The following is a 71,850-nucleotide window of genomic DNA, read 5'->3' on the forward strand; positions in this document are numbered from 1 at the left end:
GGGACATGGGTTCGAGCCCTGGTCTGGGAAGATCCCACATGCTGCGGAGCAACTAAGCCCATGCACCGCAACTGATGAGCCTGCGCTCTAGAGCCCGCGAGCCACAACTACTGGGCCCGCGTGCCTAGAGCCCGTGCTCCACAACAAGAGAAGCCACTGCAATGAGAAGCCCGCGCACCGCAACTAGAGAAAGCCCACGAGCAGCAACAAAGACCCAATGCAGCCAAAAATAAATAAGATACCTTTCATATTATTTTTAGGTGTATTTTTACAACAAAAAGTGCTATATATATATCATATTTATATTTTGCTCGTTATGTATGATGGAGACCATTCCAGTCTACTGACTTTACTCACTCTACTAGCTTCTCACGCATAGCCATGTATTCCCCTAATTTCTCACTCCCCTCACATAAAGGCAAGGTCATAGAACCAGTTTTGCCAAATGCGGAGGTACTAAAGGGTTTCAAGCAGGAAAATGTTCCGAAAGGCGGTTTCTACGTGGACCGAAAGCAGAAAAGGCAAGGGCTTCGGTACTGGCCTCAGAGAAATTTGAAACCCAAAGGGAAACGGTCCGCGATCTGTAACAGTGATTTACATGGGGAGGAGGGGCGGAAGTGGGAATTAAAAGACCGCAATGACTCCAAAACCCTGAGGATGGAGTAAAGGGACCGCGAAGCACAGATTTCAACTAGCAAAGAGAAACGCTCTGCATTGCTACTTCGTTCCAAAAATTCCATTTCCGGGGCCGTAGAGAACTGCGCATGCGCCTCGTGAAGAGGCCGACCGCTACGGCCGTGTTTGGGGGTCGGTGAGGGGAACCCTGTCCGGGAAGGGAACTTGGGAGGGCTGGGAAGGGGGAGGGCCCGGAAGGTGCTTCCCTGTACTTGACGGGCTTGTTTCAAATTGCAGCCTGTAAAAATTTTAAGTTAAAGCTTACGATTGTGGGGGCCAGTTATGTCGGAAACTAAGATGTTTCCTATAAAGAAGTTGAACGCAGTTTAAATAAAATCTGTTTCCAACAGTAGGTTGCTCTCATGTCCTGCTAGTAAGGCCAAAGTTATTCAGGTTTCTGGAAATGTGGGTCTCCTAGACTGGTGGGCATGGGGCAGTGGTTGGCTCCAGGAACATTTTGTGCAATTCGAATTAATTTTAGCAGTAGGAAATAACTGAACTTGTCCCTGTATTACACACTAGAATGAGAAATACAAAACTCTCCTTGGGTCGAATGGGCTATTTCATACTGACACCCTGCAGAATAGCTTCTCTGTTTCTATTCCCCTTTCACTCCACAGGCCAAATTCAACAATCTGCTCAGTTCCAGAGACTCAGGGACCAGACGTAGGGTCTGAGACTGGAGGACTAAGGCAAGTGATAATTTAGGTCAGTAACCGTTGCTTCAAAAAGAGCAAAACGTTTCCAAAATTGCTATAAATTGGACTTCCCTGGTGGCTCTAGTGGTTGGGAATCTGCTTGCTAATGCAGGGGACACAGGTTCAAGCTCTGATCCGGGAAGATCCCACATGCCGCGGAGCAACTGAGCCTGTGCGCCACAGCTACTGAGCCTGCGCTCTAGAGCCTGCGAGCCACAACTACTGAGCCCACGTGCTACAACTACTGAAGCCCACACGCCTAGAGCCTGTGCTCCACAATAAGAGAAGCCACCGCAATGAGAAGCCTGCGCACCGCAACAAAGAGTAGCCCCCGCTCGCCGCAACTAGAGAAAGCCCACGCACAACAACACAGACAAATAACAAATAAATAAATAAAATTATTTTAAAAATTGTATTGTTCTTTCTTTTTGCTAACGTGTTTTAACTATTTGCCATTTTAAAACCAAGTCTTTACGAAGTGAGTTGTATAAACAACTCTTTATACAATTACATATATCACTATATGTTTAAGGTGTAAAGCAAAATAGTCTGACTTCCCTGTATTGTGAAATGATTACCACAATATGTTTAATTAGCATCCATCATTTCATATAGATAAAATAAAAGGAGGAAGGGCAATAAGAAAAATTTTTTTTCTTTTGATGAGAGCTGCCTTATTTTGCAAAACGCTTATCCTATTCCACACTTGTGCTGAATTACCTTCAAATAGCTTTGAGAAAAACTTGTTTACATCATAATATACTTAAGTCAATAATAACTAAATATAATGCAATTTCAAATTCACTGTATGTTCATTATGAGAGTAATTAGAAATTTACCTTTGATTTTTAAACTGTAATGTATTTTAGCTGTTTGTGTTCTATTGCTGAAAGTTCTCTTACGAGCCTGTAAAATATATAGTATTCAGAAGACATTGGGATTTATTCTCATCTAAGGAATAATTAACTTTGCCATGTTTCTAAGGACATTTAGTGGGGAGGTATATTCTCTTTAATATGAACCCTAAAGAAAGTAAAACGAGATTATCAACTATGCAATAACTTCATTTCTACCTCAATATTTTTATGGCAATATCTGTCATTAAACATTTACTACAAAGTATGTTTTCCTACTTCCCTACAGGTGGAAGATTTCATCCATAGGGAAATGGCAATCAATTGAAACATGATGTTTACATAGGGATATTAGCATTTAAAATATTTTCAGTCAAAATGAGCAGAATGTCCTGGTGTAGCATACATATGAAAACATAACATTTTTTAAAAGTTTCAGTGACCGGAATAAATTTTGGGATGTTTATTAGAAAGATTAGTCTGTATTATGGAAAATTTCAAACTAGCCATGTTGGCAAAAAAGACGTTTCAGTGTGGACTTCCACGATTCCAATCAGGGAAATGAGTCAGTGGTGGAACATTTCATTAAACACAGAACAATAGAGGAGGATCTGATTATAAGGCTAAGTCACGAATCCAATTTTTTTTTTTTTTTTGCGGTACGCGGGCCTCTCACTGTTGTGGCCTCTCCCGTCGCGGAGCATAAGCTCCGGACGCACAGGCTCAGCGGCCATGGCTCACAGGCCCAGCCGCTCCGCGGCATGTGGGATCTTCCCGGACCGGGGCACGAACCCGCGTTCCCTGCACCGGCAGGCGGACTCTCAACCACTGCAAGTCCTCTCCCATTTTGAGATGGCCCACCTTCTGTCTGTGGAGTATGTTTCTCTCTAAATAAATCCACTTCTTACCTATCAAAGCAAAATAAAACAAAAAACACTGTTACCGACAGTAACTTAAAGGAAGCACATGAGCTGACTGGGAAGCACCTTACAGTGCCCGCCCCCTGCCCCTCCTTCTCCCTCTCCCTGCGGCCGACCTGGGCACTCTCCTCGCCCCGCCCCTCGCCGGAAGCGCTCTGCCCAGGCCCCGCCCCCCGGAAGCCCTGCTTCTAATCGGGCGCTAGTAGTTTCCATAGGACCTGGAAGTAGAGAGTGGGGCGTGAAGATGTTCGACAGAGACTGAGCTTCTCCTTTTTGTTGAAAAGTTTCGCAGCGGGCCTCTCTTACTACCTCCTCAGGGTCTTGTGAATGACTACGGACCTAAAATCCCCACACCCGCCCCTGAATTTATCCCAGGTAAATTCAGATCTAGCCGGTCTGAATCTTTTCGGGGATCTTTTCTCTTCGGGTTAGAGATTTCTCTGAGGATGGCCCTTGCCCTTCGTTTTTAACACCTTCCGTCCAGGTAGACACCACCTTTCGCAACACTTCGCTGCTTAAAACCTGTTAACTGTCTCGGCCTCCCCTTGTAAAGTCCTTGACCGCGAGGTGGATTCGCCCTTCACCCCACCCCCAGCCTCGCCCTCTCGGCCCCTGGAGGGCAGCGCCGGTCGCCCCGCTCCCGGACAGGCCGCGTTCTCACCCCGGTCCTGGGGTTCTTCAGAGCCCGTCCCTCTCCTGAGACCCCCTCCCTCCCTCCCAGCGCCTCTGTCCTCGCGTCTCCTCAGGCCGGTCCTTCTGCTCCACAGGCTTCTTTCTTGGTCAGCCCTTCCCCTCACCCCGCATAGGGGGACGTGACCTGCGCCAGCCTTGTGGACACCCATGGTTCTTCCGTGCCAAGTTCAACTCGGTGGAAAATGGTCTCTTGCGGTAGGCGGGCATCTTATTCACTCGCCATCTTTCTAAATATGGGGGCGAAGGGGGATCAGGAGAAGCAGAGACAGAGCGATCGAGAGAGGGATAGAAAAACTGAGAAGCAGAAAAGAATGAGGGAGAACCAATGGGAACTTAGACGGTGGCTGAGGGACTTGCAAAGAGATAGTGAAATGAAATAGATTTAGCCTTGAAACTAGCGGGCCAATAAAATAGAGAAGTAAATTTAAAAAGCCGGATCTCCGGGTGGGCAGCATGGCGAGCGGCCTGGTAGGAGCGAGGGCAGCAGTGGTGAGGCCCTGCACACAGTGAGTCCGGGAGAGGATAAAAGGTGGAACGAAGGCTCTCAGAGCAACAGGTGCTGGGAGAGGAAGAGGACAAAGGGGGACACGAAGAGCAGAGGAGGACAGAGCAGGAAGGAAGCGTCGCCAACTGAAGTGCCGGCGAGTGGGGAGGAACGGAATGGAAGGGGACCGGAAGAGGTGTAACCCAGAGGGTAGACAGGGAGCGGAGGTGGCGGAGAAAGAGGAACAAGGGGCAACAGGTTGCAGAGTGGGGCAGGCCAGGTGTGAGGGAGGAAATAGAGAAGAGGGCAGGAACAGCAGGAGAGCGGAGCGGAGCAAAAAGACGTAGACGGAGAAAACTAGGGAGACAGATAAACGGAATGAGATGGTGACACATAGTAGTGCAGGTAGGTGGTAGGAGCTGGATGCAGTTGGATGGTGAGCTGTTTGGATGTGGATGATTAAGTCGTGATATATGATTTGTGGTTTTAGAATATAGTACATTTAAAATTTGTTTAAATTATACAAATGAGGATGAGAATTGCAAAGCTGCAGTCTACAGGCTTATGCATTTTGTAATTATTTATATGAGAAGATAACTTCCATTTGCAATCCCTATTCAGCCAGGGGGACAGTGACTTGATTCACTTAGTTGTGGGTCACGCCCTTCCCTTTTCCTGGCATGGAGTAGGGGTCAGGGGAGAGGACACCTGGGGCAAGAAATGACTGACTCTGTCACTACATGGTGCCTTTTTAGAGGAACATTTATTTAAAGTATTTTTTTTTGTGTGTGTAATGCATTTAGTTTTTCTTTCTCTATTCTGTATAATTTGTTTTGTAAGTTGGAATAAATCTTAGTTCGTTCAATTTCTCCTTTCCTATAAATAAGTATTTCTTTCTGGAATAATTTTTGGTCTCCTACAATCAACTTATATCATTCTTTTCTAACATTATAGTCTCAATTTTTCAAAACTTTAACACCAGGGGTTTCCCTGGTGGCACAGTGGTTGAGAGTCCGCCTGCCGTTGCAGGGGACACGGGTTCGTGACCCGGTCCGGGAAGATCCCACATGCCGCAGAGTGGCTGGGCCCATGAGCCATGGCCACTGAGCCTGTGCGTCTGGAGCTTGTGCTCCGCAACGGGAGAGGCCACAACAGTGAGAGGCCCGCGCGTACCGCAAAAAAAAACAAACAAACATAGAATAGGCAAACAGTGTATGACACCTTCCTCTGGCTAGTTATCCAAAGGAAACAAAATCATTATAGTGAGGGAAATATTTGCCCTCCATTGACCATTACTGCATTATTCACAGCAGGCAAGATGTTGAAAGAACCAAATGTTTGTTGACAAGTGAATGGATGTAGAAAATTTATGTCATCCATAAATTATGACATTATTATGACAGAAAAAGACAGACAGTTTTTTGGAAAGTAGAAATATCAGACTTATAGAGCCGTAGAGTATAAAGGTTCTTACAAGGGTTTGGGTAGTGTGGTAACTGGGGAGATGTTGGTCGAAGGATACAACATTCAGTTGTAAATGTGTACAACATATACATCTTATGTACAGCATGCTGACTATAGTGAATCCACTGTGTTATTATATACTTGGAATTTCCAGAGAGTAATACTTAAGTGTTCTCAGCACACAGATACAAAGATTACTGTGAGTTGATGGAATTGAAAGTTACCTTATTGTGATTATTATTGCACAGTGTTTACATGTGTAAAATAACGACATTCGATGACTCATATGTACACCATTCTTACTCATCAGTTATACCTCAGTAAAGCTAGAAAAAAAAAAGAAAGTGGGGGCTGTGCTGGACCAGGCTCCTGCGGGTGTTGCTCAACACAGGCCTCCCATTAGATCATTGAGGCATTTTTCATATACATGTTTTGTACCCTTTGACCAGAGATTTCACTTAATATTGTCAGTGTGGGGTCCAACCTCAATAATATTTGAGGTGCCCCAGGTGATTCGAATCTGGATGCATCATTGAACATCAGGACTCTGAGTCCCCCCATTCCTGAGGGCTGAGATCTGGACTGAGGGTGAGGGCTCTGCTCTGCGTGGGGATGGATCAGGGCTGGTCTGTGACCTGCAGGGGATCGTCGGGTCCAGCTGAGGTGCCCGCTGCTGCTGGGTACGTGAGGGCCTCACCAGGAGGGGAGCCTGATCTGAAGAAAGGGTGGGGAAACTCCTGTGTAGGTCTCTGTGTGGGAGTTACTGTCCTGAGCCCCTCCTGGGACAGTGGGCAGCAGAGGACCGTCTGTTCCCCATGCTGAGGGCTTCCCTGTGTGTGTGGTGGTGACTCAGGAAGGGGGTGTGTTGATTCTAAGCATTAAACGGCATGTTTCCAACTTTCAGGGTCAACATCTAAAGAGCATTGCTGCCTGGGTAAGAAGCCCGGAAGAGGAGGAAGAGGAAAGAAAAGGAGTCTGGAATGGCTCTTTCTCAGGTAAAGTTGTATTCTCAGCTGATTCTTCTGTCTGTCCTTCCTGAGATGCCCTTCTTTGGACTCACTAATCTCTGACTGTGAAGTATCCCGCCTGCCACCTGTACATTCACTGTCACCCGGTTCTTTCCCTCAGGGCCTGTCATCTCCACTTAGATCCCGTCTCCCCATGACCCAGTGACCTGGAACTTGTGAAGAGGCTCCGCTGGGTGTAGTCCTGGGCAGGGCTTCACACCCATGGATTAGAGATGTGGTGTTAGTGCTATTGGGCAGCCGGGATTTTTTAGGGCCCCATCTGGATGCACTGTCCGCTCTCTGTAAACAAGGGTAAAGATGCTGCACATGGAAGTCAGATACTAATATGCACAATACCTGGTAAAATCTGGAAATCATACCAATTGTGGGCAATTTGTTCAGACTTTTTTAAGGCAATTAAGCTAAACGAGTGAATCGCTGACTTCAAATCTTAATGATTGTGAATGGAATGGAAAGTTCAGAAACAGACATCAGTGATAGAGGGTGTTTTAGACCATTAGCAAATTTAGTCTTGAAATCAACCTAAATCTCTGACAATTGGAAATTCTTCATATCACTTTCATTACCTCCATTCCTCAGAGGTTGTCTTTCTTTTTTTTTTTTAATAAATTTATTTATTTTTGGCTGCATTGGGTCTTTGTTGCTGTGCGTGGGCTTTTCTCTAGTTGCGGCGAGCGGGGGCTCCTCTTCGTTGCGGTGCGTGGGCTTCTCATGGCGGTGGCTTCTCTTGTTGCAGAGCACGGGCTCTCGGTGTGCGGGCTTCAGTAGTTGTGGCTCGCAGGCTCTAGAGCGCAGGCTGAGTAGTTGTGGCGCACACATAACTACTTATTTGCTCCGCGGCATGTGGTATCTTCCTGGACCAGGGCTTCAACCCGTGTGCCCTGCATTGGCAGGTGGATTCTTAACCACTGTGCCACCAGGGAAGTCCCTCAGAGGTTGTCTTTTTACTCTGGGTTGTATCCTGTGACACAGAAGTTTTTACCTTTGCTGTAGGTAGATTTACAGCTTCATCTTTTTGCTGATAGATCTAGTTTCTCTGCACCATTTGTTATTGAGACTGCAGTTTCCCCTTCGTAATCTTGGCACCCTTGTCTATACATTTTATATATATTCAAAGGCTTATTTTTGATATTCTCGTCTGTTCCACTGGTTTATGTGTCTGTGTTTCTGCCAGTACAACATCATCTTGATTACTCTGTAATGTGTTTTGACATCCAAATATGATGGCCTCCATCTTCTTTTTCAAGAGTATTTTGGCTCTTTGGGATCCCTTGAGATTCCATATGAATTTTAGTATGATTTTTTCTATTACTGCAAACATTGCCGTTGAAATTTTGATAGGGGGTCCATTGCATCTGTAGAGCACTTTGGGTAATATGGTCATTTTAAGAATATTATGGTTTCCAATCCATGAGTACAGGATACGTTTCTATTTATTTGTATCTCCTTGGACTTCTTTTTGCAGCATTTAGTAGTTTTCAGTATACAAGTCTTGCACCTCCTTCGCTAATGCTTTCCTAAATATTCTGTTCCTTTTGATGCTATAGTAAATTGAATCGTTTTCTAATTTTCTTGGACATTGTTCATTGTGTACAGAAATGCAGCTGAGTTTTGCATGCTGATGTTTTATGCTCCAGCTTTTGTGAAGTTGTTCTTTGAAATAGTTGTTTTACTGTGGAACCTTTTTAGTTTGTACATCTATAACCTTGTCACCTAAAAGAAAAGGTAATTTTACTTCTTTTTCAATCTGAGTAGCTTAGAATTCTCTTTCTTGTCTAATGGCTCTAGCTAGGAAGTTTATTACTTTCTTGAACAGTAGTGCAGAGTGTGCATCTTTCCCTTTTTTTGTTGTAAGCATTTATCAGTGTAGACTTCCATTTTAGTACAGCTTTGGTTACCTGTGATAAATTTGGTATGCTGTGTTTTAATTTTTATTCAGATATTTTTCCCATTTCCTTATAATTTCCTCTTTGACCCACTGCTTCTCTAAGAATGAGGTGCTTAATTTCCACATTGGGGGGATTTTCCTGTTTTCCATCTGCTCTTTATTTCTAGTATCATTTCATTGTGCTTATTTATTTATTTATTTGGCCACTTCGGCTGGTGGGCTCTTAGTTCTCTGACCAGGGATTGAACCCGGGCCCTTGGCGGTGAAAGCACGGAGCCCTAACGACTGGACCGACAGGGAATTCCAAATTTCATTGTGTTTGGAGAAGATCTTTTTTTTATCACCTCAATCATCTTAAATTTGTTAAGATTTGTTTTGTGGTATAAGGTATGTTCCGTCTTGGAGAATGTTTCACATGTGCTCCCGAAGGATGTGTTTTCTGCTGTTGTTGGGTGGAGTGTTCTGTACATGTCTGTTAGGTACAGTTGTTCTATGGTGTTGTCCAATCTTCTGTTTCTTTATTGACCTTTTCGTTTTCATGCGTATGTAAAACTAGAGTCTTGAAGTCTCTTACTCACGTTTTGCTCTAGTCTATTTCTTTCTCTATTTCTGTTAATGTTTGCTCCATTTCACGGGGAGGTCTAATGTTAGATGTGTGTATATATATATATATATATATATATATATTTACTTATTTATAATTGTTATATCTTCTTGGTGATTTGTATCTTTTATTATTATATAATACCCTTTGTGTCTTGTGTCAGTTTTTCTCTTTAATTAAATTTGTCTGATATAAGATTGTCACCTCTGCTCTTTTTAACATGGAATATCTTTTTTTTTTAAGGTTATTTATTTATGTATTTATTTATTTTGGCTGCGTTGGGTCTTTGTTGCTCTGTGCGGGCTTTCTCTAGTTGTGGCGAGCAGGGGCTACTCTTCGTTGCAGTGCTCAGGCTTCTCATTGCGGTGGCTTCTCTTGTTGTGGAGTATGGGCTCTAGGTGCTCAGGCTTCAGTAGTTGCAGCATGCAGGCTCAGTAGTTGCGGCATGCGGGCCCTAGAGCACAGGCTCAGTAGTTGTGGTGCACGGGCTTAGTTGCTCTGCAGCATGTGGGATCTTCCCGGACCAGGGATCAAACCCATGACCCCTGCATTGGCAGGCTATTATTAACCACTGAGCCACCGGAAGTCCCGGAATATCTTTTTCATTCATTCACTTTTTGCCTTTCGATGTCCTTAGATTTGTAAATGTTCACTGCTTTTTCTCTTTGACCTGCTCTCTCTCTGTTTCTCACTCTAGGTCTCTGTTTTTCCTCCTGTTACTTCCTCTAGTGGTCCTTGCTCAGGCACACTGTACAGTGGTGAAAGGCAGGAGTCCAGGCCATCCCCCTTCACTCTACTGTAACTTTTGAGGGTATGCATTGGGTGTTTCCTTCTGATCATGATGTTTGTTGAAATCTTCTTGCTTAATAATGATATGTTTTTTCAATATTGTTTTTTGTGAAGATTTTTAATTCTACACGTAATTGTAAACTTTAATATTGTGATAATTTTTTTCTTAATCTATTTAATTAGTATATAACAGTAATAACTTTTCTAATTTTGAATCAGTGTTTTATGGGTGGAGTACACAGACTGTTTTGCATTTGTTAATACCTACTTGTGTACATTTTAGTGGATAAAATTTTATTTATATTTTTGACTCTAGGTATTTTATAGAGATTGGAATTTAAGTGTTCTACACTGTTCATGTTAGTACCATTTAGTGACATTGATACTTTTTCATGGTCCCAAAGGTGCTAAAATTCACATGAGTATCATTGATGATGGAAAAATGTTCACGAGAACTCCTCTCATTCCAGTTGATTGTGTGTTTACATATGTGTCCATGAGTTCATGGATTTGCAAGTCTATGTTTTGTTTTGTTTTTAATATTTATTTATTTATTTACTTGGTTGTGCCGGGTCTTAGTTCCGGCAGGTGGGCTCCTTAGTTGCAGCTCACAGGCTCTTTAGTTGCGGCACATGGGCTTCTTAGTTTCGGCATGCGAACTCTTAGTTGCCACATGCATGAGGGATCTAGTTCCCTGACTAGGGATTGAACCCGGGCCCCTTGCATTGAGAGTGTGGAGTCTTAACCAGTGCGCCACCAGGGAAGTCCCAAGTCTGTGGTTTTGATAAAAGACAACATGATTTCATAAGTCTGTGTTATACCTAATTGTAGTTCAATCAGTCTGTGTTATACCTAATTGTAGTTCCAATTGTATCTTTTTTTTAAAAAATTATTTATTTAATTTATTTATTTTCAGCTGCGTTGGGTCTTCGTTGCTGCACACGGGTTTTCTCTTGTTGCGGCGAGCAGGGGCTACTCTTCGTTGTGGTGTGCAGGCATCTCATTGCAGTGGCTTTTCTTGTTGTGGAGCACGGGCCCTAGGTGCGTGGGCTTCAGTAGTTGTGGCACATGGGCTGAGTAGTTGCAGCACGCAGGCTCTAGAGTGCAGGCGCAGTACTTGTGGCTCATGGGCTTAGTTGATCCGAGGCGTGTGAGATTTTCCCAGACCAGGGCTCGAACCCATGTCCCCTGCATTGGTAGGTGGATTCTTAACCACTGTGCCACCAGGGAACTCCCCCAATCGTATCTTAAATATATTCTTTGGCCTTGTATTTTTTTACACTATCATGTTAATGGTTCAAATGGTAGTAAGATTACTAACATTTTATGTGCATTTGTGTGTGTGTCCACATCTATAATGACGTTTTATGCCCTTCCATGGTGTTCTCCTTGAAGTTAAGTTTTCTCAGGTGACCCTCTATCCGTGTACCTTTAATTCTCTTTCTGTTACTTAAGTTTTTCTTTTTCTTTTTTTTTTTGCGGTACGCGGGCCTCACTGTTGTGGCCTCTCCCGTTGCAGAGCACAGGCTCCGGACGCGCAGGCTCAGCGGCCATGGCTCACGGGCCCAGCTGCTCCGCGGCATGTGGGATCTTCCCGGACCAGGGCACAAACCTGCATCCCCTGCATCGGCAGGCGGACTCTCAACCACTGCACCACCAGGGAAGCCCTAAGTTTTTCTTCTTGATCATCAAATCAAGAGCCAAACTTCCTTAGTTTATGTGCTTGTGTATTGTTTCTTAGTTTCTTGACCTGAATTGAGTTTCTCAGTGTGTTTCTGACAGTTTTCTCCTCTGTAACGTGGGAACAGATCTTTCTCTAATGAGCTCTGATGATGATTAAAAGCTTAACACCTGTAAAACATTTGCAGTAATGCTTAGTATATGTTAAATATGCAGACACCTTTAGTCATTGCTGTTGCTATCCTTATCATAATTTAAGATTTTGACTTTTCTTTAAAGCCACTGTTGGGGACTTCCCTGGCGGTCCAGTGGTTAATGGGCCTTCTGGGCTTCCCTGGTGGCTCAGTGATGGAGAATCTGCCTGCCAATGAAAGAGACATGGGTTTGAGCCCTGGTCCAGGAGGGTCCCACATGCTGCGGAGCAACTAGGCCCGTGTGCCACAACTACTGAGCCTGCACTCTAGAGCCCACAAGCCACAACTACTGAGCCTGCATGCCACAACTACTGAAGCCCGTGCTCCTAGAGCCTGTGCTCCACAATAAGAGAAGCCACCGCAATGAGAAGCCTGTGCACCGCAACGAAGAGTAGCCCCTGCTTGCCACAACTAGAGAAAGCCCACGCGCAGCAGTGAAGACCCAATGCAGCCAAAAATTAAATAAATAAATAAATGCATAAGTACGTAAATAAATTTATGAAAAAGAATGTGCCTTTCAATGCAGGGCACTCGGGTTCAATCCCTGGTTGGGGAACTGAGATCCCACATGCCGCAGGGCAACTAAGGCCATGCGCCGCAACTACTGAGCCCGTGAGTCACAACTACTGAAATCCAAGTGCTCTGGAGCCTGCGCACCACAGCAGATTGCCTGCATGCTGCAACAAAAGATCCTGCACACTGCAACGAAAGCTCCCGCATGCTGCAATGAAGATCCCGAGTGATGCAACGAAGACCCAATGCAGCCAAAAAAAAAAAGCCACTGTTGACTCTGTCATCCTTGAAGATACCACTCATAGCGTAGCTTACCTAGATATTAAATATCACTCAGTGTGTAAAATATAATATATAACACTTCTGCATAGACAATCCATTGTTGAATTTTATTTGTATGTATTTTATGTATTGACTACAAAAGGAAAAAATCCATTGATTGATGGGGGATATCATAATGTTAAGAAAAAGCCTAAGAAATTAAATTAGAGAATGACAATTTCCTTCACATAGCTTTACATGGATCTGTCAGAATATTTACTTCAACTGAATTGATCCTTACTCCTCTGTCCTCTTCTCATTTTGTGCGAAAATAAGAATCTCCTCAGGGCTCTTTGGTTAAATGTGTTTTCATTTCAGACACAGTTGACCTTCAAGGATGTGGCCATAGAATTCTCTCAGGAGGAATGGGAATGCCTGGACCCTGCTCAGAGGGTCTTGTACAGGGACGTGATGCTGGAGACCTACAGGAACCTGGTCTCCCTAGGTGAGGATAACTTCCCTCTAGAAGTTGGGCTCTGCCCTTGGGTATCCTTCCATTTTCTCTTGGGAGGCCCTGTTTGCTTGACTGATCCAAAATCCCTATTATCTCAGACATTGAAAAGCTTCATGATGTGGCATCAGGAGTTTAATCCTACCTTTCCTTAGATGATCTCCCCACTTCATGATTTATCAGGGGTTGTTTCAGAGCTTATGTATTCATAAAGCTGAATGGTAAACTTTTAATATACCCACGTTCCTATTTTTCTACTCCTGTGCTTTTGAGTTAGGAGTTCTAGGAAGTGAGCTACATTTCTGCATTTTATACTGTTCCGTGTGCATTCAGAAGGAGGGGAAAAGTGGGTGAATTTTTGAAATATTTTTCTAGATTCATTTGTAATCTTCAGTTGAACAAAGAATTAGAGTTCTGGAAAAGTCACAGGAAATCACCTTTCTTTCTTCTTGTGTGGAGGGATTTCTGTTTCTCAGCTGAATATTTTACTCACTTTGTAGCAAGAGAAAGAGTGCTGGGCTGTTGAGAGTGATGTGAATGCCTTTGAGCATGTATCAAAGTGTGAACATAGGTCAGATCTCAGAAAGGCCGAGAGGAAACCTCGTTATTAATAGTGTTTGGTTAACTCTCCCCTCATCAGAGAGTTCTGTGGGAATACAGAAGATAATTTATTATTGTGAACCCTCAGAGGAAATTTTTCTTCTCCCCAACTTACCACGTTGTCCTTCAGCATGTAAAATGTGTTCTTTTACCCTCCAGTGGTACTGCAACTCTACCAGAGACAAAGGCAAAGTCTTTATCGTGATCTACCACACTCTGCCATCTTGTACCTGTGAACTAGTTGTTGCTTGACCTTGAGTAGCATGAGGTGGGATTTTTTTAAAGGGGTCTCCTACCCCCTCATCTCTCCTTCAGGGCATGATTCCACTGGATGCTTAGTTCTCAGTCCACATGGATAAGAGCTGATGCCTCCAGACTAATCCCTGAACCTTTCTTGGTTCCATCCCCATTGGATGTTTTTAGAAGACCCAGACAGAAGATGGGAAAACACTGGCTGCTCTTTGATTCCATCTGGTACCTCACAACCTGCATGGAGCTGTCTCAAGTCCTGTCTACTTCTTTTGTTCTCCTCTTGCCACACAGTTCAGGGATGTGTGTCCTAGCCCTGTTGGTTGGATCTTCTGTTATTGTTACTTAGGAAAACTGTAAGGACAGTGTACAGAGAGATCCTCTTTTAATTTTTTTATTTTGTTTTTATTTTTTATATTAATTTGGTTGTGCCAGGTCTTAGTTGCAGCAGGAGGGTTCCTTAGTTGTGGCATGCGAATTTTTAGTTGTGGCGTGCATGTGGGCTCTTGTTCCTTGCATTGGGAACGCAGAGTTTTAACCACTGTGCCACCAGGGAAGTCCCGAGATCCTCTTTTTAATCCCCAGTCCCTCATGGGGGGAATGTGTGCATCTTTCAGGCTTTTTGTTTGGCATCTGTGGGTAGAGTGCATGGTTCCATCTGAAGGTCCTATAATATCTGACAAACATATCTTGTATTTTTTTCACTCGTGTACTGCTCTACCTAGTCTACCTTCCTGATTTTGTATTCTCCTAAGTTTGCATGATTTTGCCTTTGAAACTTGCTTTTTAAAAATATTTTTATATTTTTATTTTTATTTTTTTTTTGGTGATATGCAGGCCTCCCACTGCTGTGGCCTCTCCCGTCGCGGAGCACAGGCTCCGGACGCGCAGGCCCAGTGGCCATGGCCCACGGGCCCAGCTGCCCCACGGCATGCAGGATCCTCCCGGACCGGGGCACGAACCTGCGTCCCCTGCATCGGCAGGCGGACTCCCAACCACTGTGCCACCAGGGAAGCCCTGAAACTTGCTTTTGAAATACATAGTCCTGGACTTACCTGGTGGCACAAAAATAAATAAATAAATAAATAAATAAATAAATTCATTTTAAAAAAGAAATACATATCTTCCCCTTTGGTAATCATAAGTTTGTTTTCTATGTCTGTGAGTCTCTTTTTATTTTGTAAATAAGTTCATTTGTACCCTTTTTTTTAAAGATTCCACATATAAGCCATATCACATGATATTTGGCTTTCTCTGTCTGGCTTACTTCACTTAGTATGATAATCTCTAGGTCCATCCATGTTGCTTCAAACAGCATTATTTCATTCTTTTTTATGGCTTAGTAATATTCCATGGCATATATATATGACATCTTCTTTATACATTCACCTGTTGATGGACAGTTAGGTTGCTTCCATGTCTTGCCTATTGTAAATAGTGCTGCTATTAACACTGCAGTGTATGTATCTTTTTCAATTAGTGTTTTTGGGTGGGTTTTTTTAAAAAATAAATTTATTTTATTTATTTATTTTGCCTGCATTGGGTCTTTGTTGCTGCCCATGGGCTTTCTCTAGTTGCGGAGAGCGGGGGCTACTCTTTGTTGTGGTGCACGGGATTTTCACTGCAGTGGCTTCTCTCATTGCGGAGCCTGGGCCCTAGGCACATGGGCTTCAGTAGTTGTGGCACGTGGGCTCAGTAGTTGTGGCTCGCGGGCTCTAGAGTGCAGGCTCAGTAGTTGTGCACAGGCTTAGTTGCTCCTCGGCATGTGGGATCTTCCCGGACCAGGGCTTGAACCTGTGTCCCCTGCGTTGGCGGGTGGATTCCTAGCCACTCACCACCAGGGAAGTCCTTGTTGTTTTGATATTAAATTGTATGAGCTGTTTGTTTATTTAGGAGATTAACCCTTTTTCAGTTGCATCATTTGCAAATATTTTCTCCCATTCTGTGGGTTGTCTTTTCATTTTGTTTATGGCTTCCATTTCTGTGCAGAGGCTTTTGAGTTTAATTAGATCCAATTTCTTTATTTTTGTTTTACTTTCCATTACTCTAGTAGGTGGATCCAAAAAGATACTGCTCCGGTTAATGTTAAAGTGTTCTGCCTATGTTTTCCACTGTTCTGTACTTTTAGAATGTTTTATGCTTCTTCATAGGTACATAGTTTTATAAGAGGTATTTAGAAAAATATTTGGTTGATTAAATTGTTTTGTCAAATTCTTCACTTTCTTTGTGCTAGATTAGTTTTCCAATTCAAAACTGTCATGTGCTTTGGGGTCATGGTGGAAAAATACACTTTATTTGATAGCTAATACCAGTTTGTTTAATGTGAGAGTTTTTGTCATAGGTTGTTTGAAAATAGGGTGCTCTAAAATAATTAGAATTACCTCTGATCACTTTTTCTTTAGTAAAGAATCCTATTCTTTTTAAAAAAAATTTATTTATTTTTATTTTTGGCTGCGTTGGGTCTTCGTTGCTGTGCATGGGCTTTCTCTAGTTGCAGTGAGCGGGGGCCACTCTTCATTGTGGTGTGCAGGCTCCTCATTGTGGTGGCTTCTCTTGTTGCGGAGCATGGGCTGTAGGCATGCGGGCTCACTAGTTGCAGCACATGGGCTCAGTAGTTGTGGCTCTCAGGCTCTAGGGTGCAGGCTCAGTAGTTGTGGCACACGGGCTTAGTTGCTCCGTGGCATGTGGGATCTTCCTGGACCAGGGCTCGAACCCGTGTCCCCTGCATTGGCAAGCGGATTCTTACCACTGAGCCACCAGGGAAGCCACAAGAATCCTGTTTTTTTTGCTTTACTACAGTTTTAAGATCATTGTAGGTAGTTTCTTAACTCTCTTTGAAATAAGTACTATTTTTAGAGTAGTATCATGTATGTAACTTGAAATATTTATTTATGAATTACAATGTGTTGGATACATATGATTCTTTGTATCTTGTAGATATTTCTCGTATACATGTGATAAAGAAATTACATCTAAAAGCAAACACTGATAGAGAAGAAGTATTCCAAACCATAATGCTGCGAAGACATGAAAGGAATGAAATCAAACATTTTTACCTCAAGGTTGTCCAGGAAAATATTTATGACCTTGAGTCTCAGCGGAGAGCTGAGGTAAGAAATTACAAAGGCATGACTATAACCCATAACCAAAATCTCACTGGTAAGAGAGATGGACATGGTAGAAGTACTGCAGGAGTTGAGCTTATTGAAAACAGCCTTGCCTTAAGCTTTCTGGATGACCTGCATATTTTTAAAAGTGAAGAGAAAATTAATGAGTTTAATCAAGCTGACAAGACTATTAGCAGTAATGCCTTATGTTCACCACTTCAAGGAATTTCTTCTGGTGTCCAAACCAACATTTCTAATATACATGAGAGTGATTTTATGCATCCATCATTACTGACAAAATACCAGAAAGCACCCAGGGAAAGACCTTACAAATGTAATCTGTGTGGCAAAACCTTTTTTCAGGGATCACACCTCAGTAGACATCAGATCATCCATACCAGAGAGAAATTACATAAATGTGATATGTGTGAAAAAGTCTTTAGTCTAAATTCAAACCTTATAGTTCATCAGAGAATTCATACTGGAGAGAAACCTTACAAATGTAATGAATGTGTAAAGGTGTTTAGTCAGAAATCAAACCTTGTAGTTCATGAGAGAATTCACACTGGAGAGAAACCTTACAAATGTAGCGAGTGTGGCAAGGTCTTTAATCAAAAACAAATCCTTGCAACTCATCAGAGAATTCATACTGGAGAGAAACCTTACAAATGCAATGAGTGTGGGAAAACGTTTAGTCAGGGCTCAAAACTCAGGCGTCATCAGATAATCCATACAGCAGAGAAGTTACATAAATGTCATATATGTTGCAAGGCCTTTAGTAGAAATTCAGACCTTGCAGTTCATCAGAGAATTCATTCTGGAGAGAAACTCCACAAATGTAATGAGTGTGGCAAGATCTTTAGTCGGAAGTCAAACCTTGCAGTTCATAAGAGAATTCATACTGGAGAGAAACCTTACAACTGTAATGAGTGCAGCAAGGTCTTTCGTCAAAAAGGCACCCTTGCAAAGCATCAGAGAATTCATAATGGAGGGAAACCTTTCAAAAATAATGAGTGTTGAAAAGACCTTACTCACACCTGAACCCTCATTACACATCAGATAATAAATACAGAGGGGAAACCATATTAATGTGATATATATGGGAAGATCCTCATTCAAAACTGACAGTTTAAATTCATGGGAGATTCATAGTGGGAGGAAACATGCACGTTCATGACTGTGGCAAAACCTCTCTTACCATCAGATAAGCCATACTGGACGGTAATCGTAGAAATGTCATAAATGTCTCATAGTTTTTAGTCAAAATTTGTACCTTAAGGTGCACCAAAAACTTCATACTGGAGAGAAACCTTACAAATATAATGAGTATGGCAAATCATTTATTGTACTTTGAAGTCTAACTTAGTATCAGGTAATCCATATTGGTGAGGGACTTTAAGCCAGGGTTTTAGCAAGTGTACACATCTTAGCTTCATTGGAAAAGTCATACTGGAGAAATATCAGGTAAATGTATTTACTTTGACCAGGACTTTAGGCAACAAATTCATTCACCAAATAATTCATTCTGGAGATTATTACCTCACAAATGCAATGAATGGGAAAAACCTTTACTTGGGGCTCACATTTCATCAATCATCAGATAATCTATACGCGACAGGACATTACAGATGTACTGAATATGGCAAAGCTTTTTGCTTGTGCCTTAAACTGAGGGTTCACCAAATACTTCATACTTTAAAATGCAATAGGGACTTCCCTGGTAGGGCAGTGGTTAAGAATACACCTGCCAATGCAGGGGACACAGGTTTGAGCCCTGGTCCGGGAAGATTACACATGCCACGGAGCAACTAAGCCAGTGTGCCACAACTACTGAGCCTGTGCTCTAGAGCCCGCGAGCGACAACTACTGAGCCTGTGAACCACAACTACTGAAGCCCGTGTGCCTAGAGCCCCGTGCTCTGCAACAAGAGAAGTCACCACAATGAGAAGCCCGCACACCACAGTGAAGTATAGCCCCCGCTCGCTGCATCTAGAGCAGCTAGAGAAAGCCCGCGCACAGCAATGAAGACCCAATGCAGCAAAAAAAAAAAAAAAGTAAAGTAAATAAAATGCAATAAATATGGCAATGTTTCAAATTATTACTTACTTGTCGCTAGATATCAGAATATTTATCCTGGAGAGAAACCACACAGATGCAATAAAATTTAATCACTCTCCTCATCACCCTGGTTGAATCCTGTTTCTTTTACCAACACAGTTTTATCCTGTCTTGGTGCTTTACAATAAACGCTAAGAATGCACCATTAGGCTGTCAGGGTGGAAAGAATCTATAGCAATTTCTTTCGAATATGGAATCAAACAACATATAATTTGGGGATTATATACTCATAATTTGTACTTGATTATTCCCTCCACTCTATTCCAGAATATTCAGATGGCTATAATGCAAGTAGCATAGCAGTTTATTTCAGACTCTGAATTTTATTGACATGCAAAAATTGAACAGGGTAAATTTAAAGATCTGATTGGTTGTATTGAATGATTCATGAATTGGGCAGTATCCCACCTAGAAATTAAAGAGGTCCTAAACGGTGCTGTACAAATTGGAAGGCTTTTATAGGCAGTAACTTGGTGGGATAAGAATGTTATTAGTAAAAGAAAAGGTTCTTTCAGGCAAGATTACCTTTTCTGGGGGAAAGTAGCACCAAAGTCTTAGTCTTATCCTGCAGATTACCTCACTAATGTTCAGGAAACTCCAGAGTGATTGGTTTAAGGTGACATTCCTGCGAGGGGTGAAACTGCAATTACTTCTTGGTTTTCTGTCTTGGGGGCAAGTGAGTCCACCTTGTGAATGTGTGTGCAACCTCATCCCTATTCATGAATATGCGGTGTATGAATGTATTTCTTCATGATCTTTTTTGTGCCCAGTAAATCTAACATCGTGCACCTTGATTTACATGAAGGAAAAATAGGAACATAGAAGCACATAAAAAATATTAGAAAAATTTAAAATCATCCAGTTTCACTTTTGTCCTTGAACCGCTCAGTAAAATAATTTGAAAATAACAATGTTCCTGAGTATTAACACTAAACAATATACAATGGGAAGATTTTTGCTTGATAGATAAACTAGAAATTTCACATAGCACCACCAAAACCGTTTTTTGTTGTTGCTGGTTTGCACTTGTGGCTATTCACTGGGATAGGGTGGAACTCCACGCAAAGGCTAGTTTGGTCATTTAGATTGATATTAATGTTGAAGTGTTATGAGAATGTTTGTTATGTAATTCCGCTTTCTAGGGGGACAGGGAAGAATACCAAGGTGTTCAAAAAATGGTTTGACATAACAGGGAATGATTAATGACTTGATGTATTAAGGTGATTACTGGATCGGGCTTAGGGAAGGCTAACCAGTTATGTTTTGAACTTCCAGTTGGTATCAAAGAAGGAAGCCCTCAGACTTGATCTTCTTCACCACATAGGCCAAATAAGGAGAGGTTATGGTGAATCTTAATATATAGTTGTAAGTAGGCAAACATCAAAAAATGATGTGAGACTCTTTAATAAAACACTGGAGGGGTGGGATAGGGAGGGTGGGAGGGAGGGAGACACAAGAGGGAAGAGATATGGGAACATATGTATATGTATAACTGATTCACTTTGTTATAAAGCAGAAACTAACACAACATTGTAAAGCAATTATACTCCAATAAAGATGTAAAAATAAATAAATAAAAAATAAAACACTGGATGTTTACTCTTGAAAATCCTGTTTTCTTGGTTAGGAAAGACCACACTTTTCTTTATGCTACTAATTTATTTCATTTCTTTTCCTGCACCACATGTACATTCCATTGTTCAAGTTGGATTATTTTGTTTTATTTTTTGGCCGGCTGCTAAAAAATGGATGTGGACAGATGAATGGATATATGTGGTACACGTATACAATGGAGTGCTACTCGGCCATAAAAGAATGAAATAATGCCATTTTGGGGAACATGGGTGGAGCTAGACATTATCACACTGAGTGAAGAAAGTCAGGAAGAGAAAGATAGATACCATATGATATCACTTATCTGTGGAATCTGAAATATGACACAGGGAATTCCTCCTCAGTCCATTGGTTTGGACTTGGCGCTTTCACTGCGGCGGCCCAGGTTTGATCCCTGGTCCGGGAACTAAGATCCCGCAAGCCAAGCAGTGGAGCAAAAAATATAAAAAATAAAATAATAAAATGCGACCGAAACGAACCTATCTATGAAGCAGAAACAGACTTACAGGCATAGAGAATAGACTTGTGGTTGCCAAGGGGGAGGAGAGGTAGGGGAGGGATGGACCGGGAGTTTGGGGCTAGTAGATGCAAACTATTATATATAGAATGGATGGACAACAAGGTCCTACTGTAGATCACAGGGAACTATGTTCAATGTTCTGGGTTAAACTGTAATGGAGAAGAATATAAAAAAGAATGTAGGGAGTTTCCTGGTGATCTAGGGGTTAGGATTCGGGGCTTTTACTACTGTGGCCCAGGTTCAATCCCTGGTCAGGGAACTGAGATCCAACAAGCTAAGCAGCAGCACCAAAAAAAAAAAAAAAATCAATTTGGTTTTTGGAAATGCTGTAAAGGTTTTATTTAGATAAGTTGTCTAAGATATCTTTATACTAGTTTACTAAAAATTAATGTCTAGAAATGCTTAGTTGATGATATAACTAAACAACTTACTAGAGAATCAATTATCCAAAGACTATTAAAATTTGTATTTCAAATTACAGTATTAAGCAGTATGTTCCATGATTAATTTTCTAGTAAGTAAAATGTTTTTTATACACTTTTTGTTTTTGCATTATTATTTCCTCCCTTGCATATTTCCCTTGTTTTGCAACAAGGGGTGTATAAATCAGTGGGTTGTTTTGGGACTTTTGTGATGTGATAATGCATATAAGCAATGACACAAAGTAGGTGTACTGTAAACATGATGGAAGAGTTATTTCGGGGCTTTAGTTCAATGAAAGAACTGAAATGGCAAAACGGTGCCATGAAATCTTTTTTTCTGGGAGTTGGCTATGGTTAGGTGCTTGAAAAGCAAGTGTGTGGAGGTAAAGAAGCATGCAGTGAAGAGAATGAAAATATCATGATACATAAGAAAGAAAGACCGAAAGAATCCAAGTATGGTCTGTGACAAGGAGATAATCCCCATTGCCAAATTCCTGGAAGTCATTCTGTCCTTTCCCAGTGATGTATTCACATTCATTGCCAGAGGATCTTACAGAGAAAAGATTTGTTCTGTTTAGCATGACAACTGACACCTGATATCCTCCACTTAGGGTTTCTTCCCATCCCCAAATGATACATTTTTCTTTGATAAGTTCTTGATTTTGATTAGTGAGAGTCACTGTTATTATTGCTTTATGCATAATAAGATATTGGATTTTCATCTCTGAAGAAAAGTACTATTTATTATTTCATGAATGAAGCAGCTTGGCACAATGACAGGTTTAAAGACTTATTTAGTCCCATCCCAGCAAGTGGGTAAATCAGGAATTGAATCCATGTTGACTGGCTTCAAAGAGAGGTATCTTAACCATTTTGCTACTCTAATAAGCCAAGTTATTTAAATCCTTCAACCACACAACATCTATCGTCAATTTTACGAGTATAACTTGCCATTTTTAAATCGACTATCGTCATATATAATTGTGGTTATGGTAACTTCCTATGATGTCAATCCAGTTATACCTCTTTCATTGCAATTCGCTTTATTGTGCTTCAAGATACTGCATTTTTTTTTTTTACAAATTACAGTTTTCTGGCAACTTTGCATGGAGAAAGTCTTTGGGCCGTTTTTCTGACAGCCACTTTGTGTCTCTGTGTCACATTTTGGCAATTCTCCGAAAGTTTCAAATGTTTTCATTATTATTAAATTTGTTGTGGCATCTGTGTAAAAAAATAAATCCGCACAGCTCACACCCATGTTGTTAAAGGTTACTTGTAGCTGTGTGGGGTTCTGTTTTCCTCATTCTGTTCCTTTGGTCTGTGTGTCTGTCCCTCAACAAATCCCACACAATCTTGATTACTGTTACTATATTAGAAATCTTGAGATCATGTGGAATGATTCCAGCCACTTCAGTATTTTTGTGATGCTGTAGCTCTTCTCGTTCTTTTGCCTTTCTATATTAATTTTAGAATAATATTGGTTGTTCTATAAAAATCTAGATTGGAAATGCATTATACCTGTATGACAATTTGGGGTAATTTAACAATATTTAGATGTTGTTTTCCAATCAATGAATATGATATGTCATATTCAATATGGAATGTCATAAGTAAATGTAAGTAAAAGTTCATCATTGACTTCTTTCATTACTGTTTCATGAAAGTCAGTGTTTTGTTAGATTTACTCATTTTTATTGTTTCTTTTTTGAACATTCAAACATGATATTATATTTTTAATTTCAGTTTCCATTTGTAAATTGCTAGTATATACAATTATAGTAGATTTTTGGGCGTTCTTATATCATGACATCTTGCAAATTGCAGTTTTTCTCTCAGTTTCTGTAGACTCCTTTGACTTTCTACACACATCATTCCATTAAATTTCATGTATTATTGAATTATTTAATGTATTTAATTATTTTTGACCGTCCCTTATAGAACAGAAGCTATCTGAAAGCAGGGTATTGATTTTATCTGCTGGATCATCAGTGAGGGAATCATTCACGACTGACACGATGAGTGAATCCATGTTGCCAGTGTAAACAAGGGTGCTGGAATGCACAGGCTCATTGACCAGTAGCTTTAATGGTCACGGAAGTATTTGTGGCAGTGGATTCCTTACTCCTGTGACATTACAACCTAACATTCTGAACATTTGACATAAATTCTCATGCTATATTTTGTTAACGCGGTGTGAATTCTAGGCAACATGTGCTCAACAGCTGTTAACTCATCACTTAAGTCATGTTTTCATAAAGTCTTTTTAAGCCACAAAATGTTTTTTTAAATTTATTTATTTTAAATTTTTGGCTGCGTTGGGTCTTCGTTGCTGTGCACGGGCTTTCTCTAGTTGCGGTGAGCGTGGGCTGCTCTTCGTTGTGGTACATGGGCTCCTCATTGTGGTGGCTTCTCTTGTTGCAGAGCACGGGCTCTAGGTGCGCGGGCTCAGTAGTTGCAGCACAGGGGCTTAGTAGTTGTGGCTCGCAGGCTCTAGAGCCCAGGCTCAGTAGTTGTGGCGCACGAGCTTAGTTGCTCTGCCGCATGTGGGATCTTCCTGGACTCGAACCCATGTCCCCTGCATTGGCAGGTGGATTCTTAACCACTGCGACACCAGAGAAGTCCTAAGCCACAAAATTTTGAATTCAAGATTCTTTCTGAAAGGCTTCATTCTGTACCCATCAGAAAATAATAATCCTGTTTATCAGGAACGCCTGGAGAATGGTGACTGAAAGAAGTTGGAGGTTTATCATTCTCACATAAGAGGAAGTCCAGGGGGCGAAGTTTGTGATGTGATGGGTCCTTTGCCCCTTCTGTCTCCATGAGCACTTAGTCTTTACTTTGCTTGTAGCAACATGGCTGCTCGATGACCAAGAAGGGTGACGATTGAGAACAAAACCCTTTTCATTTTCAGATTTTGTCTCGTTTTCAGCGAAACGTTAGTCTCACATGTTTTTCTAAATATTACCTACTTTTTAAGTGGCCATCATAGTTTTAATAAGAAATGTGAATTTTTGAATTTCGTATTTCCACCTAAAGAACAGAGAAAAGTAAAGGGAAAAGATGTTAGGGACAGAGTATGTGAATGGAGTTTGTTCTTTATCCTGAGAATGAGATAATAGATGCTTACTAAACTTATTTCGGTAATTATTTCAATCTATGTAAGTCAGAACATCATGCTGTACAACTTAAACTCACACAGTGATGTAAGTCAAATACGTATCAAAACTGGGGGAGGGGGGAGCGGAATGTGATTTTAAATAAAGGCAAAACACTTTAGCAAAAAGAACAAGGCAATTTATAACAATTTAAAAAAAGTATTGCATTTTTTTTTGTTTTTTTGTTTTTTGCTTGTTTGTTTGTTTTTTCGCGGTACGCGGGCCTCTCACTGTTGTGGCCTTTCCCTTTGCGGAGCACGGGCTCCAGACGCGCAGGCTCAGCGGCCATGGCTCACGGGCCCAGCCGCTCCGCGGCATGTGGGATCTTTCCGGACCGGGGCACAAACCCGTGTACCCTGCATCGGCAGGCGGACTCCCAACCACTGCGCCACCAGGGAAGTCCTGTATTGCATTTTTAAAAGCAATGATTAGTGACAGAAATTATCATATGCCTTAGTCCTCCATCCTCAGATGCTAGGTTTCGTCTCTGAGTGTCTGGAACCAAGAGAGTGTTGAGTTTGTAGTCCTGGCTGAATGAAGAATAGAAAGGAAAATCTATTCTGTAAGGTGTCACTGTGAAATGGCCCATTCTACACTGGGAGTGTTTTTTCATTTCTCATTCTAGTGTGTAATACAGAGGCCAGTCTAGCTCTTGTTTCCTTAAACTGCTTAAATTAGTTCTAACTGCAGGAAATTTTCCGGGATCCAACCACTGCCCCGCAGCAACCCATTGGAGACCCACGTTTCCAACCACTGAATTGCTTGAGCCTCACGACCACGACATGCGAGCAACCTGCTGGCAAAAAAAGGTTTTTACTGAAACCGTTTCAGCTTGTTAGGAGGAAACATTAGCTTCCCACCTAAGTAGCCCACAGAACTGTAAGCTTTTACTCCAAGTTACGGAGAAGCACCAACTCTTCCCCGACACCCCGTACTCCGTTCACACAACTGGCTCCCTCCTCGCCCCGCCCCTCACCGCTAGCGCTCCGCTCAGGCCCCGCCCCCGGAAGCCCTGCCTCTAACTCCGCTCAGTTTCTTACGGAACCGGAAGTGGGGAGCTCGGAGTGAAGGTCGAGCTGTCGGGGGTAAGTGTCTCCTTTGAAGTGTAAATTTGTGCTGCCCGGCTCCCCTTACGCAAACCTCAGGGTGTTGCGAGTGACTGTAGACCTAAAATCCCAGCGCCCGGCCCTCCCACCCCTGTAAATCCAGACGTCGCCGTTACGGGTCGGGTATCTTTCATTTGGGTTTGAATTCGCTACGCGGCTGGTCCCTGCCCTTGGCTTTTCTGCCTTCGGTCCACGTACACACCGCCTTTCACTACATTTTCCTGCTTAAAACGCTTTAGTAGCTCCCCCGCCACACCCATGTCACCCATGTAACGTCCCCTTCCGCGAGGTGGACTCGCGCCCCGCAGCCTCGCCCTCTCGGCCCCTGGAGGGCAGCGCCTGCCGCCCCGCTCCCGGACAGGGCGCGTCCTCTCCCCGGTCCTGGGATTCTTCAGAACCGGCCCCTCTCCGGGACCCCCTTCTTCCCCGCCTCTCTGTCCTCGCGTCTCCTCAGGCCGGTCCTTTTGCTCTCCCGGCTTCCCCTTCGTAGTCAGCCCTTCCTCTCCCCCGGCGTGGGGGGCGGGGAGTGACCTGGGACAGGCGTGTGACACCCAGTATTCTTCCGTCCCAAGTCCATCTCGCTGGAAAATTTCCTCTTTTGATACGCGGGCATCTTATTCAGTCACCATCTCTGTAAATACGTGGGCGAGGGGGATCAGGAGAAGCAGAGACAGAGACGGACAGGAATAAAAAACTGAGAACGAGAAAAGAATGAGGGAGAATCGATGGGAATACAGGGGGTGGCTGAGGACTTGTAAAAAGACAGGGAAATGAAAGCGATAAAGCACTGAAATAGGTGAATAAAATAAAGAAGTAAATTTTTAAAAAGTCGGATCTCCAGGGATGGGAGAGCAACACAGGGCCCTGGGTCAGCGGCGGGACGGGGGTAACAAAGGAGAGGCACTTCACACAGAGTGGGCGAGAGGATGAAAGAGTTGGAAACTTGGGCTACAGAGCAACGTGGTGCTGGGAGAGAAAGAGGACAAAGTGTGACTAGAAGAGAAGAGGAAGAGAGAGAGAGAGGGCAGGAAGGAAGCGCAGCCATCTGAGATGCCAGATAGGGAGGAGGAAGGGCGTGTAACAGGGACAGAAGGGGTGTCACCCGAAGGGCAGAGAGGGAGCATGTGGGGGAAGAAAGAGGCAGAAATACATAGAGATTTAGGGTAATCAGAAGGGTTGGGGAGAAAGAGCATCAGGAGGGGGAACAGGTTGCAGAGTTGGGCAGGACAGGTGTGAGGGAGGAAATAGGAGGGCAGGAACAGCAGCAGAGCAGAGGGGAACAAGAAGAGAGACAGAGACAAATAAAAAAATAGGAAGACATAAACCTCATGAAATGGAAACACATTGTAGTGCAGGTAGGTGGTGGGAGCTGGCTGCAGTTGGATGGTGAGTTGTTTGGATATGGATGATTAAGCCGTGATACATGATTTGTTATTTTAAAATGTAATTAATTTTTCTTTAATTATACAGATGAGGATGAGAATTGCAGAACTCCTGTCATGTGCATTTTGTAATTATTTGTATCAGAAGATAACTTCCATTTGCAAACCCTGTTTAGCCAGGGGGCAGTGATTTGCTTCACTAAGTTGTGAGTTACCCCCTTCCCTTTTCCTGACATGGGGCAGAGGAGTAGGGAGAGGACACGTGGGGCAAGAAATGATTGAATCTGTCACTACATGCTACCTTTTATTTTTTGTATATTTTTAAAACATTTTTTATTTCTTTAATGTTGTATCTAATTTATTTTTGGCCGTGTTGGGTCTTCGTTGCTGTGCGCAGGCTTTCTCTAGTTGCAGGGAGCGGGGGCTACTCTTCGTTGCGGTGCGCGGGCTTCTCATTGTGGTGGCTTCTCTTGTTGTGGAGCACAGGCTCTAGGCGTGTGGGCTTCAGTAGTTGTGGCTCGCGGGTTCTAGACCACAGGCTCAGTAGTTGTGGCACACGAGCTTAGTTGCTCCACAGCATGTGACATCTTCCTGGATCAGGGCTTGAACCTGTGTCCCCTGCATCGGCAGGCGGACTCTCAACCACTGTGTCACCAAGGAAGCCCCATGGTACCTTTTAAAAGGAACATTAAAAGTGTTTATTTTTTGTGATGGGTTTTCTTTTCTTTTTCATCTCTTTACATATAATTCTTTTTGTAGCGTGGAATAAATTTTCATTCAGTTTCTACTTCCCTATAAATAATCATTAATTTCTGTAACAAGCTTTGGTGGTCTTCTATAATCATGTCAAGTCATTCTTTTCTAAACATGATATATTGTCAGATTTTTAAAACTTTGACACCACAATTATTAGATGAAAATACTCACAAATTGTTTCTTTTTAAAATGTGTTTCAGATTTCTTGGAGGCCTGCCTGCTTTCTCCTCTTTATCTTTTGTACTGGAAAAGCTCTTTGGTACGTAACAAATAATTTTAGACTTTTGGTGGACACTTGGTAAAGTTGTCAATGATCTTTTATATTAACAGTCAAATCCTAGTTTCACCAGTTAGTCTAATATTTTGTTTTCTCCTTTTCCTGTGTTCTGCTAAGAGGAAGAGGAGGAAGGGGAAAGCAGAGGAGTCAGGAATGACTCTTTCTCAGGTAAAATCGTATTTTCAATTGATTCACAGTCTGTCCTTGTGAAATGCCCTTCTTTGGACTCATTAATCTTCCCTGACTCTGAAGTATCCTGCCTGACAGTTGTACATCACAGTCACCTGGGTCCTTCCCTCAGTCTCTGTCGTCTCCACTCAGATTTCACACCCATGGATTGGAGATGGGGTGTCAGTGCTCCTGGGCAGCAGGGATTGTTGAGAGGCCCCATCTGGATGCACTGTCTGCTTTCTGTCAACCAGGATAGAGAAGCTGCACATGCAAGTCAGGTATTAATATGCACAATACCTGGTAAAATCTGGAAAACAGAACGATAAGGGGGAATTTTTTTTTTTCATGGCTAAGAAATTTATTTAACCAAACAATGAAAAACCAATAAAGGGATCAAAGTCAAGAGTGGTCTGATCACAAGGACACTTTCCAGTTTTCGTATACGTGCTGCCGAAGCGAGCACAACAAGGACACTTTGAGGAAGGAAGATTATAGGCTGGCCGATCTCACCCCTAAATATAAATGCAAAAATCCTAAACATCGCATTAGCACACTATGTCATGGGTCTCAATTATTTGTCTCCCCGTCCTATGGGAGAATTATACTTCTAATTCTCTATGGGCATCAGGCACGGTCAGAGGACTTGCTTAAGCCAATAAAATGTGAGCAAAAGTGACCCACGCCCTTTTCAAGCCGAAGCTTTAGGAACCATCGTGTGGTTCTACCATGGATCCTTCTGTGATATGAGTAGGGTGTCCTAGATAAGGACTGCTCTACCCTTTTGGGTTCCAGAATGAAGAAAATGTGAATATTGCAGCCAAAATTTAACCTGAGCACGAAATAAACCCTGTTGCTCCAAAAAAAAAAACAAAACAGTGGTCTGATCAGATTTGTGTTTTAGGACATTATATTGGCAGCAGAGTTACCTGACTTCACTTATCTAATTGCCTGAAAGAGACAATAGACATCATTTAGATAGGGATATGTTGAAAAGCTGATCTCTGGTGGCCTCGGCCTACAGAGGCTTGAAGCAGAATCTCAGCTCCCAGGTGGAGGTTGAAGTCAGGTCGTGGCAGTGAGAGTGCTGAATCTTAGCCCCTAGACCACGAGGGCCAGTGGCCATTGACAAGGCCCCTGGCCCGAATTCGTTCATAGAAACGAATTGCGACAGACGGAAAGTAGTGAAGCAAGTAAAGTGTTTGTTAGGAGGCAAAAGAGTACGTCTGAATAGACACACACGGGCAGGCTCAGAGAAAGAGTCATACCTTTGTGGTAGTTTGAATCACTTATATAGCGCAGTTCTTCTGCGTTTCCTCTGGACAGTCATCTTGCTTTGCCTGGCTCCGAGTCTGTATTTGGTTTATCCCAGGGTCCTCTCCTGTGTGTGCACGAGTCTCTCAGCCAAGGTGGATTCTAGCGAAGACGCATTAAGGGGAAATTTGTTCTGACTTACTCAGAGACTCAGTTGAAGCTGAAGGAGCAAGTCACTGACTTAATGAATGGGAATGGAATGGAAAGTTCAGAACCTTACATCAGTGACAGAGGGTGTTTTCTTCCATCCTTGAATTTAAACCATGAAATCAACCTAAATCTCTGACAGTGGGACATTCTTTAAATCACCTTCATCACCTCCATTCCTCAGAGGCTGACTTTACCTGTGGATTGTATCCTTTGAGACAGAAGTTTTTACCTTTAATGTAGGTAAGGTTCCAGCTTCATTCTTTTGCTAGTAGGTATGTATTTTCTCAGCACCATTTCTTGAGACTATCCTACCTTTTGTGTAGTCTTGGCACCCTTGTCTATGCATTTTACATATATTCCAAGGATTATTAGAGTTTTCTAATCTGTTCCATTGGTTTATGTATCTGTGTTTATGCCAGTACCACATCATGTTGATTACTTTGTAATAGGTTTTAAAATCTAAAAATGACTGCCTTCCTCTTCTTTTTCAAGAGTATTTTGGCTGTTCGCTGCCTCTTGACATTCCCTATGAATTTTAGCATGATTTTTTTCTATTACTGTAAAAATTGCCTTTGAAATTTTATATAGGAATTCCGTTGAATCTGTAGAACACTTTGGGTAATTTGGTCATTTTGTTCTTTTTTTTTCTTTTTCTTTTTTTTTTTTTTTGGCTGCTTCACAGCGCTTGCAGGATCTTAGTTCCCCAACCAGTGATTGAACCTGTGACCCCTGCAGTGGAAGCTCGGAGTCCTAACCACTGGACTGCCAGGGAATTCCCAAATTTGGTCATTTTAAAAATATGAAGTTCCCAGGGCTTCCCTGGTGGCGCAGTGATTGAGGGTCCGCCTGCTGGTGCAGGGGGCGCGGGTTCGTGCCCCGGTCCGGGAGGGTCCCGCGTGCTGCGGAGCGGCTGGGCCCGTGGGCCATGGCCGCTGGGCCTGCGCGTCTGGAGCCTGTGCTCCGTGGCGGGAGAGGCCGCAGCGGTGGGAGGCCCGCGTACCACAAAAAATATATATATATATATGAAGTTCCCAATCCATGAGTACAGGGTGTTTCCATGTATCTCTATGCACTTTTTTTTAGAACGTTTAGTACTTTTCAGTGTATAAGTCTTGCACCTAGTTGGCTGATCTTTTCCTAAGGATTCTATAGGATTGTTCTCTGATTTTCTGTTGACATTGTTCATTGTATATGCAGCTGATTTTCATGTGCTGACTTTTTATGCTGCAACTTTTTTAAAGTTGTTTTTTGAGGTAGTTTTCTCTTGGAATCTTTTTGCTTTCGATATAGAAAACCTTGTCCTTACAAAAAAAAGATAATTTTACTTCTTTTTCAGTTTGGATAACTTTGAATTTTTTTTCGTTTTTCAAGAACTCTAGCTAACGTGTTCAGTAGTTTCTTGAACAGTAGTGCAGAGTATGCATCTTTCTCCTTTGTTGTTGTTTGATTTAGCAGTGTGGACTTCCCGTTTAATACATCTTTGACTACCTGTTATAGATTTTGGCATGTTGTTTTTATTTTCATTCAGATATTTAAAAAATTTCCTTGTCCTTTCTTCTTTGACCCATTGCTTCTTTAAGAATGAGCTGTTTAATTTCCACTTTTGGAGCACTTTCCTGTTTTCATTCTGATCTTTATTTCTGGTATCATTTCACTGTGGTTAAAGAAGATACTTTTTATGATCTGAATCTTCATAAATTTGTTAAGATTTGTTTTATTGTCTAGCATGTGGTCTGTCATGGAGAATGTTTCACATGTGCTTGAGAAGGATGTGTTTGCTGCTGTTGGGTGGAGTGTTCTGAACATGTTTGTTAGGTACAGTTGTTCTACAGTGTTGTTCAAGTGCTGTTTCCTCATTGATCTTTTGGTTTCCATGCATTGGTAAAACTCAGGTATTGAAATCTGATACTAATATTGTGCTGTTATCTATTTCCAATTTTATTTCTGTTAAGAGCTTCTTCATTTTGGGGGGAGCTCTGATGTTAGGTGTATACATACTTGTAATCGTTATAGCTTCTTGGTAGATTTACCCTTTTCTCATTTCATAATGTATTTTGTCTCTTGTGTTAGTTTTTTCCTTAGTTTATTTTGTCTGATATTGTGCAGTCACCCCTGCTCCCTTTAGGATTGAATATCTTTTTCCATCCTTTCACTTTTCGCCTTTCCATGTCCTTAGATTTGTGAATGTTCACAGTTGCAGCTCTGACACACTCTCTGTGTGTCTCTTGCTCTCTGTTTTCCTCCTGTTACTTCTGCTAGTGGTCCCTGCTCAGGCACACTGTACAGTGGTGAAAGGCAGGAGCCCTGGCCAGCCCGCTTCACTCCACTGTAACTTCAGCAGGAATTAATCAAGTGTTTCCTTCTGATCATGATGTTTGGTGGAATATTCTTGCTTAATAACAATTTTTTTTTCCTTTTTTTTTTTTTTGTGGTATGCGGGCCTCTCACTGTTGTGGCCTCTCCCGTTGCGGAGCACAGGCTCCGGACACGCAGGCTCAGTGGCCATGGCTCACAGGCCCAGCCGCTCCGCGGTATGTGGGATCTTCTCAGACCGGGACATGAACCCGTGTCCCCTGCATCAGCAGACGGACTCTCAACCACTGTGCCACCAGGGAAATCCTGTCATTTTTAGTTGTCCAATAAGTTTTAAATTTTACTCTCACGATAATTTTATTATTAATCTGTGCAAATGTATAATAGTAATAACTTTTCCAATTTTGAGTCAAAGTTATTAGTGGAAAAAAAAGAAACTCTTTTGCCTTTGTTAATACCTATCTAAGGCTAAATGGACAAAATCATAGTTTTTAATATAATTATTATATTGAGGTTGGAATTAAAGTATTCTTCTATTTTTTCATGTCTCTACTGTTATTTTTTAGTAGCCCATTATGGAATTATGTGGACAAATGCAGTTGAGTACGATCGATAACATTTTCATTGTCTGGAAGATCCTGAAATGCACATGAATAAAAATGATGATGAAAAAATTGTCTGAAAATTAGTCCAGATAATACTCCTTTCATTTCACTTGATAGAGTGTTGACATGTGTGTGCATACATTCATGGATGTACAATTCCATGCTTTAGATAAAAGTCATCATGATTCTGAAACTATTTTACCTGTTTGCAGTAGAAATTATATTTTTAATGTATTCCATGGCCTTGAATATTTTCTATACTATTATGTTAATGGTTTAAATAGTAATACAATTACTAATATTTTGTGTGCATATGTGCGTGCACACATGTGTAATGGCCTTTTAGGCCGTTTCACATTGTTCACGTGAACTTCATTCACGTTTTCTCAGGGAACTGTCTGGCAATGTACTTTTTTTTTTAAGCTTCCAAGAGCATTTTGTTTGTTTAACTTCCTCCTTCTCCTCTCCGTAGCACTTAGTATGAACACAGCATTGTTCTGAGGGCTTTAAGAATATTAATGTGTTTAATTCCCATGCACGAAGTGGATCCTAGTTATTACCCTCATTTTACAGTGGAGGAGCCTGAGGTTCAGAGAGAGGTTAAGAGACTTGCCCAGGGCCACACAGCTGGGATGTGGTGTGGCTGAGACTCGAACCCAGGCAGCCTAGCCCAGAATCTTGAACACACCACCATGAGCTCTTCCCACAGACAGATTCATGCTGATGTGAGCGCTGGGCAGCAGTGGGCCCTGGTGCTTGGTGTGGAGTCATCCTCACTGCCCCTCACACAGCCTGGTGGGGCTGGCACTGCCTTTCCCAGCATGCCCCTGCCTCACTGACGGGGCCCCCAAGCCCCTTTGGTCCGACATAGGCCCCTCCAGACCGTTGGCCACCAGCAGCTCCACCAGGGGACGCTGTGGTCCCACGTGAGCCACTGCGTGTTTCTTAGGCAGCTCCTGTCTGCCCGCCCGTTTCTCCCTCCCTTTGCCAGACAGACTGGCATTTTCCATCCCGTTCACACACCCTGGGTGCTCATCCCTTCCGTGGAAGGGCAGTGACCTGTGGTAAGCTACAGTCAGATGAGGAGGCTTAGGGCAAGGCTCCCTCCAGGAAAACGGGCTCTCCTTCCATCTCCTCTTTTTCCTTTTCCTTCTAAAGGATCCCAAGGGCAGAGGAGGGTGGGGTGGCATTTGAGGGGTGTTGGGAAAGCCCTGAGATTCTGGCAATGTACTTTTAATGCTGTATGTGTTACTTAACTCTTTGGTTTTAAACTTCATTTCCAAAGTCCAGCCTTCGGAGTTCGGCTGCTTGCTGTGTGATTCCTTAGATTCTTGACCTTAGTCGAGTTTCTCAGTGTCTGACACAGTTTTCTCCTCTGCAGTATCAGAACAGGTTTTTAATGAGCTGTGTTGTTGATAACAAGTTAATACAAGTAAAACATTTAGAGTAATGCATACCACGTAGCAAGTGTTCAAACAGTGTTCGTCTTTGCTGCTGTTATCATCATGATAGGAGGTTTTGAGCTTTCCTTAAACCCACTGTGGACTCTGTCGTCTCTGAAGACACCACTCAAGCTCCTCCAGGTTTAATTATCCCTCAGTGTGTAGAACATAATATCTAACACTTCCATGTAGACAACCCGGCATTGAATTTTTATTTGTATCTATTTCATGTATTTCCTACAAAAATGATAAATCTATATCTATTTGAAGGATATCGTACTCTCTATGACAAAGCATAAGAAATTAAAATTAGACACACGAGTAGCTCCAAATACCTTTAAATGACTTTCAGAATACATACTTTTGCATAGCACAGGGAGATCAGCTTGGTGCTTTGTGACCACCTAGAGGGGTGGGATAGGGCGGGTGGGAGATGCACGAGGGAAGAGATATGGGGATATATGTGTATGTATAGCTGGTTCACTTTGTTATAAAGCAGAAACTAACACACCATTGTAAAGCAATTATACTCCAATAAAGATGTTTTAAAAAAAAGAATACATACTTCAACCTAATTGATCTTTTCACCTCTACTCATTTTATATGCAAATAAGAACTCTGCTCATGGCCCCTCATGGCGAAATGTTTTTTTTTTATTTAAGGCATGGTTGACCTTCAAGGATGTGGTCATCGAATTCTCTCCAGAAGAGTGGGAATGCCTGGATCCTGCTCAGAGGGCCTTGTACAGGGACGTGATGGTGGAGACCTACAGGAACCTGATCTCTGTAGGTGAGGATAACTTCACTCCAAAAGTTGGGAAGGTAGTTTTGCATTTACCATTGTTTGCCTTTGGGGATCGCCTGCCTTCCTTAACTGAACTCAAAGTCATGTTGACCGGGCAAGAAAAGTTTTGTGATGTAGCATCAGGAGTTTTGGGGTTGTTTTTTTTATTTTATTTTTTCAATTTTATTTATTTATTTATTTATTTATGGTTTCGTTGGGTCTTGGTTGCTGCCCGAGGGCTTTCTCTAGTTGCAGTGAGCAGGGGCTTCTCTTCGTTGTGGTGCGCGGGCTTCTTGTTGTGGTGGCTTCTCTTGTTGCAGAGCTTGGGCTCTAGGTGCGTGGGCTTCAGTAGTTGTGGCACACGGGCTCAGCAGTTGTGGCTCACGGGCTCTAGAGCGCAGGCTCAGTAGTTGGGGCACATGGGCTTAGTTGCTCCGTGGCATGTGGGATCTTCCAAGACCAGGGCTCGAACCCGTGTCCCCTGCATTGACAAGCGGATTTTTAACCACTGCGCCACCAGGGAAGTCCCAAGGAAATCCTAGCATCAGGAGTTTAAACATGCCCTTTCTTCAGATGATCTAGCCACTTCATGATACGCCAGGAGTTTTTCCAGTGCTTGAGTATGTCTAATGCCCAACCGGAAACTTTTAAAATATTTCATTCCCTGTGCTCTACCCCTGTGCTTTTGATTCAGTACTTCTTGGTAGAGAGCTGGATATCTGTATGTTACATTGTTCCCTCTGCATTGAGAAGGAGGCAGGCAGTGGCTGAATTTGTGAAACATTTTTCCAGACCCATCTGTAATGTCCTCACTCTCATGTGAACAGAGAGCTGGAATTCTGGAAAAGCCACAGCAGTTGACATTTCTTTCAATAGGCAGGAATTTCTATTTTTGATGGGAGTGTTATTTGCATATTTGAGCAAGAGGAAGCACTCTGGACTGTGAAGAGTGACATGAAAATAGCAAAAAACCAAATGGGTGGGAATGAATCGAAATTTGAGCACAGATCAGATCTCAGAAGGGCAGAGAGGAAGCCACAGCATTAGTAGTGTTTGGGAAAGTCTACCCAGATGGAGAGTACTTTGGGAAAACAGGAGTTTATTTGTTGTCAAGTCTGAGAGGAAATTTTTCTTCTCCCTGAGTTATCACTGTCTCTCAACATGTAAAATGTATCATGTCATCCTCCAGTGGTGCAGGAGCTCCATCAGCAACAAAGGCGAAGTCTTTATCGTAGTCTACATCACTTGGCCATTTGGCTTCTGTGGACTTGTTACTCTTTGATTTTGAGAGTCACAAAGAGGGTTGTTTTAAAGAAGGGTCTATTGCTCCCTCAGCTCTCCTTTTGGACTTGATTCCCTTCAATGCTCAGTTCTCAGCTCTGGCACCTCAGAACCTGCATGGAGCTGTCTCAAGCCCTGTCTGCTTGTTTAGATCCCTCAGCCATTTCTTCTGTTCTGACTTGGCCACACATATCACGGATGTGTGTAATAGAGAGGTGCATTAGGTCTTCTGTAACTGTTACTTAGGAAAACTGTAAAGACGGTGGACAGAGAGATCCTCTTTTTAATCCCTAGTCCCTCCTGGGGAGAACATATGAATCTTTCTGACTAGCTTGGAATCTGTGGGTCAAGCTCATGATTCCATGTCAAGGACTCATAATATCTGAACCCCATATCTCGTGTTTTTTCCTCTACCTTGTAGGGAAATATATATTCTTTCTGATTTCGTATTCTCCCACATTTGCATGATTTTGCCTGTGAAACTTATTTTGAAATACATACTCCCAGGGTCTGAAATTTTATCCCATTTCTTTGCTGTGATAATGTACCTGCAGTTAATGGACAACTTCTGCTGGACACTGTGGAATGGGTTTACTGTGTAACATTAAATTCTTTTTTAAAACTAAATTTATTTATTTTATTTGTTTATTTTTGGCTGCGTTGGGTCTTCGTTGCTGTGCGCGGGCTTCCTCTAGTTGCGGCGAGCGGGGACTACTCTTTGTTGCAGTGCACGGGCTTCTCATTGCGGTGGCTTCTCTTGTGGAGCACGGGCTCTAGGTGTGCAGGCTTCAGCAGCTGTGGCTCACAGGCTCTAGAGCGCAGCCTCAGTAGTTGTGGCACACGGGCTTCGTTGCTCTGCAGCATGTGGGATCTTCCCGGACCAGGGCTCGAACCTGTGTACCCTGCACTGGCAGGCGGATTCTTAACCACTGTGCCACCAGGGAAGTCCCAGCATTAAATTCTTGATGGCAAATACTTTCCCTCATTGTTGCAATATTTCCTGCTACGTAGAAAATCACCACTGTAAAGGAGTTAGTAGCGGGGTGAGCATGTTCTAGGATGCAAAATAAAGACCCTGATTGATAAGTCTTTCCAGTTCTTTTTCTGGTTTTGAGGAATGTTATCAAAGCATGTCTCAATAGCACTGTGACAATGTTGTTTACATATACTACTGATCATCCCCTTTGATCCTCAAGAAATGGTATAGGAATTTCTCCTAGAGATAACATTGTCCAAGTTCACATCCTCAAGTTAGGCTATTGACTAAACTGTTGTTGGTGCCATATTTTTTGTCACCTGTGTGCCCACTGTTCGTTCTACATCCACCCTTAATTTTGCAGCGTCTTAATGAGAGAGCTTGGGAATTCCCTGGTGGTCCAGTGGTTAGGACTTTCACTGCCGAAGGCGCGGGTTCAATCCCTGGTCAGGGAACTAAGATCCCACAAGCCACGCCGTGGTCAAAAAAAAAAAAAATTGAGACAGCTTATGAAGTGGAGTGATACCTTCAATGATGAACCATCATTTGTTTTGTTTACGGCACTGCTACTTTCATTTGGTACTTTTCTATGCATAATAAATGGTCTTGATTTTATTTCTTTAATCATCAGGTCTGTGTATTTGATGTTGCTCTTAGTGGTTTTGTTTCCTATTTTCCATGTGTGGTTGGTTGATTGGGGAAGAGCCAGCCCCCTTATGGTAGAATTGGTGATTAGTTCTTTATAGAATTCTTTATATAGTCTTGATATTCTGCTACGGCGTAGATCATTTGTAAATATTTCCTCCCATACAGTAGATTACTTTTGACTCTACTGAGTGTGCTCTAATGCACAGTAGTTTATAACTTTGAGGTGGTTCAAATTGCTGCTTTTACTTTGTCACCTGTGATTTTTGTGTTATGTCTGATAAATCATTGGTGAATGCAATGTCAGAAAGCTTTTCCTGTATGTTTACTTCTAGCAGTTTTATACATTTTGGTCTTTGGTTTAGGTCTTTCATTAGTTTTGTATATCATATAAGTTAATGGTCCAACTTAACTGTTCTGTATTTGGATAACTGGTTTTCTCCACATCTTTTTTTTAATAGACTGCCCTTCCCCCGTTGAGTTGTCTTGACCACCTTGTACAACGTCATTTAACCATGTACAAGAGATTTTTTTTGACGTCTCTGTACTATTCCACCAGTCTCTCTGTCTTTATCTCTGTACCACAGTGTTGTGATTAGTGTAGGTTTGGAGTAAGTTTTGAAGTAAAGACATGTGAGACCTATGACTGTGTTCTTTTCAAGCTTATTTTGCTGTTCAGCATCTTTTGAGATTCCAAATGAATCTGTAGGGTGTATTTATTTCTTCAAGAAATGCTATTGGGATTTTACTAGGGAGTGGGTTGAATCTGTTGATCACTGTGGGTAATATTGACATCTTGACAATATTGACTTCAAATACATGAATTTAGGATATCCTTGCATCAATTTGTGTCTTGTCTAATATTTTTAGTCATGTTTTTAGTTTACGGTGTACACATCTTTCTGTCCTTTTGTAAGGTTATGCCTAAGTGTTTAGTTTTATTTTATTTATTTACTTATTTAAATAATTTTTTTTTATTTGGTTGCACCAGGTCTTAGTTGCTGGTCGCCGGCTCCTTAGTTGTGGCAGGCAGGCTCCTTAGTTGCGGCATGCATGTGGGATCTAGTTCCCTGACGAGGAATCGAACCTGGGCCACCTGCATTGGGAGCGTGGAGTCTTAACCACTGCGCCACCAGGGAAGTCCCCTTGTTTTATTTTCTGATGTTATTGTAAATTGAATTGTTTTCTCAATTTCTTTCTTGATTTTTCATTGTTAATATATAGAAACACAATTGATTTTTGTGTGTTCATTTAATATCTTGTAATTTTTCTGAGTTCATTCATTATTTCTAGCAGATTTTTAGCAGGATCTTCATGGTTTTCTACATATTACATCATGTTGCTTTTAAACACATGACTTTGTTTCGTTTTTCTATTGTAATACTTCTGTGTCTTTTTATGCCTATTTGTTCCTGCTAGGATTTCCAGGGATAAGCTTTTAGAAATAGAGCAGGTATCCTCTTCCAGTTTCTGATTTAGAAAGAATGCTTTCAGTCTTTGACCAGTGAGCCTGATGTTAGCTGTCGGCAGTTAATATATGTCCTTCGCTGTGCTGTGGTAGCTTTTTAAATTCTTTGTTTATTGAGTGTTTTTATCATGAAAGCCCGTAGACTTGTGTTATATGGTTTTTACTGCATCAGTTGAGATGGTCATTTTATTTTTTGTTTCATTCTGTTAATGTACTGTTTTACACCAAAAGTTTACATATCTTGAACCACCTTACATTTCAAGAATATATCACCTTATGTTATTTTATATAATCCTTTCAGTGTGGTGTTAGTTTTAGTTTACTTTTTTAAAATTAAGTAATTAATCAATTGATTTATGACTCTGTTGGGTCTTCGTTGTTGCGCGTGGGCTTTTTCTAGTTGTAGTGAACAGGGGCTACTCTTTGTTGTGGTGTGCGGGCTTCTCATCGTGGTGGCTTCTCTTGTTGTGGAGCACAGGCTCTAGGTGAGTGGGCTTCAGTAGTTGTGGCACGTGGGCTCAGTAGTTGTGGCTCACAGGCTCTAGAGCACGGGCTCAATAGTTGTGGTGCATGGGCTTAGTTTCTCCGCGGCGTGTGGCATCTTCCCAGACCAGGGATTGAACCCATGTCCTCTGCATTGGCAGGCGGATTCTTAACCAGTGCCCTAGCTGAGAAGTCCCCCATTTCCTTTTGATGGCCTTATTCTAGTTTTTCCTTCAGGTTTCAGCTAAGAACAGTCTTGCACATCTCATGGAATATTATATCTGTTCTTTGTGAAAATATGCATGGAAATGGGACTCAGGGAATATTGAATTTGATATCCTACATAGCAAATAATGTAATAGATGTACAACTGCTTTATATCTAAAATATTCTATTCGCTCTCTTTTTAAATCTCTTTCATTTTGGCCGCATACCCATAGGATAACTTCCACAGTTAAAAATTGAACAGTATTGTGTTACTTGCTAAGCCAATTTTTCTTTTCTTTTAACCTCCTTATTTTTAGTTGTCTCGTACAGTTTTATTCACACATATATGCAGTCACAAGGAGTGATACCCCATGTTTATCATTCCCTGTGCTTCACTGAGGCCCTTATCAGTCCTGGTCTTTACATGGTCCCTTGATGCTGACAGAAGCACTGTCATTTGCTCCCATATTTAAGTTGTTCTCCTGATCTCCCCAGTTTCCACAGCATTTCTTCAGCCATCACTCCACCTTTCTCATTACTCACACTGTAAAAATGATCCCCTTTCATCCACTGAACAGCTTTCTCAGGATACGACTTAAATTAATATGTGCAACCGTGATGACTCAGAAACCATTTGAAGGAGGGATTGCTGAATAACAGTATTAGTTACACAGCTCACTTCTTGTTGCATCTCCTTTGAGTTTTCCTTTCAAAACTACTGGTACTTGTATGTTGAGTCTTAATTTGTATATGCTTTGTGATTATGGTGGAAAAACTTTTTTTTGAGAGCTAATACAAGTTGTTCCAACTGAATATTTTGTCACAGTGTGTTTGCAGGTAGGCTGCCCTAAACTTAAGTTGAATTACGTGTAATCACTGTTTCTTTAGTAAAGAATCCTATTCTTTAGTGTTCCTAAAAATCTTTAACATTATGGTTGAGAAGTTTCATAACTGTGTTTGGTAAAAGTATTACTTTTGGTGTAACATCATATATTCACCATGAAACATTTGTTCATGCAGTGTAATGAATAGTATACCTATGGTCCTTTTTATCTTGTAGATCTCTCTCATATACACGTGATCAAGAAATTACAACTAAAATCAAACACTGACATAGGAGAAATATTCCCAACAGTGATGTTGGGAAGCCATGGAAGCTGTGAAATCAAGCATTTTTACCTACAGGAAATACAGGAGAATATGCATGACCTTGGTTGTCAGTGGAGAGATGATGAAAGAAATTACAAATATATTCCTACATCCCCTAATGAAGATGTCACTTATAGAAGAGTTCGACATGGTAGAAGGGATTCAGGAAAGAAGCCGATTTCAAATAGGCTGGCATTAAGCTTTTCGGATGAACTGCGTATGTTTAAAAGTAAACAGAAAATCTATGAATTTCATCAAGCTGTTAAGAGCATCAACAATAGTACCTCATTTTCACCATCTCAAGAAATTTCTCCTCCTGGCCAATCGACAATTTCTAATATACATGGGAGTGATTTTATGCATCTTTCAATACTGACAGAAGACCAGAAAGCACACAGGGCAAGTGCTTACAAATGTAATAAGTATGGCAAAACCTCTCCTAAAGGCTCAAACCTCAGTAGATATCAGAGAATCCACACAGGAGAGAAATTGCGTAAATGTGATGTGTGTGACAAGGTCTTTAGTCGAAATTCACACCTTGTAAGTCATAAGAGGGTTCATACTGGAGAGAAACCTTATAAATGTAAGGAGTGTGGCAAGAGGTTTAGTCAAAATTCACATCTTACAAGTCATCAGAGAATTCATACTGGAGAGATGCCTTATAAATGTCATGTGTGTGGGAAGACCATTTATTCTGCCTCAGGCCTCAGGAGACATATGATAATCCACAGAGAAGCTAAACAATATAAATGTGATGTATGTGGCAAAGTCTTTAATCAGAATGCAGTCCTTGCAGTTCATCAGAGAATTCATACTGGAGAGAAACCTTACAAATGTGGTGAATGTGGCAGTGTCTTTAGTCAAAAAACACACCTTACAAGTCATCTGGTAACTCATACTGGAGAGAAACCTCACAAATGTAATGAGTGTGGCAAGTTTTTTCGGGATAAGAGAACCTTTACAAGGCATCAACAAATTCATACTGCAGTGAAACCTTACAGATGTAATGAGTGTGGGAAGTTCTTTCGTGAGAAGCCAACCCTTACAAGGCATCAGCAAGTTCACACTGGAGAAAAACCTTACAAATGTAATGAGTGTGGCAGAGTCTTTAGTCAAAATTCAAACCTTGCACGTCATCAGGGAATTCATAATGGTGAGAAACCTTACAGATGTAATCAGTGTGGCAAGCTCTTTAATCGAAAAGGAAACCTTGCAGTTCATCAGAGAATTCATACTGGAGAGAAACCTTACAAATGTAGTGAGTGTGGCAAAGTGTTTAGTAAAAATTCAAACCTTGTGTGTCATCAGAGAATTCATACTGGGGAGAAACCTTACAAATGTAATGAGTGTGGCAAAGTCTTTCGTTACAAACAACGTCTTCGAATTCATCACAGACTACATAATGGATAGAAACCTTGCAAATGTATTGAGTGTGGAAAAGCCTTTACTCAGGTCTCAACCTTTGCTACACATCAGAAAATCCATACTTAAGAAAAACCATATAAATGTATGTGGAAAGGTCTTCAAAATTCAAACTTGAAAAAAAAATTAAAATGTGAAAATTCACACCTTACATTTCTTTGGCAAAATCACAGTGGGGAGAAACTGTACAAGTATCATGAGTGTTGTAAAGTTTTTGTGTGTGCAGCCTCTCTTACTGCCAGGTAATCTATAATGGAAAGAAACCTTGCAAGTATAATGACTGTCTACATGTGTTTAGTCAAAATTCATACCTTATAACCTGCCCAAGAATTCATACTGGAGAGAAACCTTGCCAATGTAATGAGTGTGGCAAATTCTTCAGTGTGCTTTTAAGCCTAACTGAACATCAGGTAATCCATGATCTTGAGAGAGTTTAAGAGTGTAGTGAAGTGTCAAGGCATTTAGTAGGTGTCCACGTTTTCGGCTTTATTAGAATACTTATTCTGGAAAGAAACCAGATAAATGTAATTATTGTGGCCAGGTCTTTAGAAAAGGAATTTATTCACCAAGTAATTCATTCTGGAGATTACCTCACAGATGTTATGAATGGGAAAACCTTTCCTTGGGGCTAACAGCTCACCAGGCATCAGATAATTTGTGCTGGATTGTTATGAAATTATTCCTCCTACGTTTGCATCTTTGCCACTGTACTATTGTCTGTCCCAGAGAAATCCCTGTTTGAGGTGGGAGCACTTTCCACACTTCTCATAGACTCTGCCTCTTAGTCTCAAACAGCAAAACACTCCTCTGATTGCTTCCTGGTGCCAGGACTACCTGCTTAGCATTTTGTAACATTGTTTGGGGGAGAAGGTGACAGCCAGTCTCTGTGATGTGTTTGTGATTCGGACGTAACCATTTTCTAGAACTGCAACATAACTTCAGCGGAAGTGCAAGGGTAGTGCACACTTTGTGTGGTGAGAATGTTTCTGCAAAACTTTGTTTCCAGTTGCCAATTCCCTCAAACAACTACAAGTTGCTAATGAACATCACTGCAGTGTAGCAGAGACTCTTCCTTTTCCTTGACCCCTTATTTTCTTAGTTTACACATTTTTCTTTTACTTTCTTGAGCTTTCACCAATATGATACTACATTTTAAATTTCAGTTTCATTTGTAAGTTTCTAGTATATAGAATTGTGATCGATTTTTGCATGTTCTACTTGTGTCCTGATACCTTGTAAATTATTCTTTTTCCAGAAATGTTTGTAGGTTCTTTTGTTTTTCTACATACACCATGTAATTAAATTTCCTATTTATGCTGTACGAAATTACCACAGAGTGCCTTAAGTAAACAGATTTATTCTCTTCTTTTTCTGTCCAGAGTTGTAAATGGACCCAGAGCACTGGGCTCTTTTGGGTGCTTCAGGTCACAATTCGTTTTCTTTCCTTTCCTGAATTCCAAATATCACTTTCATCCTTATCCTCATGGTCTTCATGTGGCTTTGCATGACACACTCTTAATTAATCAATGCTTTTGTTTAGTCATCTTCTTTTCATTTGAGCATTTCCTGAAAACATTGTTTAAATTAGGCCACCATCTCAGTCTATCATTGTATTAATATATATACCTCTTCATCGTACCTAACACAGTCATATCTTATTTAATAATTGCTGACATTCCCTTATACAGTATAAGCTCCTGAAGGCAGGTTATTGTATTTCTTCCTACATATTCAGTGATTGGACTCATTCCCCATTGACAGAATGAGTGAATGTACTTTATGAGTGCAAAGACGGTTAGTGTGATAGATAGGATCATAGATCAGTAGGTCAGATGGTCAAATAAACATGTGATCATATTTGTGGACTGAAATTTAATTGTCCTGTACTTTACAGCCTAATGTTCTGAATATTTGTCATAAATTCTCACACCATAATTTGTTCACACATGAATTTTCCGCAACACGTGCTAAACAGTTCTAGCTCATGAGTGAAGGGATGTCTTCATGAAGTTTTCTTAAGCCACAACATTTTAAATTCAAGATTCTTTCTCAAATACTCCATTCTGTCCCCATCACTAAATAACAATCCTATTTCTCAGGTCGGACAGTTTCTATTTGTGATAGATTGCCTGGAAAACAGTAACTGAAAGAAATAGGTTTATCATTCTCACCTAACAGGAAGTCCAGAGGGTGCTGTGTTGGATGTGATGGGTCCTCTCCCTTCTTCCTCCATGACCACTTAGTCTTCAGTGTTTTTCTAGCAACCTGGCTGCTGGATGACTAAGGAGAATGATCATTATGACGTAAAATCCTTTGCAATTTTAGATTTTGTCTCCTTTTCATAGAAATATTAATTTGAGACATCTTTTCCCAATATATTAATTTGTGTTCAATATCCACCATGATTTTAATATGAAATGTGAATTTTCAAATTTCATATTTCTATGAACAGAGATAGGTAAAGGGAACAGAGATAGGTAAAGGGAAAAGGTGTTAGGGCCAGATTGTATCTATGGACTTTGTTCATTTTCCTGATAGTGTAATATTCCGCGTAGGTAAAGGGAACAGAGATAGGTAAAGGGAAAAGGTGTTAGGGCCAGATTGTATCTATGGACTTTGTTCATTTTCCTGATAGTGTAATATTCCGCGTAACACCTGGCCAGTCTGCCCAGTGTTCCAAGTGTTGGGCAAAAGTTATTAGGCCCGTAGTGTTTTCTAACTCACAGATATATTTCCTTGCTGCTCTGATTCTAAACACAGTGAAATAATCCTTCAGTTTTAATATAATTCTGATTCTGGTATCATGATAAGAAATAAAAGAATCCTTTATTTTTTCTGGCCATGCTGCGTGGCTTGCGGGATTTTAGTTCCCAGACCAGGGATCGAACCCTGGGCCCATGGCAGTGAAAGCGCCGAGTCTTAACCACTGGAGCAACAGGGAATTACCCCAGAAGAATCCATTTTGAGATGTTTTCAATTCATGTCATCCTACCTGAAAGTGAGAGATATACCAAAGGCTTGTAGTTCAGAAATATTATTATTTTTTGGCTGAGTTGAGTCTTTGTTGCTGCGTTTGGGCTATCTCTAGTGTCGGTGACTGGGGGCTACTCTCTGTTGCGGTGCGCGGCTTCTTGTGGCTTCTCGTTGCAGAGCACGGGCTCTGGGTGCGCAGGCTTCAGTAGTTGTGGCATGCTGGCCCAGTAGTTGTGTCTCGCAGACTCAATAGTTGTGGTTCATGGGCTCTAGAGCGCAGGCTCAGTAGTTGTGGCGCACGGGCTTAGTTGCTCCACGGCATGTGGGATCTTCCCGGACCAGGGCTCGAATTCGTGTCCCCTGCATTGGCAGGTGGATTCTTAACCACTGCGCCATCACGGAAGCCCCATATTTCTTATAAATCACAATATCAGACCCAGAGATGCCGCTTTTAGAAAGGCACCCAAGATGTTTGAAACCACGTATCCACATGAGCATCTTATCCAAGACTCAACGTGCAGTAGACTTCAGAATATACATCTTTGTGAGAATCCACACAGAGCAATATGTTTGCTAATGCTTGAACCTGAAGATCAAAACTGTGGAACAGGTCTTCCCTGGTGGCGCAGTGGTTAAGAATCTGCCTGCCAATGCGGGAGATACGGGTTTGAGCCCTGGTCCGGGGAGATCCCACATGCTGTGGAGCAACTAAGCCCGTGCGCCACAACTACTGAACCTGTGCTCTAGAGCCCACGTGCCACAACTGCTGAAGCCTGCGCACCTAGAGCCCCGTGCTCCACAACAAGGGAAGCCACCGCAGTGAGAAGCCTGCGCACCGCAACGAAGAGTAGCCCCTGCTCGCCGCAACTAGAGAGCCCATGCACAGCAACGAAAACCCAACGCAGCCAAAAGTAAATAAATAAATTTATTAAAACAAAAAAAACTGGAACGTAGCGTTAACGTTGGAGAAGAAGCATTCAAGTGTAATGAATATTGTAAAGTGTTTCATCAGGCATCCACATGTTTGGTATAATAAGAGAATTCTTACAGGTCAAAGTATACAGGTATACTAAACATGAAAACCCTTTTAAGAAACATTACAATCTTCATTCTGAAGTATATTTATTCAGTAAGGTAACTTTCATCTAATTTTCAGGTGTATTTTTTTTACAACAAAATATCAATAGATGCTATATATAAGATTTTACACTTTGTTTTTTATGTATAATAGAGATCGTTTCAGTATAATGACTTTCTGCACTCTTTTAATACCTTTTTACACATAGCCATGTGTTCCCCTAATTTCTCAGCCCTCTTGCATCAAGGCCAAGTCTTAAGACCAATTTTGCCCAGTTGTTTGTTCATGGAAGTTGTGTGTTTGTCATTTGAATGAGGAAATCATTATTTCTTAAACATCAGGATATCACACCCAGCAATTCTACTTTTGAAAATATACCCAAGAGATTTGAAAAGATTTTTTTCATGAAGACATCTTGTATAGCATTGATGATGTGCGGAATCTAAACTACGACAGAAATGAACATACCTAAAAAACAGAGTCACAGGTATAGAGAACAGACTTGTGGTTTGCCCAGGTGGAGGGGGGCAGGTAGCGGAGGGTTGGATTAGGAGTTTAGGATTAGCAGATGCAAAGTAATATATAAAATGGATAAACAACAAGGTCCTCCTATATAGCACAGAAAACTATATTCAATATCCTGTAATAATCCATAATGGAAAAGAATGTGAAAAAGAATATGTATATGTGTAATTGCATGTGTCCTTCCTCTGTGTACATTTTCATGTGACGCAAATTTGAAAACAACCCCTTGATTTATACAATCTCCAAGCATTTCACTGACATAAAGGGAGAAATACAAATTAAATATATAAATTGGACAAAACAGTATCTGAAAAATATATGTGATTGACAAGATGAGATTCCTCAAAACCTGAAAGTCGAACTACCATATGACTCAGCCACTCCACTCCTGGGTACATTACTAGGAAAAAAGAAACGCTAATTTGAAAAGATACAGGCACCTGAACGTTCATAGTATCACAATTTACAGTAGCTAAGATATGGATGCAACCTAAATGTCCATCAACAGATGAATGGATATGGGGGAGTTCCCTGTTGGCCTAGTGGTTAGGATTCCAACAAACGTGCAATGAGATCTCTGTGAATCAGGAAGAGGAATGTAGTATGTATATTATTAGCAGGTGGAAAATTGTGGTCTTTCCTAAGCAAGACATCAGGAGTTTACTCTTGAATAAACATTCTGTTTTGTGTGAAAGAGTCTGATTCCATATTTGAGGTCTGACTATAGACACCCTTAAGTCTCACTACAAACTGTTCCTCTTCTGCTCACGTGAGCAGGGCAGGCTGATGATAAAGCTGAGTACGCCTTCCCTTGGCAGTAGTTGTAGGTTCACGCAACGAGCAAGTACCATCACCTCAGCCCGGTCCTGTATCCAGAGTAACACAAGCCCATCAGCGTTCTCTGCCCTCTCTAGCCATTTTTAAAAACTTGGGACGTCTACCCTGCTCTCCCCAGAAGGCCTCATTACGTAACAAACATTTTCTAACACGTTATTTATTTATTTTTTTGCCACGCCATGTGGCCTTCAGGATCTTAGTTCCCCAACAAGGGATCGAACCCAGGCTCCCTGCAGTTGAAGCTGAGCTCGGAGTCCTAACCACTGGACCATCAGGGAATTCACTCCTAACACTTTAATGTATGGAGTCATCAGTCCTGCCATCGAAGCTAAACTTTGAGTGGGGATCCATCCTTTTCCAATGGAGAAAGCCTAAGTACAAACTAACAAAAATGTGTTGGGAGAGTTAATAGGTGAAATTTCTAGTGTATCTATCAAAAACTCCCATTGTGTACGTTCATTCTTAGAGAAAAGTCATGAACATTGATCTTTTTCAATTCTCTCACGACCCCCTTACCCCCTTCTGGAAATCACATGTTAGTTCTATGAGGCTCCTTTCACCGTATTTTGCGTTTTTTGTTTTTTAATTTTTTAGATTCCATATATAAGTGAAACCATGTGGTATTTGTCTTTGAGTTTTTTTCTCTTAGCATAGTACCTTCTTCATCCATCCATGTGGTTGCGAATGGCAAGATTTATTTTCTGGGTGAGTAATGTTCCATTCTATATATATACAGCACGTTTTCACTATTCATTCGTCCTTCCATGGTGCTCAACCCAGTCTTCACATTAGATGGATGAGGCATTTTGCATAGACATGTTTTGGACCCTCTGACCAGGGATTCCCCTTCATGTAGTCAGTGTAGGACCCAACCTCAATCATATATATATATTTTTTAGAAGATGGTGGTGGTAGGAGTTTATTAATTTATTTATTCGTTTTTGCTGTGTTGGGTCTTCGTTTCTGTGCGAGGGCTTTCTCTAGTTGTGGCAAGCGGGGGCCACTCGTCATCGCAGGGCACGGGCCTCTCACTATCGCGGCCTCTCCTGTTGAGGAGCACAGGCTCCAGATGCGCAGGCTCAGCAGCCGTGGCAAACGGGCCCAGTTACTCCGCAGCATGTAGGATCTTCCCAGACCAGGGTTCGAACCCGTGTCCCCTGCATCGGCAGGCGGACTCTCAACCACTGCGCCACCAGGGAAGCCCTCAGTCATATTTAAGGTGCCCCAGGATGTTCCAATCTGGATCCATCATTGAGCATCATGACTCTGGGTCCCCCCATTCCTGAGGGCTGAGATCTGGGCTGAGGGTGAGGGCTCTGCTCTGCGTGGGGCTGGATCAGGGCTGGTCTGTGACCTGAAGGGGATCGTCGGGTCCAGCTGAGGTGCCCGCTGCTGCTGGGTACGTGAGGGCCTCACCTGGAGGGGAGCGAGGTCTGAAGAAAGGGTGGGAAACTCCTGTGTTGGTCTGTGTGTGGGAGTTACTGTCCTGAGCCCCTCCTGGGACAGTGGGCAGCAGAGGACCGTCTGTTCCCCATGCTGAGGGCTTCCCTGTGTGTGTGGTGGTGACTCAGGAAGGGGGTGTGTTGATTCTGAGCATTAAACAGCATCTTTTCCACTTTCAGGATAGACCTCTAAACATTCATTTTGTCTAAGGAAGAAGCCCTTAAGAGGCGAAAGAGGAAAGAACTGGAGTCTGCAATGGCTCTTACTCAGGTAATGTCATATTCTCGGTTGGTTTTTCTGTCTGTCCTTCCTCGAATGCCCTTCTTTGGACTCGGTAAACTTGTCTGACTCTGAAGTATCCTGCCTGACACCTGTACACGCACTGTCCCCCAGGTCCTTCCCTCAGGGCCTGTCATCTCCACTTAGATCCCGTCTCCCCGTGACCCAGTGACCTGGAACTTGTGAAGAGGCTCCACTGGGTGTAGTCCTGGGCGGGGCTTCACCGCCATGGGTTTAGTCGGGGTGTCAATGCCATTGGCCAGCAGCAGCTGCTTAGGGGCCCCATCTGGATGCACTGTCTGCTCTCTGTAAACCAGGATCTAGATGGTGCACGTGAAAGTCGGGTATTAATGTGCACAACACCTGGTGAGATCTGGAAGTCAGGCCAACTAAGGGTAATTTGTTCTGACTTATTCAAAGGCAATTGAAGCTAAGTGGGCAAGTCACTGACTGAATCTTAATGACTGGGAATGGAATGGAAAGTTCAGAACTAGACATCAGTGATAGAGGGAGTTTTATTCCAGCCTGGAATTTGAACCATGAAGTCAACCTAAACCTCTGACCGTTGGAAATTCTTTATATCACTTTCATCACCTCCATTCCTGAGAGGCTGTCTTTTTACTCTGTGGATTGTATCTTTTGACACATAGTATTTACCTTTGATGCAGGTTAAGGGCCAGCTTTATTTTTTTGCTTGTAGATATCTAGTTTCTCAGCACCATTTGTTATTGAGACTGTCCTTTACCATTTGTTTAGTGTTGGCACCCTTTTCTATACATTTTCCATATATTCCAGGGGTTGTTTGAGATTTCTAATCTGTTACATTGGCTTATGTATCTGCGTTTATGCCAGTACCACATCATCTTGATTACTTTGTAATATGTTCTGAAATCTAAAATTGATGGGCTTGGTCGATGGCCATGATCTTCAGGTGCAAGTGCTTCCAGCCCTGGCCCCGCCCCGGACAAGGGTGGCTGCCTGCTGGATCACTTCGGTGAATGTAAAAGCTTTAAAGAGAATTTCATGAAGTGTCTCCAGGGCAATAGTTTTGACAATACTTTGCAGAAATGAATCAAAACAATGTATTTAGAATGTAGGATGGAGAGGCAACTGATGTTACAAAAACCCCTGGAAAAACTGGAATTTGAAGATTTGTTTGTTTTGTTTTCTTTTCTTTTTGGCCATGCAACGTGGCATGCGGGATCTTTGTTCCCTGACTAGGCAACGAACCTTCATCCCCTGCAGTGGAAGCACTGAGTCTTAACCACTGGACCACCAGGAGGTCCTGGGGTTTGGAGATTTGCTAGATGGAAAATCAGAGAGAAAAACTGAACCTTGATGGGAAGAAGACTGCAGGACAGTGTGGGGTCATCTGGACGACGTCGCCGCGCTGATGACCTTGCCACTCCAAGGGCGTGCTTGTAGGTACTGTGGCGCAGGAAGGGGCTTTGCGGATGCCCGAGAGATGCCGTTGAAATCAAGATAGACACCCCACCCTGGCTCATCTTCTAGGAATCCCCAAAGGATTTTGGAAAACCATTGTCCCTTTTAGATTCCCATTTTCCCCCAGGTGTGTTAGGTTTTCTCATTAAGTCCTAGAGTGTGACAGGGCCCCCAGGGAGGTGAGGTGCCCGGTGACGTCTGCGTAGTGAATGGAACTTTGGGCCCCTGTGTGGTGCTGGATCCACATCACAGGCTCTGTGTCTTTTCAGTGCTCCTGTGCTGAATGTTCATGATCGGCGGTCTGTTACGTAGACAGAGATTGTCAGGAAAACTTCTTGTAGCAAATGGTTTCCTCTTCATACTCATAAATATACACGCCCTTTATTTCTTTTTTTGCGGGGGGTGGGGGGTGGATGCTGCGCTGCACAGCATGCGGAATCTTAGTTCCTTGACCAGAGATCAAACCTGTGCCCCCTGGGGTGGAAGCATGGAGTCTTAACCACTGGACTGCCAGGAAGGTCTCTGACCTTTATTTCTTTTTTTATCTTTTCTTTTTTTTTTTTTTTTAACAAAAATAGAGGACAAGTTCAGAAGTGGGAAATGGTCTGGCTTTTGAGATATCTGACTTCTTGCTTTTTTTTCTGGTGATGCCCGAGCACCAGGTATCTTTCTAACCAAGTGTCATTTTCTGATTTGTATCAGACTATGTTTGTAAAACTGGATGTTTACTTTCAAGAACTCATTTGTTGTAACTGCAAAAAAAAATGAAAATAAAAATGACTGACTCTATCTTCTTTTTCAAGAGTATTTTGGATATTTGGGGGTCCCTTGAGATTCTGTTAATTCTATAATTTTTAAATTTTTAAATAAATTTTATTTATTTATTTATTTATGGCTGCGTTGGGTCTTCGCTGCTGCGCACGGGCTTTCTCTAGTTGCAGTGAATGGGGGCTACTCTTCATTGAGGTCCACTCCCTGTTAATTATAGCGTGATTTTTCCTATTCCTACAAAAATTGCCCTTGAAATTTTCATAGGGATTCCATTGAATCTGTAGGACACTTTGGGTAATTTGGTCATTTTAAGAATATTAAAATTGGACTTCCCTGGTGGCGCAGTGGTTAAGAATCTGCCTCCCAATGCAGGGGATACAGGTTCGAGCCCTGGTCTGGGAAGATCCCACATGCTGCGGAGCAACTAAGTCCGTACGCCACAACTACTGAGCCTGCTCTCTAGAGCCCGTGTGCCACAACTACTGAGCCTGCGCTCTAGAGCCCACGTGCTACAACTACTGAGCCTGCACTCTAGAGCCCGTGTGCCACAACTATTGAGCCTGTGCTGTAGAGCCCACGTGCTGCAACTACTGAAGCCCGCATGCCTAGAGCCTGTGCTCCGCAAGGAGGGAAGCCACCGCAATGAGAAGCCCACGCACCGCAACAAAGAGTAGCCCCCGCTTGCCGCAACTAGAGAAAGCCCGCGCACAGCAACAAAGACCCAACACAGCCAAAAATAAATAAATAAATGAATTAATTAATTAAAAAATATTAAAATTGGAATATTCTAATCCATGAGTACAGGGTGTGTTTCTATTTATTTGTATCTCCATGAACTTCTTTTAGAACGTTTAGTAGTTTTCAGTGTACAAGTCTTTCAACTCCTTGGCTAATTTTTTCCTAAGTGTTCTATAGGACTATTCTCTAATTTTCTGTTGACCTTGTTCATTGTGTATAAAAGTGCAACTGATTTTTGCGTGCTGATTCTTTATGCTGCAAGTTTTCTAAAGTTGTTTTTTGAAGAAGTAGTTTTCTCGTGAAATCTTTTTGGTTTGTGCATACAAAACCTTGTCACCTACAGAATAAGAAAATTGTACTTTTTCCATGTGGGTAACTTTGAGTTTTTGGTTTTTGTCTTACTGTTCTAGATAGGGCGTTTAGTATTTTCTTGAACAGTAGTGCAGAGTGTGCATCTTTCTCTTTTGTTGCTGTAAAGATTTAGTAGTGCGGACTTCCCCTGTAGTACAGCTTACACTGCCTGGTGTAAATTTTGATAACTTTGATATGTTTTTCTTTTAATTTATTTATTTATTGATTGATTGATTGATACATAGATAGATAGCTGTGCTGGGTCTTCGTTGCGGTGCCCGGGCTCTCTCCAGTTGCGGCAAGCGGGGGCTACTCCTCGTTGCCATGCATAGGCCTCTCACTGTGGTGGCTTCTCTTTGTTGTGGAGCATGGGCTCTAGGCGTGCAGACTCAGTAGTTGTGGCATGTGGGCTCAGTTGCTCCGCGGCATGTGGGATCTTCCTGGACCAGGGCTTGAACCTGTGTCCCCTGCATTGGCAGGCAGATTCCCAGCCACTGCACCACCAGGGAAGTCCCGGCATGGTTTTTGTTGTGGTTTGGTTTTTGGCCCTGCTGCGAGGCATGTGGGATCTTAGTTCCTTGACTAGAGATCGAACCCGTGCCCCCTGCAGTGGAAGCACAGAGTCTTAACCATTGGACCACGGGGAAAGTCCCTGGTATGTTAATTTTTTAATTAATTAATTAATTTTTGGCTGCATTGGGTCTTTGTTGCTGCATGCAGGCTTTCTCTAGTTGCAGCGAGTGGGGGCTACTCTGTTGCGGTGCGCAGGCTTCTCATTGTGGTGACTTCTCATTGCAGAGCACGGGCTCTAGCCATGTGGGCTTCAGTAATTGTGGCACTTGGGCTTCAGTAGTTGTGGCTCACGGGCTCTAGAGTGCAGGCTCAGTAGTTGTGGCGCACAGGCTTTGTTGCTCTGCAGCATGTGGGATCTTCCCCGACCAGGGCTCGAACCCATGTCCCCTGAATTGGCAGGCAGATTCTTCACCACTGCGCCACCGGGGAAAGCTCTCTTGTAGTGTCTTTGACTGGCATTGGTAGTAGAGTAATTCTGGCCTCATAGAGTTTGAAACTGTTCCTTTTTCTTCATTTTTGGGGGGAATAGTTTAAGTAAATTTGTTCTTAATGGTTTTCAAATGTTGTCTTGAATTCTGAAGTGAATATATCTGGCTTTTTCCTTTGTTGAATTGTTTTTGATTAGTGATTCCATCTTCTTTCCAGTTACTTGTTTGTAGAGGTTTTAGTTTCTTCATGGTTCTGTCTTGGTAGTTAATGTTTCTCTAGGAATTTATTCATTTCTTCTAGTTTATCCAATACTTAGGGATAGAATTGTCATAGTATTTTCTTCTAATTTTCTTGATTTCTGTTGAATCAGTTGAAATTATTTGTAATGTCCGCTCTTTCATTTCTGATTTCAGTAATTTGAGTCTTTGCTCTTTTTGTTAGTTATTCTAGATATGGGTTTGTCAGTTTTGTTATTCTCTTCAAATAACCAACTTGTGGTGGTGTGATTTTATGTAGTTTTTTCCCCCCTATTTTATTGATCTCTAATCTAATTCTTTCTTCTATGTTCTGCTAGTTTATGCATATTTTGTACTTGTAAGATCTTTTATTTTGTTTTGGATTTTTTTTTTTTGAAATTGGTTTTCATATACTTGATAAACCACAACCTTTTTTGTGTACTTTTAAAATTTTCTCTTTCCCTTACTTATCGAAATTTAATTAATATATATCATTGTATAAGTTTAAGGTGTACAGTGTGAACTTTTCTTGCAAAATAAGTACCTTGGTGGGGTCTTTACTACATTCACCTGTGACATAATTACAGTTTTTTTATGTGTCTTGGGAACATGTAAGGTCTACTATCTTATTGACTTTCAAGCATATAGTATAGTGTTGATAACTGTAAGTACCATGTTGTACATTAAATTTCTAGAACTTTCAACTTACAGGAGGAAATGTATTCCTTTGACTAATATCTCCCCATTCTACCAAGTCCCAGGATTTGATAACCAGTATTTTTGTCTTTGTTGCTCTTTGGTTCTTTTTTTTTTTTTTTTCTTTTTCTTTTTACACATGAGTTACATCATTCAGTACCATCTGTTCATTCTCTGTGAATTACTTTACGGAGCAGATAACCTCATTGTTCCTCTGTGTTGTTAAAAATAGCAGAATTTTTTTCTTCTTCCTGAGTAAATGATACTACATTCCGTATATCTGCTAGATTTTTTTCGTTTGATATGTTCCCAATAGTGTAATTTCTGCACTATATAATAACTTTGTTCTTTTTAAAATCGTTTGAAGAAGTTTTATCCTATTTGATTTTTTGTATCTGTATGTTTGTGTATGGGATAAATTTATCCATCTCCATTCGATGGCCTCTTCCAGCTTACCTTCAGGTTTCAGTAACAACATTCTTACACATCTCCCGGAATATTATGTGTGTTCTTTGTGAATATATGCATGGAAATGGGACTTACGGAGTATTTAGTTTGATACCTTACACAGCGAATAATGTAATAAGTGTAAACCTGCTTTGTTTGTACAACATCCTATTCTTTCCCCTTTAAAATCTCTTTTATTTCTGTACCAAGTCAATAGTATAATTCTCACAGTTAAAAAATGGAACAGTATAATGTTACTTGCTAAGCCAGTTCTTCTTTTCTTTTAAGAAAAAGTTCATTCACTCCTATATGAAATGAAAAGCAGTGATACCCCATGTTTATTATTCCCTGTGTCCAGTCAGTCCCCTTATCAGTCCTGGTCTTTCTTTATATGGTCCCTTGATGCAGATAGAAAGGCTGTCCTTTTTAGTGTTTCTCAAAAATTTTACATCATGGTTGTGAAGTTTCATAACTCTGTTTGATAAAAGTCTTAATTTTGGTGTAATACCATATATTCAACATGAAACATTTATTCATGCATTGTAATGAACAGTATGTCTATGGTGCTTTTTAATTTGTAGATATCTGTCATATACATGTGATAAAGAAATTACAAGTAAAATCAAACACAGATATAGGAGAAGTATTCCAAACAGTGGTGTTGGGAAGACATGGAAGCTGTGAAATCAAACATTTTTACCTGCAGGAGAATATGTATGATTTTGGGTGTCAGTGGAGAGATGATGAAAGAAATTGCAAAAATATGCCTGCATCCCACAACAAAGATGTCATTAATGGAAGAAGTCAATATGTTGAAAGGGATGCAGGGAAGAAGCCTATTGGAAATAGGCTTGCGTTAAGCTTTCATGATGAACTGCATATTTTTAAAAGTGAACAGAAAATTGATGAGTTTAATCAAGCTGATAAGAGTATCAACAGTAGTCCCTCATTTTCACCATGTCAAGAAATTTCTCCTCCTGTCCCAACCACAATTTGTAATATACATGGGGGTGATTTTATGCATCCTTTAATATTGACACAAGACAGAAAGCCCAGAGGGAAAGACCTTACAAATGTAATGAGTTTGGGACAGCTTTTCATCGTGGGTCATACCTCAATAGACACCACATAACTCATAGAGAAGAGAAATTACATGAATGTGATTTATGTGGGAAGGACTTTAGTCGAAATTCAGGCCTTGTCATTCATAAGAATTCATACTAGAGAGAAACTTTACAAATGTAATGAGTGTGGGAAAACCTTTCCTTGCAGCTCACACGTCAGGAGACATCAGTTAACTCATACAGGAGAGAAGGTACATGAATGTGATGTATGTGACAAGGTCTTTAGCCGAAATTCGGGCCTTGTAATTCATCAAAGAATTCATGCTGTAGAGAAACCTTACAAATGTAACGTGTGTGGCAAGGTCTTTAATCAGAAGGGAAAGCTTGCAGTTCATCATTCATACTGGAGAGAAGACTTAGAAATGTAATGCGTGTTGCAAAGTCTTTAGACATAAAAAACATCTACGAATTCATCAGAGAACATGAAATGGATAGAAACCTTTCAAATACTGTTAGTGTGGCAAGGTCTTCAGTCACAATTCACACCTTACAAGTCACTGGAGAATACATTTTGTGAAGAAGTCTTTCATATTGAGTGTGGCGAAGCCTTTACTCAGGTCTCGACCCCCACTGAATGCTTTTTGCATTCATCCTAAATTACTGTGAGATATTTTATAATTAAAAGAAACCTTCCAAGTATAATGACTCTCTAAATGTGTCTCAACCCTAACTCTAACCTTATGACCCACCAGAGTATTCATACTGGAGAGAAAGTAATGTTACGAATTGGACAAACCTTTATTCGGAGCTCACATCTCAACAGTCGATCTTCAGGCACTCCATAATGAGCATAACATTACAGAGGTTCTGCACCTTCAAACTTTTTTTTTAAGCACTCCTTAAAATGTGCTCCCCATTCTGGAATATGCAGTATATGAATATTTCTTCATGTCCTTTTTTGTGTCTAAATAAATGTCATGACCTGCATCTTGATTTACATGATGGTAAAATAGGGGTATAGTAAGCATATACAAAATATTGCAAAATTTTAAAATCATGCAGTGTCTCTTTTGTCCTTTCTGCGCTCAGTGCAATAATTTTAAAGGATCAATGTTCATGAGTTTTCTCTTTAAAATGAACACTATACAATGGGAACATCTTTGCTTGATAGATAAACTGTAAATTGCATATATTCCCCTTTAAAACTTTTTTTTTTAAGTTTTTGCTAGTTTGTACTTGTGACCATTCAGTGGAGTAGGCTGGAACCCCACCCAGAGTTTGGTTTGGTTAGTGAGACTGATATTAACATGTCTTGGATAATTCAGCTCAGTTATTGTTTACTAATTTAGATTCACTACATCCTGAATAGGTCCTCACTGTAGGATTACGTGAAGACCTACCATCAGGTTGGTCTGCATAGGAAGAGTTTTAACATAATACTCAGCTCATCCATGTATGTGGATTGTCTAGATGCCCAATTCAATTGACAATTCAGGTGTCGTTCTCTTTCCCAGGTCACAGAAAACAGAAGACCCTTCATCACGTCCATAAAGAGTAGCTTCTGACTTACCAGCTTATTTCTGTGATAGGGGGATAAATTTTACATGCCTGAGTCCTCCAGTCTCAGACCCCAGGTCTTGTCCCTGAGTCTCTGGAGCTGAGTTTGGCCTCCTGCTAGAATGTGAATAGAAACAGAAAAGTTGATCTGTAGGGTGAGAGTATGATATGAAATAGCCCTCACTACTCTGGGTAAGTTTTGTATTTGTCGTGCTAGTTTCTAATACAGAGACAAGAACAGCTATTATTTCTTTAAACTGCGTAAATGAATTCAAATTGTAGAAAATGTTTCTGGATCTAACCACTGCCCCACTGCAAACACTTGGAGACCCAAGTTTCCAGGCCTGTGAATTGTTTGAGCCTCAGGATCCGGACATGCGAGCAACCTGCTATAAAAACGGCTTTTTACTGAAACCATTTTCATCTTAATAGGAAACATCTTAGTTTTCGAAGTGTTGGAATAACTCTCCCACACAATTTTAAGCTTTCACTTTAAAGCTGTTACAGATTGTCACTTCAAGTAAGCAGGTCAAGGTGCGGGGAAGCAGCTTCACCAGCGGCCCTCCGGAGCTCTTTGCTCCCACCTGGGCTCCTTCTTCACCCCGCCCCTTAACAGTACCACTGTCCGGGTACAGCCTGTTCCCTTCAGGCACACTTCCCTCCAGAAACAGAAGCATAGTACATGGGGAGGCCACTCTGCAGAGTATATGTTTCTTTACTGGTGGGACCCTGTGCTGTGCTGTCCCCCTTATTCAGTCCTCAGGGTGTTGGGAGTGACTGTAGACCTGGTATCCCAGCACCCGGCCCTCTGCCTGCCAAATCCTGAGATTGTCATTGCAAGTCATGTATCTTTTTATTTGGGTTTGAAATCGCACTGAGGCTGCTCCCTTCCCTTCGCTTTTCAGCCTTTGGTCCACGGACAGCCTTTTGTGACATTTTCCATCGTAAAACCCTTTACTACCAGTAATTGTGAATGGAACAATTAATCAAAAGAATGAAAATAGTATTTATATGTGTATGATTCACACTTAACTGCTGCCATTACATTTTGCTATAGTTTCATTCTGAATTAATTAAAATGGGTATCCTGTTTTAATTAATAAAATTCAGTCAGTTTTCATAACCCTGGGTGAATCATGTTTCTTCAGCCAGCACAGTTTGGTTCCACCTCAGTGCTTTATAACAGAAGCACCATTAGGCTCTTAGGGTTGAAAGAATCTGTAACAATTTCTTTCCGTGGTGGAATCAAACAACATACAGTTTAGGAATTATATATTCATAATTTGTACCTGACTTATTCTCTGTAAACTCTGCTCCAGAATATTTATGCAGCTATAATGAAAATGCCATAGGAGTTCATTTAAGGCTCTGCCTTCTATTGAAGTACAAAAACTGAACCAAATAAATTGGGTTTCTTGAGTGTTTCACGAATTGCGGTGCATCCCATTTGAAACCGAGCAGGACCCTGAGGGCCTCCTGGACGGGGAAGCCTTTCTGTGTCTCTTGCTTCCTGTTTGTAGGGAATAGGCTTCAGCCTCCATGATCTTCCCTGAGTTTCAAAGGGCAGATGGAAACAGTTGCTAATCAGGATACAGAGACAAAGGAAGGGCAGTCAAATATTAGTGCATCCTTGGGATAGGATCCTCCTGCCTCAAGGGATACACATAACAATATCTTTGAGCTTTTCTGCAGAACAAAATTTGATGAAGCATTCTTCATTCCGGAAACATCAGGAGATCACCTGAGGCCAGATTAAAGGAAGCAGGCTCTGCACACACCCTGATACTTATCAACAACCCTGCCCTTGAACAAGTGCTGTAAAACTCCTCACCATATCCCCCTCCCCTGCCTCTGCTTGGGACATACAGTTTTTTTTTCTGGACATACAGTTTTGAAGGGCACGAGCTTGCTGTGTCCCCCTTTGGTTGGCAAAGCAATAAAGTTATTCTTTTCGACTTCACTCAAAGCTCTGTCTCTGAGATTTGATTTGGGACCGTTGTGCAGAGGCTGAGTTTTCGCCATGACATCTAGATGATAAAGTGGTGCTCAAAGCTGTACAAGCCAGAAAGCTTTTATAGATAGAAGCTAGGCAGCATAAGAATTTTATTGCGAAGACCCAGCAATTCCACTACTGGGCATATACCCAGAGAAAACCATAATTCAACAAGACACATGCACCCCAATGTTCATTGCAGCACTATTTACAATAGCCAGGTCCTGGGAGCAACCTAAATGCCCATCGACAGACGAATGGATAAAGAAGATGTGCTGCATATATACGATGGCGTATTAGCCATAAAAAGGAACGAAATTGGGTTATCTGTAGAGACGTGGATGGACCTAGAGACTGTCATACGGAGTGAAGTAAGTCAGAAAGAGAAAAATAACGTTACTAAGCAATATGTTACATGGTTTATTTTCTACTGTAATAATTTTTGTTTTTATTTTTTTATTTTTCTAAAGATATTTATTTATTTGGTTGTGCTGAGTGTTAGCTGAGGCATGGAGGATCTTCGTTGCGGCATGCGGGATCTTTTAGCTGTGGTACGCGGGATCTTAGCTGCAGCATGGACTCTTAGTTGCAGCCTGCATGTGGGATCTAGTTCCCTGATCAGGGATCGAACCCGGGCCCCCTGCATTGGGAGTGCAGAGTCTTAACCACTGGACAGCCAGGGAAGTCCCTGTGGTTTTTTGTTTGTTTGTTTGTTTTTTTAACATCTTTATTGGAGTATAATTGCTTTACAATGGTGTGTTAGTTTCTGCTTTATAACAAAGTGAATCAGCTATACATATACATATATCCCCATATCTCTTCCCTCTTGCATCTCCCACCCTCCCTATCCCACCCCTCTAGGTGGTCACAAAGCACCGAGCTGATCTCCCTGTGCTATGCAGCTGCTTCCCACTAGCTATCGATTTTACATTTGGTAGTGTATATATGTCCGTGCCACTCTCTCACTTTGTCCCAGCTTACCCTTCCCCCGGCCCCGTGTCCTCAAGTCCATTCTCTAGTAGGTCTGCGTCTTTATTCCCGTCCTGCCCCTAGGTTCTTCATAACCATTTTTTTTTTTTTTTTAGATTCCATATATATGTGTTAGCATACGGTATTTGTATTTCTCTTTCTGACTTACTTCAGTCTGTATGACAGACTCTAGGTCCAACCTCACTACAAATAACTCAATTTCGTTTCTTTTTATGCCTGAGTAACTGTTGTGTTTTTTAAAATACACTTTTTCCTTAGCATTATTTTTTCTTTCCAGACATATTCCATTTTTTAAAAATGTATTGCTTTTTTGAAAACTAAATTTATTTATTTTTGGCTGCGTTGGGTCTTTGTTGCTGTGCGCGGGCTTCCCCTAGTTGCGGTGAGCGGGGTGGGGGGGGCTACTCTTCGTTGCGGTGCGCGGGCTTCTCATTGCGGTGGCTTCTCTTGTTGCGGAGCACGGGCTCTAGGCTTGCAGGCTTCAGTAGTTGTGGTTCATGGGCTCTAGAGTGCAGGCTCAGTAGTTTTGGCACCTGGGCTTTGTTGCTCCGCTACATGTGGGATCTTCCCGGAGCAGGGATCAAAGCCGTGGCCCCTGCACTGGCAGGCGGATTCTTAACCTCTGCGCCACCAGTTAATCCACATCTTCCATTTTTACAACAAGGGATGTATAAATCAGTGAGTTGTTTTCCGATTCTTGTGACATGAATACGTACATAACTCAGTGAGTTATATAAAGTAGGTGCACTGTAAACATGATAAAAGAGCATTCCTCTAGGCGATCAATTTAATGAAAGAACTAGAATGGGGAGATGGTGAGATGAAATGTTTTAATTTGGGAATTGGTATGGTAAAGTGCTTGAAAATCAAGATTGTGGAAATGAACAAGGATGCAGTGAACTGAATGAGATTATAAGGATGAATAAGATAGAAAGACCCCACAATTCCAAGTATAGTTTGTGACAATGAGACAGTCTCCATTGCCAAAATGCCTGGAAGCCATTCTGCCACTTCTCAACGGATGGTATTCACATTCAGGGCCATTACATTTTGCAGAGAAAATAAGATTTGTGCTACGTATATATAGCATGACAACTGACACCCAATATCCTCCACTTAGAACTTGATCCTGGGCAAAAAGAAAATATTTTCTTTGGAAAGGCGATCTTCAGTCTGATTTATATTATATTTCGTCATTATCCCACTTCAGGTAAGAGTTATTGTTATTAAGGGTTTATGCCTAATAACTTACTAAATTTTCATCTCTCAGAAAAGCACTAATATTTATTCTCATTTCACAAATGAAGGATTTTAGGACAAACACAGATTTAGACCCATTCATTTGCATCCCAGCAAGTGACAGAATCGGGAATTGAATCCAGGTTGTCTGGTTTCAGTGACAAATTGCTTAATTATGTTGCTACACTAACAAGACTAATTATTTCTATCCTTCCATAACTCAACATCTGTACTTAATTTGTTAGTATCTGTTGACTCTTTTAAATGACTTAACTGCAAATATAATTGTGGTTATGATAATGTTCTATAACATCTATACAGGCATACCTCATTTTAGTGCCCTTTATTTTATTTTTTAAATTATTTTTTTATTTTTGGCTGCGTTGCGTCTTCTTTGCTGTGCATGGGCTTTCTCTAGTTGTGGAGAGCGTGGGCTACTGTTTGTCGCAGTGTACCAGCTTCTCATTGCGGTGGCTTCTCTTGTGGAGCATGGGCTCTAGGTGTGCAGCCTTCAGTAGTTGCAGCACGTGGGCTTAGTAGTTGCGTTACGCGGGCTCTAGAGCCCATGGGCTTCCTTAGCTGTAGCTCATGGGGTCTAGAGCGCAGGCTCAATAGTCGTGGCACATAAGCTTAGTTGTTCTCCAGCATGTAGAATCTTCCCGGACCGGGGCACGAACCCGTGTCCCCTGCATCAGCAGGCGGACTCAACCACTGCGCCACCAGGGAAGCCCTCTTCTTCATCTTGATTAATCTGGAAGTAATGCAATTTGTAACTTTCTTTGGTGATAGCACCTACCTAACGTACGTAACCAATCTCGGAGATTAGTCTTCTTCAGATATTTTTTGGTGAGATATTTCAGATACCTTTTGGAAAAAGACACCTCAGAAGTTGCGGTAACCTTGCTTTTGCTTTTGATTGTTACAACGCCTCCACTAAGATTCCCAGCTTTTCCATTCAGTTTGATTCTCTCCTGAAGAACCTGCTCAAAATTGGCAGCATCCATGATTCCATCTTGTACAGGATGGGTACAGTCAAGAGTAAACTTCCGGACCTGCTTCTTTTGGTTTTTTAATTGCCCCCCTTTGCCACAAGCTTTTTCAGGGGCTCCAAGGCGGCCGCGGAGGCTGGAAGGTCGGAATATCCGTTCTTTAGGGTTTCAGTATGAAATAACCATTCTACATAGCTAGAGTTCTTTTTTTAATGCACATTTTCATTTGTAATACAAAGAAAAATCCAGTTTTTATTTCCTTAAAGTGCTTATATTAATTGTAACTGCAGCAAATGTTCCAGGCTCCAATCACCGCCCCACAGCTACCACTTGGAGACCCAAATTTCCAGAGCTCTGAATTGCTTCAGCCTCACTAGCGGGACGTGCGAGAAATCTGTTGGCCAAAAAAAAAGCTTTTTATTTAATCTGTTTTTAACTTACGAGGAATCTTCTTAGTTTTTGCAAAACCGGCCCATACAATTGTACGCTTTTACCTTAAAAGTATTATGGACGGTTAACTAAACAGGTCAAGGTAGAGGAACCTCGGCCCCTGCGCCGCACTCCCGCGCTCACTTCGCAGACCTGCACTCTCCCCGCCCCGCCCCTCGCACGTAGCGCTCCGCCCAGGCCCCGCCCCGGAAGCCCCGCCTCTTCTCTCTGCGTGTCTGCGGTTTCCTACGGAAGCAGACCCGGTGAGCTCGAGGTAAACGTCGTGCGGCTGACCGTAAGTTTTCGCTTTGTAGTGTATATGTGCCGCGCGGTCCCCCTTACTCCATCCTCGGGGTCTCGCAGTCACTATGGAGGTAAAATCACAGCAGCCGGCCCTCCACGCCAAGTAAATCCAGACGTCGCGGTCACAGGACGGGTGTTTTTTCCTTTGGGTTTGAATTCGCTCTGAGGCTGGTCCCTGACCTTGGCTTTTTTACCTTGTCCACGTAGACACCGCCTTTCGCAACATTTCCCTGCTTCAAACCTGTTAATGTCTCGCCCTCGCAGTGTAAAGTCCTCTTCCGCGAGGTGGATTCGCGCCCCCAGCCTGGCCCTCTCGGCCCCTGGAGGGCAGCGCCGGCCGCCGCGCTCCCGGAGAGGCCGCGTCTTCTCCCCGGTCCTGGGGTTCTGGAGAGCCCGCCCCTCTCCGGAGACCCCCTCCCTCCCTCCCAGCCCCTCTGTCCTCGCGTCTCCTCAGGCCGGTGCTTCTGCTCCGCAGGCCTCTCCTTCCTAGTCAGCTCTTCCTTTCACCCCGCGTAGGGAGAGGTGACCTGGGCCAGCCCTGTGACACCCAGTGTATGTCTGTCCCCAGGTTCCACCCTGCTGGAAAATAGTCTCTTCCGGTAGGGTGGCATCTTATTCAGTCACCATCCCTCATCCTTGTAAATTCGTGGGCGAGGGGGATCAGGAGAAGCAGAGACCGAGCGACTGGGAGAGAAGCAGAAAAACTGAGAAGGAGGAAAGAATGAGAGAGAACCGATGGGATAGTAACATAGGGAGGGGCCTTGTATCACCGGTAGGAGGGAGGCACTTCACACAGGGAGTGGGCGGAGAGCGAAAGAGTTGCAACCGTGCCCTTCAGAGAACCGTGGTGCTGGGAGAGAAAGAGAGGAAAACTAGTGACTAGAAGAGCAGGAGAGAGAAAGCAGGAAGGAGGCATAGCCACCTGGGGTGCCAGAGAGTGCAGACTAAGGCATTGTAGCAGTTACAGAAAGGATGTAATCTGGAGATCGGAGAGGGAGCTGAGTTTGGGAAAAAGATGGAGACATACATGGATATTTAGGACAATCATAAAGGTTGGGGAGAAAGCAGCAAGAAGTCGCAGGACAAGGGTGAGGGAGAACTAGGAGGGGAGAAACAGCAGGCGTGTAGAGGGGAACAAAAAGACAGGTGAAATAGGAGACAGCTAAACAGAGTGAAGTGGAAACACATAGTGGTGCAGGTAGAGGTGAGAAACTGGGTCCAGATGGGTGGTGAGTTGTTTGGATACGGATGATTATGTTGTGATAATGTTGATTTGTAGCTTTAGAATCTAATGAATTAAAATTTATTTGCTTCAATTAGACAGATGAGGATGGGAAGTGCAAGAAGTGAAAGGTTTGTGTATTTTGTAAGTATTTGTAAGAGAAGATAACTTCCATTTGCAGTTCCTGTTCGGCCAAGGCACAGTGACTTGACTCAGACAGTTGTGGGTCACCCCCTTCCATTTTCCTGGCATGAGGTAGAGGAGAGGAGAGAGACTAGTGGCACAAGAAATGACTAGCTTTGTCACCACATGGTGCCTCTTTAAAGGAACATTAAAAGTTTTGGTTTCTGTAATGAATTTTCTTTCTTTCTTTCTGGTTTCTTTACATTTAATTCTTTGTGTAGCTTGGAATAAATCTTAGTGCATTCAATTTCTACTTTCCTGTGGGTAATTATTAACTTCTGGAATAAGTTTGGTTCCCTTAGGTAGTCTACTCATGTCATTCTTTTCTAAATAAGGTAAATCCTCAATTTTTGAAAGACTTCGACACCAGCATTTTTAGATTAAAAATAATTCACAAATTATTTCTTTTTATTGATTCAGGTTTCTATGAGGCCTGAGTGCTTTTCCTTTTCATCTTATGTATTGGAAAACTTCTTTGATAACTAGTAAATAATTTTAGACTATTTTGATGAGTATTTGGTAAAGAGGTCATTGGTCTTTTACATTAACAGTCAAAACCTAATTTAACCAGTTAGTCTAATATTTGTCTTTTTTCTCTTTTATTTGGTGTGTTAAAATAGCTGTGAGGTGACAGGAAGATGTTTCACTCAGGTCCCTCTTTAGTGTTCATCCTTCAAATGATGAAGGATGGGTTGGATTGACTTGGAACCTTCCTCCAACAGAGCCATCTATTCATGATGAAAAAGTTAGTTCACAGTTTATTTTTCAGCTGACCCCTTACAATGTTTTCTTCACCAGTAGCTGTATTTTTGCAAATCTGCATGTTTAAATATTTTCCTGAGATCTTCTGGAAAGAAGAATTGAATACTCAATTGAATTGATCAGACCTTGAAAGAGAAGCTTCCTTTGGTCAGGAACGTGACGGTTGGTCCTGGTGTTTTAAATTCGACAGGCGATGAGGACAAAGTCTGCCCACTGGCCCTTCAGGATCCCATTTCAGACTTTAGTTCTACCTGATTCTCTGGATTCAACCTGGGCTTCCTCAGACATGTCTCCCCTCTGGGCTTCCTCAGGGAGCCCACCTGTAATATGGAGATGAGAGGCTAGACTCAGAAACTGTGAGTCTGAGGAATATTGACTCCTGAAGTGTTTGGCCAAATTGTGTGTTTGTGTGTGGGAATTCTTTCTAGTGAGAGTGTCCTGTGTTATTTAGAATTTTTCACGGTTCCCAGTCATCCCAGAATGAAAAGCAAAAATGCTAGGGTTTTATTTGTCCTCGGGACAAAATCCAGTTTCCTTCCTGTAGCTACACAGACCTGTATCATCCTCAGGGCCCAGCCGGCGTCTCCAGCCTCATCCTGGGAGCTGACCCTGTTCTCATGGTTCACTCTGTCCTGGTCACATTACCTTTTCTCTCTCACACCAATACCTTTCATGTTTCAGATCTTAGTTGCTCCTCTTACCTTTTTCTTTTAAATCAGCATGATTCTGGCCATACACCCTCCTTCAGGTCTTAGTTCAGAGATGGCTCCCCATCCACCCCCTGACAATCTCTGCGACATTAACCAGATTTTATTGCCTCAATATCAGTCACCCTCAACAGAAACGCACTTCTCCATTGATTATTTTGAGTCTCTTGTCCTTAACCTCCACCGAAGGACACAGTATTCATCTTTTTCCCAGGGTCACTGCAACGCCTCACTCGTGGGATGTTTTCAGATGCTAGGAATTTCCATTGGGCTGAGTACTCCTCAGGGAATACGAAGGTAACAGGGTAGGTGATGAGGGTGGTTCCCATATTTGTTCTGGGTATTTCAGCGCTTATTGATCTTTACCTTGTGTGCCTACTTAATTACTCCAGAGCAAAAAGATGTAGGGAGGCCTAAGAAGCCCTGTACAACTGGTTTCCTCCTGCAGTGGTGTCAGGTGTCCTCACGTTTATTCTGCTGCGTTACTGCTCTGCTGTAGCTACAGGTGTTCCAGGTGTGCACATCCAGGGACCAGTCGCCACCTTGACAGGTGCTTTGCCTTCCAGCAGTTCACTTGCTCAGAGTCAGCGGTAGTGATTTCACTGTGCTAAGGGGGGGGCAGAAGGTCCAGAACCTAAGGGGATATGAAGGAGAGTGCCCTAAATAGGGACTGTATTTTCCAATTCGATGTGAGTAGGGAGAACAGGAGACAAGAAACTTAGGGATGCTCTCTCTTTGTAACTGTCTCACTGAACTCAAATGCCTGTGTAACTGGACTCCGTAACGTCCCTAGTTGCTAGCAAGTATTCTCCAGAGGGCCAGCTTTTTGACCTTCATACTGAACGCCCAGAGTCCTTTGGGCGGGAGCTTCTGTGTTCTTGTTGCAATATCTTTGCTGAGAGGTCTTTGTGCCCTTTATCACGTTTCCTCTTGTTCGCCTGGAGGAGAGATAGAGAAGTCACGTTTCCTCTTGTTCGCCTGGAGGAGAGATAGAGAAGTCGGGGAAGTGAAGCAGAGCCTGTATGGGTCTGCACGAGGGATATGGCCGCAGGTGTGGGCATCAAGTTGAGCCCAGTGAATGTGTGCACCTGTCCCTTGTGGAATCAAGGGATGTGGGGAAGTGTTGGCAAGGGATGTCTTAATTCTGTCTGGAGCATCAGGACACGGGTTTATGGGTGGTTGTGGGTTTGAGGTGCCGTAGGCGCCTAGCTCAGCTTCCCTGTAACATAGATGCTGAGACTGAGGCTTGCATGTATTGGTTACATTGGGTCACACCTTCATTCCTGAGGAGGAATGAAGACAGTGGATTTAGAAAGAGAGAACCATTTTCCCCCAGTATTGTTAGAGCTGTGGCCTGAGATATACCCATAGGGAGCTCTGGGTACAGGAGGGTGGCTGCCGTGGTACCGCAGGAATGGATCTACAGGGTGCCCTGTAGAATCCACTCTAAGCAGTGACTTGTGTTGGCTTTTTTGGGAGGGCAAGAATCGTCGTGTAAACCTCCAAGTAATACAGGGAAAGTCTCAGAGATCATTTTTCGCATTACCTTTGCTATTTTTGAGCATTTTGGGTTGTGAGTGAAGAATATTTCAGATGCACTATGAAAGATACAAAAGAGAGCACTTCATTGGGCATGTTGGGGTCTCACTGAGGCATGTGTATCATTGGAGACATCTTTTTAATTGGTAGGTTTTGGAGACGACAGTGTTTGTGCTGGAATCATTGTAAATGAAAGTATGGGGTTTTGGGTCCACTGATCCTTGGGTGTCTCCATCTGTGTTTTTTCCTGATGCATGAGTTTTGAAGAGCTTGGTTTGTTATTTGGTATTTTATATGAGGATCACTAAGAGAGGGTCTGGAGACTGTGTTGGACCCCATAAGAGTTTGTTAGTTTATTTGTGTCCATATGGGAAATTATGAGTTCTATGTCAGATGGCAGAATATTTTGAGCAGGGAGCTTCTGCTAGGTATGTGTCTAGCACGGACCATAAAGTCCTGTCATGTTTGGAAAGATTGTTTCAAGAATCAAAGGGCCCCAACGCCACAGCGATCTAAAGTCTAGAGGCTCATCCTTGGGAAGAAATAACTGTTAACTTTCTTGCTGCCAGGCTCATGCTTGTTTCTGTACTATCCTCTCTTTATCTGTCTCAACACACAGACACACACATATACACACACAGGCCCAATACAGAGAACAGAGCACACTTAATGCCCTGTTGATGGGAATGTAAATGATATGGCTATTATGGAAAACAGTATGGTGGTTTCTCAGTAAATTTAATGTAGAACAGACACAATCTGTCAAACCCATCTCTGGCTCGATATCCAAAGGAAATGAAATCAGTATATTGAGTGAAATGTCTGCCGCCAATGAGCATTAATGCATTATTCGCAACAGCCAAGTTGTAGAAAGAACCATAATGTTGACGAATGAATAATGAAGAGATTTTATATATAAATATATATCTATGTATGTATGTATATACACACACACAAAATTCAGCCATAAAAATGAAGGAGCCTATCATTTGTGACAAAATGAATGAACCTAGAATGAATATGCTCACTGAAATAAGCCTGACAGAAAAAGGTAAATTCTGTGTGGAAACTAGAAATGTAAAACTCATAGAGCTCTAGAGTAGAAAGGTTGTTACCAGGGGCTGGGTGGTGGAGAAAATGGGGCGATGTTGCCCAAGGGTTAGAAACTGTCATTTGTAGAATGAGTAGGTTCTGGGGATCTGTGTGTACCATGCTGACTATAGTTGATCATAGTGTGTTACTATATACTGGAGAATTGTTGAGGGAGTAAAATTTTAGTGTTCTCACTACACAGGCACAAAATGGTAACTGTGAGTTAATGGAAGTGTAAATTACTTGATGCTGATAATTATTGTACATCGTGTACATCTGCCAAATAACCACGTTGTACAGCCTATATGTACACCATTTTTATTCATCAGTTATACCTCAGTAGTGCTTGAAAAGAAAAAGAAAGCGTGAGGTGTGCTGGGCTCACCTCCTCTAGGTGGTGCTCAGCCCAGGCTTCACATTGATTTGAGTAAGGCATCTTCATATGTTTTATACCCCCTGACCAGAGATGCCTTTTAAAGGAGCTGGGATGGGGCCCAACATGAATAATACTTAAGGTTCCCCAGGATGTTCCAATCTGGATCCGTCACTGAACATCAGGACTCTGAGTCCCCCTGTTCCTGAGGGCTGAGATCTGGGCTGAGGGTGAGGGCTCTGCTCTGTGTGGGGATGGATCAGGGCTGGTCTGTGACCTGCAGGGGATCGTCGGGTCCAGCTGAGGTGCTCGCTGCTGCTGGGTACGTGAGGGCCTCACCTGGAGGGGAGCCTGATCTGAAGGAAAGGGTGGGAAAACTCACTGGTTGGTCTCTGTGTGGGAATTACTGTCCTGAGCCCCTCCTGGGACAGTGGGCAGCAGAGGACCGTCTGTTCCCCATGCTGAGGGCTTCCCTGTGTGTGTGGTGGTGACTCAGGAAGGGGGTGTGTTGATTCTAAGCATTAAACAGCCTGTTTCCAACTTTGAAGATCGACCTCTAAAGCCTCACATGGTCTGAGGAAGAAGCCCTGAAGAGGAGGAAGAGGAGAGAGAAGGAGTAAGAAATGGCTCTTTCTCAGGTGAAGTCATGTTCTCAGTTGATTCTTCAGTGTATCCATCCTGAAATTCCCTTCTTTGGACACGCTAATCCTCTCTGACTCTGAGGTGTTGTTCCTGACACCTATGCCTTCATCCTTACCTAGTGCCTTCCCTCAGTACGTGTTTATAATTGTTATATCTTCTTGGAGAATTGACCCTTTTATGATTACGTAATGTCCTTCGTCTCTTCTGTCAGTTTTTCTGTTTACTTTTGCTGTCTGTGGGATAGAATGTCTTTTTCCTTCCTTTTGCTGTTTGCCTTTCCTGTCCTTAGATTTGTCTTTCACTCTAGCTCTCTGTTTTCCTCCTCTTACTTCCTCTAGTGGTCCCTGCTCAGGCACACTGTACAGTGGTGAAAGGCAGGAGACCTGGCCAGCCCCCTTCACTCCACTGTAACGTCAGAGGGAATGCATCGACCCTTTCCTTCTGATCATGACATTGGTGAAATGTTCTTTCTTAATAACAATATATTTTTTCCATATTCTTTTTTGTTATGTTTTATAATTCTCCAAGAAACTTTTTACTTTACCATTGTGACAATTTTATTCTTAATCTGTTAAAATAATGTATAGTAGTAATAACTTTTCTAATTTAAAAAATTTTTTTTCTAATTTTGAATCAATGTTTTATTAGTGGAAAAACAGAGAAACCCTTTTTGGCTTTTGTTAATGCCTATCTGTATAAATTCAAAAGGACAGATTTATATTTTTGAATATAGTTATTGAAATTGGAGTTAAAGTATTCTTAAAGTTTTTTTTTAATGTCTGTATTATTTTCTTTTTTAGTAGCCTACTATAGAATCATGTTGAGAAACTCAGTTTAATACAGTTTGTACATTTTCATTTCTATAAGAAATATCCTGAAATACACGTGAATAAATATGATAATGAAAAAATAGTCTGAAAATCTGTCAGGAGACCACTCTCGTTTCAGTTAATTTATCGTTGACATGTGTGCATATGTG

The 71,850-nt window shown here is 42.0% G+C and overlaps 3 protein-coding genes and 1 pseudogene across 4 annotated transcripts in view; 3 read left to right on the top strand and 1 right to left on the bottom strand.

Annotated features, from left to right (window-relative positions):
• Window positions 1-6,768: 6,768 nt before the first annotated feature.
• On the top strand, window positions 6,769-18,954 carry LOC113605706 (putative zinc finger protein 56). Its single transcript, XM_027079245.1, is given in 3 exon segments — window positions 6,769-6,783; window positions 13,124-13,250; window positions 17,553-18,954. Coding segments are annotated over 3 exon segments (927 nt in total). The 3' UTR covers window positions 18,338-18,954.
• A 7,138-nt stretch (window positions 18,955-26,092) lies between these two features.
• LOC113605698 (zinc finger protein 347-like) lies at window positions 26,093-43,094 on the top strand. Of its 2 annotated transcripts, XM_027079236.1 has the most exons (6): window positions 26,093-26,126; window positions 27,618-27,735; window positions 28,486-28,544; window positions 28,682-28,730; window positions 35,217-35,343; window positions 41,458-43,094. In XM_027079236.1, the coding sequence occupies exons 4-6, from the start codon at window positions 28,716-28,718 to the stop codon at window positions 42,954-42,956; spliced, it is 1,641 nt and encodes a 546-aa protein (XP_026935037.1). In that variant the 5' UTR covers window positions 26,093-26,126; window positions 27,618-27,735; window positions 28,486-28,544; window positions 28,682-28,715; the 3' UTR covers window positions 42,957-43,094. The 2 variants fall into 2 exon arrangements, 1 of the variants encoding a protein (XP_026935037.1); XR_003427304.1 differs by lacking the exons at window positions 35,217-35,343; window positions 41,458-43,094 and adding an exon at window positions 30,376-30,919 and having other exon boundaries at window positions 28,680-28,730.
• Window positions 43,095-63,173: 20,079 nt separating this feature from the next.
• LOC113606273 (60S ribosomal protein L22 pseudogene) lies at window positions 63,174-67,554 on the bottom strand (annotated as a pseudogene).
• The window catches only part of LOC113606274 (uncharacterized), a 46,599-nt gene continuing 41,110 nt past the window's right edge, over window positions 66,362-71,850 (top strand). The window contains 1 exon segment of the mRNA XM_027080389.1: window positions 66,362-70,867. Within this exon segment, the coding sequence (XP_026936190.1) occupies window positions 70,853-70,867 (15 nt within the window). The 5' untranslated portion in view covers window positions 66,362-70,852.

This window comes from Aethalodelphis obliquidens, unplaced genomic scaffold, assembly GCF_003676395.1.
Source record: "Aethalodelphis obliquidens isolate GAN/ISIS:26980383/991018 unplaced genomic scaffold, ASM367639v1 scaffold43, whole genome shotgun sequence".
NCBI lineage: Eukaryota > Metazoa > Chordata > Mammalia > Artiodactyla > Delphinidae > Aethalodelphis > Aethalodelphis obliquidens.

Coding starts and splice junctions, on each gene's coding strand:
- LOC113605698 (XM_027079236.1), top strand. Junction 35,344..41,457: donor CAGGAACCTGATCTCTGTAG/GTGAGGATAACT, acceptor TTTATCTTGTAG/ATCTCTCTCATATACACGTG.